Genomic DNA, 72089 nt, shown 5'->3' with positions numbered 1-72089 from the left:
CTGGAGAGCAGGTAGGAACTATAAAACACCTGGAGAGCAGGTAGGAACTAGAACACCTGGAGAGCAGGTCTGAGGCAGCTTCTGGTCATTGTGGCTAGCGATCTGGTCATTCAGAATCACAAGCATCAGACCAATGTGTTTAACTATCAGATCTGTCTAACAAGCCTCAGACCAATGTGTTTAACTATCAGATCAATGTGTTTAACTATCAGATCAATATGTTTAACTATCAGATCAATATCAGATCAATATGTTTAACTATCAGATCAATATGTTTAACTATCAGATCAATATCAGATCAATATGTTTTAACTATCAGATCAATATCAGATCAATATGTTTTAACTATCAGATCAATATCAGATCAATATGTTTAACTATCAGATCAATATGTTTAACTATCAGATCAATATGTTTAACTATCAGATCAATATCAGATCAATATGTTTAACTATCAGATCGATATCAGATCAATGTTTAACTATCAGATCAATATGTTTAACTATCAGATCAATATCAGATCAATGTTTAACTATCAGATCAATATCAGATCAATATATTTTAACTATCAGATCAATATCAGATCAATATGTTTTAACTATCAGATCAATATCAGATCAATATGTTTAACTATCAGATCAATATCAGATCAATATGTTTAACTATCAGATCAATATGTTTAACTATCAGATCAATATGTTTAACTATCAGATCAATATCAGATCAATATGTTTAACTATCAGATCAATATGTTTAACTATCAGATCAATATCAGATCAATATGTTTAGCTATCAGATCAATATGTTTAACTATCAGATCAATATGTTTAACTATCAGATCAATATCAGATCAATATGTTTAACTATCAGATCAATATGTTTAACTATCAGATCAATATGGTTAACTATCAGATCAATATCAGATCAATATGTTTAACTATCAGATCAATATGTTTAACTATCAGATCAATATCAGATCAATATGTTTAACTATCAGATCAATATGTTTAACTATCAGATCAATATGTTTAACTATCAGATCAATATCAGATCAATATGTTTAACTATCAGATCAATATGTTTAACTATCAGATCAATATCAGATCAATATGTTTAACTATCAGATCAATATGTTTAACTATCAGATCAATATGTTTAACTATCAGATCAATATGTTTAACTATCAGATCAATATCAGATCAATATGTTTAACTATCAGATCAATATGTTTAACTATCTGTCTTCCTCTTTTATCTCTCCATTTTTTCATTCCTTTCATTCCTTGGTTCTCTTCCTCCTCTTCCTCCTCTTCCTCCACTCAGTGAGGAAGACTGTGTGAAGCAGGCCAGAAGCTTGAGTTCCAACGCAGAGCAGCTGTTTCAGAAGCAGCTATAGGACTCTCCTGTGTTCCCCTTTGCTCTTCCACGTCATAGTTTCAGAAATCTGATTCCCAATCCAATCAGAAAACCAACCTTTGCATAATATAGAAATGACTAAACTAGGGTGTTTATTTTCTGGTATGATATATGTTGCGGTTAAAACTTTCATTTCTGACTGTTAAACAATCTTTTGTTTCCTAAACCTGATCTCTTCTGAAACAGCTTTCCCAACCGCATTACTTTGATTAGCAGCATGGACTGCGACAGTCTCTCTCTGGCGCCCTCTAGCCGATCTGTCTGTTGCTCTGCTTGTACTGCAGGGTGTCTCCACTCTAAACAATATTAATAAAGATATCAGACCCCCAGATGTAATGAATGTTCACTGATAAGAGGTTTGGGGTTTGAGACAGTGACCGTTGAGCAGCCCAAAGCTACGTACAGCCTAGCCTATGTCCTTAGACCTGCCCTACAGAGACAGGTGCTTAACCAGCCACTGAGCAGCCCTTTCTCTCACCCCATGGTTAATAAAGCTCTGGGCTCCTGCAACATTAAGTGATAATGCCCTCGAAGCTGGTGTTTGGAGGACATATTGGCATGGGTGTTGTTAGGACCGAGATGAGAAGACAAAACATGCCAATATATCCTCCAAACACCGTCTTTGTGGGAATTATCACTTTTATACAACGGGTTACCAACATATTCAAATAATGATTGACATTTTCATTAGGTTTATTTTGATTAATTTATTCATACTATTTCATCATTCCACAAGAATTCCTGACACAAATCTAGGGTTGCTACCCAAGCCGTCTGGTCGTTCGTTCTATCAGTTCGGTTGCCAGAGACGCGACCCAGTCGTTCAGTCTTTTTGTTCTGTATCTATGGACGCGACCCAGTCGTTCAGTCTTTTTGTTCTGTATCTATGGACGCGACCCAGTCGTTCAGTCTTTTTGTTCTGTATCTATGGACGCGACCCAATAGTTCGTTCTAAATGTTCCATTGCCATACTGGTTGGCAACGTTCTTATCCCTTGCTTGCTAGCTAGCCAACTACGGATAACGCACAGTTACATCAAACAGTGCAGCCAGAATAACAACAGTAGCTGCATTTGCATTTGTTTAAGCTGTTTTCTAGTGATATTTATTTGGACACATCCATAACAATGAGCTAATGGTGAGCGATTTCACCTGGCATAGAGAATGTGCTCTCTCGTTAGGACACTGTTGTTCAGAAGAGCTAGCCAACAACACAGCTAAAACAATCACTTCAAACTGAAGCTGGAAAGACCACAAACTAGCTGCATCTCATTTGACCTGTTTTCTATTGACATTTCTTTATATATATCCATAAAAATGATGCTGATTCATTTTTTATTTATTTATTTTTTTGTCATTTAGCAGACGCTCTTATCCAGAGCGACTTACATGAGCAATTAGGGTTAAGTGCCTTGCTCAAGTGCACATCGACAGATCTTTCACCTAGTCGGCTCGGGGATTAGAACCAGCGACCTTTCGGTTACTGGCACAACGCTCTTAACCACTAAGCTACCTGCCGCCCCGAGGAAACAAAAGATTCATGATTTCGACTGGCTGAGAAAAGCTGCCTGCCTGTCTGTCTCGTCCCGACTCCCGACCCCGACACGTTCATTACTGTGGGACAGCTGGAGATTGAATTTAAATATTGAAACAATGTTGCAAATGTCAGAGAGACAGACCGCAAGGTTTATTAACATCTCTGCAGTTGAAAACCAATTGCTAGATTAAAAGAAATGGGAGATAATGTCAAGATGCTTTTTAAAGTGGAGATCAAGTTTATAAATTGCCTGGCTGGGCTGATGAGACAGTGGATTGGGCAGTCAGATGGAACAGAGTAAATAGGCATTTTAACATCATAGATTTAGCCGGTGGTAACTTGTGGAATAGACACCGGCTGGAATGCGGATTTAACCAATCAGCATTCAGGATTAGACCCACCCGTTGTATAAAGTACCGTACCATGACATCTGGACCATACAGCATACACAGTTGGTAGCTCTGCTTCCTTCTCTAATCTGACTCCATACAGCTTTCTGTTGGCCACTCACTGCTGTATGGAGCAGTAGCCTGATCCCAGATCAATCTGTGCTGTATGGCGGAGTAGCCTGATCCCAGATCAGTCTGTGCTGTATGGAGCAGTAGCCTGATCCCAGATCAGTCTGTGCTGTATGGAGCAGTAGCCTGATCCCAGATCAGTCTGTGCTGTATGGAGCAGTAGCCTGATCCCAGATCAGTCTGTGCTGTATGGCGGAGTAGCCTGATCCCAGATCAGTCTGTGCTGTATGGAGCAGTAGCCTGATCCCAGATCAGTCTGTGCTGTATGGAGCAGTAGCCAGATCCCAGATCAGTCTGTGCTGTATGGAGCAGTAGCCTGATCCCAGATCAGTCTGTGCTGTATGGAGCAGTAGCCTGATCCCAGATCAGTCTGTGCTGTATGGAGCAGTAGCCTGATCCCAGATCAGTCTGTGCTGTATGGAGCAGTAGCCTGATCCCAGATCAGTCTGTGCTGTATGGAGCAGTAGCCTGAGCCCAGATCAGTCTGTGCTGTATGGAGCAGTAGCCTGATCCCAGATCAGTCTGTGCTGTATGGAGCAGTAGCCTGATCCCAGATCAGTCTGTGCTGTATGGAGCAGTAGCCTGATCCCAGATCAGTTTGTGCTGTAAAGCCAGCTCCTATGACATGTTTGGCATGACAATGACCATATGTGTTGGCTAGACAGCACAAACCGATCTGGGACCAGGCTATTGGCTAGACAGCACAAACTGATCTGGGACCATTTTTGTTAACCTTTATTTAACTAGGCAAGTCAGTTAAGAACAAATTCTTATTTACAATGACGGCCTACACCGGCCAAACCCGGACGGCGCTGGCCCAATTGTGCGCCCTATGGGACTCCCAATCACGGCCGGTTGTGATACAGCCTGGAATCGAACCAGGGGGTCTGTAGTGACGCCTCAAGCACTGAGATGCAGTGCCTTAGACCGCTGCGCCACTCGGGATCTGGGACCAGGTTATTGGCTAGACAGCACAAACTGATCTGGGACCAGGCTAAAAGAACAAGTCTGAGCGCTGAGCAAACTAAACCACATCTATCATGTCAGGGTCTGTAATATCTCCTGGATCAACTCTTACTGATAATGTGAAAGGTCAGTCCAGGTCAGCAGAGCAAGGCAAGGCTAAAGGCTTATCACCTTAGACGTCAATACTAGCATCATAAAAACAATGAAATCCAACTTCTTCTCCTGGATGATTGGAGGAGGAGGAGTGTGTCTGTCTTCCTGTTTGTGTCCCTGTTTATTTACAAGGTCTCTCCTTGGCATCCCTTTCTTCATATGTCCTTTTCATTTGGTCTTTAGTTCATGAAGTCTTCTGTAGTTTTCATCCCCCCCCACGGTGCAGATCCCGTCAGGCGGAGAGGGAGCGGGACCAAGCAGGGGAGGATAACAGACTGTTTAAACAGGAGTTTGGAGACAAGATAGACTCTCTACAGCTGGAGGTGGAGCAGCTCAGGAAACACAGGTAACTAGGGTGGGGGGTTGTGGCCCACTGTCCTCTGCTGTTCTGTATCCTCCAGCCTATCGCTATAGCAACTCTCTTATTCTGTGTGTGTGGTGTCAGGTCATGTTTGGAGCTGGAGCTGAGGAGGAGGAGGGGTGGAGGAGGAAGAGGTAGTCAGCACATAGACCTTGTTTCTGGGGAGAAGAAGACCTCTACCCCCCAGAGAGACCCCAAACAAGAGGGCGACATCAGGAAGGTACAAAACCCTGCTCCTAGCTCCTTCACAGGGAATTACATCAGGAAGGTACAAAACCCTGCTCCTAGCTCCTTCACAGGGAATTACATCAGGAAGGTACAAAACCCTGCTCCTAGCTCCTTCACAGGGAATTACATCAGGAAGGTACAAAACCCTGCTCCTAGCTCCTTCACAGGGAATTACATCAGGAAGGTACAAAACCCTGCTCCTAGCTCCTTCACAGGGAATTACATTTTCAGAGTTTCTTAAACTGTAAAAATAAAAAATAAAAATAAAAAAAACATCTAGAACAATCATGTTTTCAAGCTCATCTGAACTGTAATACTGAAAACCTGTTGAAATTCACCCCCACTAATAATGATGTTTGTTATTGGAACTGGAGGCAGTGAAGAAGGAGAATCAGCCGTGGACTGGGGTAGATGACAAGAGCAGTCTAGGGTCGAACATGTAAGTAGTAGTTAGGTTTCACTTGTACAATGTATTAGTGTACGGTTGAGTAAGTTTAGTCCTGTTAATCGGTGTAATTGCATCGACTTGCTAAACAAAAGATGAACATATCTCTCTCGTCTTGAAGGTCACTGTCACAAAATGAGGATGAGCAGGTAAGTTAAAACTACTTCAAACTGGTTCATACTTTGGTTCTAGTATATACTCAGATGTTAGACATGGGGCTGGCATTGTTGCTGTTTACCAACTATCAGATATTTCCTTCTCTCCAGGAGGAGTCTTTACTTGAGATCAGCCAGGCGTCCATCTGCTCTCTATGTGAACAGGAGGAGTCCATGACGAAGACCAAGGTACACCGCCTAACCACCTCCTCTTCTTCAGACATAACGACTTCCTCAAACTGAAGGGTTTTACACTGACGTGTCTCCGTCTAGGATCCTCCCCCTGAGCTCCCCTAGACGAATCAATGTCTTTGTCTCAACTGGTTACTCAAAATAAGTTCTGCATTAAATCCTCCTGTTTTAAAATGTCTTGGTCTGTTGAAATCTATGGTGAAGAACAGGTGGTTCTTCAGTTGGGCAATATTCTGTAGAGCAGATGATCTGAAATGAAGTCTGCTCTGTAACTTTCTATTGCTCTCTGTTAAAGGTTTTAACCCTTTCATTCTATAGAGCCAGTGTGTGCTAACTGTTTTAACCCTTTCATTCTATAGAGCCAGTGTGTGCTAACTGTTTTAACCCTTTCATTCTATAGAGCCAGTGTGTGCTAACTGTTTTAACCCTTTCATTCTATAGAGCCAGTGTGTGCTAACTGTTTTAACCCTTTCATTCTATAGAGCCAGTGTGTGCTAACTGTTTTAACCCTTTCATTCTATAGAGCCAGTGTGTGCTAACTGTTTTAACCCTTTCATTCTATAGAGCCAGTGTGTGCTAACTGTTTTAACCCTTTCATTCTATAGAGCCAGTGTGTGCTAACTGTTTTAACCCTTTCATTCTATAGAGCCAGTGTGTGCTAACTGTTTTAACCCTTTCATTCTATAGAGCCAGTGTGTGCTAACTGTTTTAACCCTTTCATTCTATAGAGCCAGTGTGTGCTAACTGTTTTAACCCTTTCATTCTATAGAGCCAGTGTGCTAACTGCCATGGGGTGTTCTGTGACCGCTGTCTGGCCAATGAGCTGCCCCTCCCCTCCTCCATCAACCCTGAACATATCTGTGACTCCTGCTCCTCTCAGCTGCTGCAGCGGTACGCCTCCAGCCCACCCTGAGACACACCAGCTCTGCCTGGAATACAGTGTCATTCACTGCTAAAATATCTAAAGGAACGGGCGACTTGATGACTACATGAAAAACTAACTTGGGAATAGTTCAACTGGAGCATCTCATCTAAAATGGTCTCCGCATACTGTTAGCAGGGTTGGAGGGTGTTGGCAGAAAGGTAGACGTTCAGAGCCTGGTCCCAGATCTGGTTGGAGGGTGTTGGCAGAAAGGTAGACGTTCAGAGCCTGGTCCCAGATCTGTTTGGAGGGGTTGGTAAAAAGGTATATTTTCACAGCCTGGTCTCAGATCTGTATGGAGGGGTTGGTAAAAAGGTATATTTTCATAGCCTGGTCCCAGATCTGAAAGGAGGGGTTGGTAAAAGGTATATTATTTTCATAGCCTGGTCCCAGATCACTAAGGACGGGTTTGGTGGGGGTTGGTAAAAAGGTATATTTTCATAGCCTGGTCCCAGATCTGAAAGGAGGGGTTGGTAAAAGGTATATTATTTTCATAGCCTGGTCCCAGATCACTAAGGACGGGTTTGGTGGGGGTTGGTAAAAAGGTATATTTTCACAGCCTGGTCCCAGATCTGTAAGGAGGGGTTGGAGGGGGTTGGTAAAAAGGTATATTTTTATATGGTGTCATGATCAATCACAATCATTACTGGGATTCAGTGTTCTGTCAGTTCGTGTGCAATGTCATTCAATCACAATCATTTAAAAAAATAAAGAAAAAATGTAGGCTATTACATCATTATTAGTCATTACCGCATGTCAGAGGCATGGGGAGGAAACGGGTGGTATAGCCTACATGTAATAATAATAATATTGGCTCCAATCGAGAAAACTGACGTGTTGCCAAGCAGAGCTGAGTGGCCGTCTCCGAGACGCGTGCGGACAGCAGTGGATGCATACATTCTGGCCTAATGACAATCGGCAAATGTCATTTTACATTTTTGGGTGTTTTGTGTAACATGTCTCTTTCCATTCACTACTGTTTGGATGCTGGAAATATGTTGCTAGTGCATGAACATGTGCAGGGGCCCGTTGAAGAGATCGTTTGACAATTGGGTGAAAACATCATGACTGGTTATGTTTATGCCACAATAAAAGTTAAATGACAAATCTTTACAACTAGGCCCACAGATATCCTATAGAGAGTAATAATACCCATAAAACCGAGCTGTCAAACAAAACGCAACATTGTATATGCATTTTTATTTAGTCATTTTAAGATGTCTAATTTCTTAATGAAGGGATTGTATTGATCTCAGCTTATGTAGATGTAGGCCAGACAGGCTGTGTTCTCTGGAAGATCAAGACAACCCAAATATTCTTTAAAGAAACCAGATGAAAAATGTTTACTTGCTCAACAATAAACTTTTATCAAGTTTACTAAACCTGTCCTGGTTTTATTTATGGTGGAATGGGATCTACTGTTGGTGTGAGGTCCTGTTCTGTACCCTTTACGACGTACTTCTAAATCCAACTATTAGGAGCCTTTTTCAACTCATTGACAGAATTACAACACTTCACTGCATGTTCCAAATATATAAACCTGTTCCATAGAGACATAGCTCCTTATTATAAACCTCTGGCCCGAACTCTACCTGAATCCCAGACAGCGCTAGAGGAGAGAACTGACAGAACACTGAATCCCAGACAGCGCTAGAGGAGAGAACTGACAGAACACTGAATCCCAGAAAGCGCTAGAGGAGAGAACTGACAGAACACTGAATCCCAGACAGCGCTAGAGGAGAGAACTGACAGAACACTGAATCCCAGACAGCGCTAGAGGAGAGAACTGACAGAACACTGAATCCCAGACAGCGCTAGAGGAGAGAACTGACAGAACACTGAATCCCAGACAGCGCTAGAGGAGAGAACTGACAGAACACTGAATCCCAGACAGCGCTAGAGGAGAGAACTGACAGAACACTGAATCCCAGACAGCGCTAGAGGAGAGAACTGACAGAACACTGAATCCCAGACAGCGCTAGAGGAGAGAACTGACAGAACACTGAATCCCAGACAGCGCTAGAGGAGAGAACTGACAGAACACTGAATCCCAGACAGCGCTAGAGGAGAGAACTGACAGAACACTGAATCCCAGACAGCGCTAGAGGAGAGAACTGACAGAACACTGAATCCCAGACAGCGCTAGAGGAGAGAACTGACAGAACACTGAATCCCAGACAGCACTAGAGGAGAGAACTGACAGAACACTGAATCCCAGACAGCGCTAGAGGAGAGAACTGACAGAACACTGAATCCCAGACAGCGCTAGAGGAGAGAACTGACAGAACACTGAATCCCAGACAGCGCTAGAGGAGAGAACTGACAGAACACTGAATCCTAGACAGCGCTAGAGGAACTGACAGAACACTGAATCCCAGACAGCGCTAGAGGAGAGAACTGACAGAACACTGAATCCTAGACAGCGCTGAGGAGAGAACTGACAGAACACTGAATCCCAGACAGCGCTAGAGGAGAGAAGAAGTGAGAGAACACTGAATCCCAGACAGCGCTAGAGGAGAGAACTGACAGAACACTGAATCCTAGACAGCGCTGAGGAGAGAACTGACAGAACACTGAATCCCAGACAGCGCTAGAGGAGAGAAGAAGTGAGAGAACACTGAATCCCAGACAGCGCTAGAGGAGAGAACTGACAGAACACTGAATCCCAGACAGCACTAGAGGAGAGAACTGACAGAACACTGAATCCCAGACAGCGCTAGAGGAGAGAACTGACAGAACACTGAATCCCAGACAGCGCTAGAGGAGAGAACTGACAGAACACTGAATCCCAGACAGCGCTAGAGGAGAGAACTGACAGAACACTGAATCCCAGACAGCGCTAGAGGAGAGAACTGACAGAACACTGAATCCTAGACAGCGCTAGAGGAGAGAACTGACAGAACACTGAATCCCAGACAGCGCTAGAGGAGAGAACTGACAGAACACTGAATCCCAGACAGCGCTAGAGGAGAGAACTGACAGAACACTGAATCCTAGACAGCGCTAGAGGAGAGAACTGACAGAACACTGAATCCTAGACAGCGCTAGAGGAACTGACAGAACACTGAATCCCAGACAGCGCTAGAGGAGAGAACTGACAGAACACTGAATCCTAGACAGCGCTAGAGGAGAGAACTGACAGAACACTGAATCCCAGACAGCGCTAGAGGAGAGAACTGACAGAACACTGAATCCCTAGACAGCGCTAGAGGAACTGACAGAACACTGAATCCCAGACAGCGCTAGAGGAGAGAACTGACAGAACACTGAATCCTAGACAGCGCTAGAGGAGAGAACTGACAGAACACTGAATCCCAGACAGCGCTAGAGGAGAGAACTGACAGAACACTGAATCCCAGACAGCGCTAGAGGAGAGAACTGACAGAACACTGAATCCCAGACAGCGCTAGAGGAACTGACAGAACACTGAATCCCAGACAGCGCTAGAGGAGAGAACTGACAGAACACTGAATCCTAGACAGCGCTAGAGGAGAGAACTGACAGAACACTGAATCCCAGACAGCGCTAGAGGAGAGAACTGACAGAACACTGAATCCCAGACAGCGCTAGAGGAGAGAACTGACAGAACACTGAATCTCAGACAGCGCTAGAGGAGAGAACTGACAGAACACTGAATCCTAGACAGCACTAGAGGAGAGAACTGACAGAACACTGAATCCCAGACAGCGCTAGAGGAGAGAACTGACAGAACACTGAATCCTAGACAGCACTAGAGGAGAGAACTGACAGAACACTGAATCCCAGACAGCGCTAGAGGAGAGAACTGACAGAACACTGAATCCCAGACAGCGCTAGAGGAGAGAACTGACAGAACACTGAATCCTAGACAGCGCTAGAGGAGAGAACTGACAGAACACTGAATCCCAGACAGCGCTAGAGGAGAGAACTGACAGAACACTGAATCCTAGACAGCGCTAGAGGAGAGAACTGACAGAACACTGAATCCCAGACAGCGCTAGAGGAGAGAACTGACAGAACACTGAATCCTAGACAGCGCTAGAGGAGAGAACTGACAGAACACTGAATCCCAGACAGCGCTAGAGGAGAGAACTGACAGAACACTGAATCCTAGACAGCGCTAGAGGAGAGAACTGACAGAACACTGAATCCCAGACAGCGCTAGAGGAACTGACAGAACACTGAATCCCAGACAGCGCTAGAGGAGAGAACTGACAGAACACTGAATCCCAGACAGCGCTAGAGGAGAGAACTGACAGAACACTGAATCCCAGACAGCGCTAGAGGAACTGACAGAACACTGAATCCCAGACAGCGCTAGAGGAGAGAACTGACAGAACACTGAATCCCAGACAGCGCTAGAGGAGAGAACTGACAGAACACTGAATCCCAGACAGCGCTAGAGGAGAGAACTGACAGAACACTGAATCCCAGACAGCGCTAGAGGAACTGACAGAACACTGAATCCCAGACAGCGCTAGAGGAGAGAACTGACAGAACACTGAATCCCAGACAGCGCTAGAGGAGAGAACTGACAGAACACTGAATCCTAGACAGCGCTAGAGGAGAGAACTGACAGAACACTGAATCACAGACAGCGCTAGAGGAGAGAACTGACAGAACACTGAATCCCAGACAGCGCTAGAGGAACTGACAGAACACTGAATCCCAGACAGCGCTAGAGGAGAGAACTGACAGAACACTGAATCCCAGACAGCGCTAGAGGAGAGAACTGACAGAACACTGAATCCTAGACAGCGCTAGAGGAACTGACAGAACACTGAATCCCAGACAGCGCTAGAGGAGAGAACTGACAGAACACTGAATCCTAGACAGCGCTAGAGGAGAGAACTGACAGAACACTGAATCCCAGACAGCGCTAGAGGAGAGAACTGACAGAACACTGAATCCCAGACAGCGCTAGAGGAGAGAAGAAGTGAGAGAACACTGAATCCCAGACAGCGCTAGAGGAGAGAACTGACAGAACACTGAATCCCAGACAGCACTAGAGGAGAGAACTGACAGAACACTGAATCCCAGACAGCGCTAGAGGAGAGAACTGACAGAACACTGAATCCCAGACAGCGCTAGAGGAGAGAACTGACAGAACACTGAATCCCAGACAGCGCTAGAGGAGAGAACTGACAGAACACTGAATCCTAGACAGCGCTAGAGGAACTGACAGAACACTGAATCCCAGACAGCGCTAGAGGAGAGAACTGACAGAACACTGAATCCTAGACAGCGCTAGAGGAGAGAACTGACAGAACACTGAATCCCAGACAGCGCTAGAGGAGAGAACTGACAGAACACTGAATCCCAGACAGCGCTAGAGGAGAGAACTGACAGAACACTGAATCCTAGACAGCGCTAGAGGAGAGAACTGACAGAACACTGAATCCTAGACAGCGCTAGAGGAGAGAACTGACAGAACACTGAATCCCTAGACAGCGCTAGAGGAGAGAACTGACAGAACACTGAATCCCAGACAGCGCTAGAGGAGAGAACTGACAGAACACTGAATCCCAGACAGCGCTAGAGGAGAGAACTGACAGAACACTGAATCCTAGACAGCGCTAGAGGAGAGAACTGACAGAACACTGAATCCCAGACAGCGCTAGAGGAACTGACAGAACACTAAATCCCAGACAGCGCTAGAGGAGAGAACTGACAGAACACTGAATCCCAGACAGCGCTAGAGGAACTGACAGAACACTGAATCCCAGACAGCGCTAGAGGAGAGAACTGACAGAACACTGAATCCTAGACAGCGCTAGAGGAGAGAACTGACAGAACACTGAATCCCAGACAGCGCTAGAGGAGAGAACTGACAGAACACTGAATCTCAGACAGCGTTAGAGGAGAGAACTGACAGAACACTGAATCCTAGACAGCACTAGAGGAGAGAACTGACAGAACACTGAATCCTAGACAGCGCTAGAGGAGAGAACTGACAGAACACTGAATCCTAGACAGCGCTAGAGGAGAGAACTGACAGAACACTGAATCCCAGACAGCGCTAGAGGAGAGAACTGACAGAACACTGAATCCCAGACAGCGCTAGAGGAGAGAACTGACAGAACACTGAATCCCAGACAGCGCTAGAGGAGAGAACTGACAGAACACTGAATCCCAGACAGCGCTAGAGGAGAGAACTGACAGAACACTGAATCCTAGACAGCGCTAGAGGAGAGAACTGACAGAACACTGAATCCCAGACAGCGCTAGAGGAGAGAACTGACAGAACACTGAATCCTAGACAGCGCTAGAGGAGAGAACTGACAGAACACTGAATCCCAGACAGCGCTAGAGGAGAGAACTGACAGAACACTGAATCCCAGACAGCGCTAGAGGAGAGAACTGACAGAACACTGAATCCCAGACAGCGCTAGAGGAGAGAACTGACAGAACACTGAATCCCAGACAGCGCTAGAGGAGAGAACTGACAGAACACTGAATCCTAGACAGCGCTAGAGGAGAGAACTGACAGAACACTGAATCCCAGACAGCGCTAGAGGAGAGAACTGACAGAACACTGAATCCTAGACAGCGCTAGAGGAGAGAACTGACAGAACACTGAATCCCAGACAGCGCTAGAGGAACTGACAGAACACTGAATCCCAGACAGCGCTAGAGGAGAGAACTGACAGAACACTGAATCCCAGACAGCGCTAGAGGAACTGACAGAACACTGAATCCCAGACAGCGCTAGAGGAGAGAACTGACAGAGCACTGAATCCCAGACAGCGCTAGAGGAGAGAACTGACAGAACACTGAATCCCAGACAGCGCTAGGGGAACTGACAGAACACTGAATCCCAGACAGCGCTAGAGGAACTGACAGAACACTGAATCCCAGACAGCGCTAGAGGAGAGAACTGACAGAACACTGAATCCCAGACAGCGCTAGAGGAGAGAACTGACAGAACACTGAATCCTAGACAGCGCTAGAGGAGAGAACTGACAGAACACTGAATCCCAGACAGCGCTAGAGGAGAGAACTGACAGAACACTGAATCCCAGACAGCGCTAGAGGAACTGACAGAACACTGAATCCCAGACAGCGCTAGAGGAGAGAACTGACAGAACACTGAATCCCAGACAGCGCTAGAGGAGAGAACTGACAGAACACTGAATCCTAGACAGCGCTAGAGGAACTGACAGAACACTGAATCCCAGACAGCGCTAGAGGAGAGAACTGACAGAACACTGAATCCTAGACAGCGCTAGAGGAGAGAACTGACAGAACACTGAATCCCAGACAGCGCTAGAGGAGAGAACTGACAGAACACTGAATCCCAGACAGCGCTAGAGGAGAGAAGAAGTGAGAGAACACTGAATCCCAGACAGCGCTAGAGGAGAGAACTGACAGAACACTGAATCCCAGACAGCACTAGAGGAGAGAACTGACAGAACACTGAATCCCAGACAGCGCTAGAGGAGAGAACTGACAGAACACTGAATCCCAGACAGCGCTAGAGGAGAGAACTGACAGAACACTGAATCCCAGACAGCGCTAGAGGAGAGAACTGACAGAACACTGAATCCTAGACAGCGCTAGAGGACCTGACAGAACACTGAATCCCAGACAGCGCTAGAGGAGAGAACTGACAGAACACTGAATCCTAGACAGCGCTAGAGGAGAGAACTGACAGAACACTGAATCCCAGACAGCGCTAGAGGAGAGAACTGACAGAACACTGAATCCCAGACAGCGCTAGAGGAGAGAACTGACAGAACACTGAATCCTAGACAGCGCTAGAGGAGAGAACTGACAGAACACTGAATCCTGGACAGCGCTAGAGGAGAGAACTGACAGAACACTGAATCCTAGACAGCGCTAGAGGAGAGAACTGACAGAACACTGAATCCCAGACAGCGCTAGAGGAGAGAACTGACAGAACACTGAATCCCAGACAGCGCTAGAGGAGAGAACTGACAGAACACTGAATCCCAGACAGCGCTAGAGGAACTGACAGAACACTGAATCCCAGACAGCGCTAGAGGAGAGAACTGACAGAACACTGAATCCTAGACAGCGCTAGAGGAGAGAACTGACAGAACACTGAATCTCAGACAGCGCTAGAGGAGAGAACTGACAGAACACTGAATCCTAGACAGCACTAGAGGAGAGAACTGACAGAACACTGAATCCTAGACAGCGCTAGAGGAGAGAACTGACAGAACACTGAATCCTAGACAGCGCTAGAGGAGAGAACTGACAGAACACTGAATCCCAGACAGCGCTAGAGGAGAGAACTGACAGAACACTGAATCCTAGACAGCGCTAGAGGAGAGAACTGACAGAACACTGAATCCCAGACAGCGCTAGAGGAGAGAACTGACAGAACACTGAATCCTAGACAGCGCTAGAGGAGAGAACTGACAGAACACTGAATCCCAGACAGCGCTAGAGGAGAGAACTGACAGAACACTGAATCCCAGACAGCGCTAGAGGAGAGAACTGACAGAACACTGAATCCTAGACAGCGCTAGAGGAGAGAACTGACAGAACACTGAATCCCAGACAGCGCTAGAGGAGAGAACTGACAGAACACTGAATCCTAGACAGCGCTAGAGGAGAGAACTGACAGAACACTGAATCCTAGACAGCGCTAGAGGAGAGAACTGACAGAACACTGAATCCTAGACAGCGCTAGAGGAGAGAACTGACAGAACACTGAATCCCAGACAGCGCTAGAGGAGAGAACTGACAGAACACTGAATCCCAGACAGCGCTAGAGGAGAGAACTGACAGAACACTGAATCCCAGACAGCGCTAGAGGAGAGAACTGACAGAACACTGAATCCCAGACAGCGCTAGAGGAGAGAACTGACAGAACACTGAATCCTAGACAGTGCTAGAGGAGAGAACTGACAGAACACTGAATCCCAGACAGCGCTAGAGGAGAGAACTGACAGAACACTGAATCCCAGACAGCGCTAGAGGAGAGAACTGACAGAACACTGAATCCTAGACAGCGCTAGAGGAGAGAACTGACAGAACACTGAATCCCAGACAGCGCTAGAGGAGAGAACTGACAGAACACTGAATCCCAGACAGCGCTAGAGGAGAGAACTGACAGAACACTGAATCCCAGACAGCGCTAGAGGAGAGAACTGACAGAACACTGAATCCCAGACAGCGCTAGAGGAGAGAACTGACAGAACACTGAATCCTAGACAGCGCTAGAGGAGAGAACTGACAGAACACTGAATCCCAGACAGCGCTAGAGGAGAGAACTGACAGAACACTGAATCCCAGACAGCGCTAGAGGAGAGAACTGACAGAACACTGAATCCTAGACAGCACTAGAGGAGAGAACTGACAGAACACTGAATCCTAGACAGCGCTAGAGGAGAGAACTGACAGAACACTGAATCCTAGACAGCGCTGGAGGAGAGAACTGACAGAACACTGAATCCCAGACAGCGCTAGAGGAGAGAACTGACAGAACACTGAATCCTAGACAGCGCTAGAGGAGAGAACTGACAGAACACTGAATCCCAGACAGCGCTAGAGGAGAGAACTGACAGAACACTGAATCCTAGACAGCGCTAGAGGAGAGAACTGACAGAACACTGAATCCCAGACAGCGCTAGAGGAGAGAACTGACAGAACACTGAATCCCAGACAGCGCTAGAGGAGAGAACTGACAGAACACTGAATCCTAGACAGCGCTAGAGGAGAGAACTGACAGAACACTGAATCCCAGACAGCGCTAGAGGAGAGAACTGACAGAAATGACCTTTTAATGGCGTCAGACCGAGGCTCTGCATCTGTCCTCGTGCTACTAGACCTTAGTGCTGCCTTTGACACCATCGATCACCACATTCTTTTGGAGAGACTGGAAACCCAAATTGGTCTACACGGACAAGTTCTGGCCTGGTTTAGATCTTACCTGTCGGAAAGATATCAGTTTGTCTCTGTGAATGGTCTGTCCTCCCGACAAATCAACTGTACATTTCGGGTGTTCCTCAAGGTTCCGTTTTAGGACCACTATTGTTTTCACTATATATTTTACCTCTTGGGGATGTTATTCAAAAACATAATGTTAACTTTCACTGCTATGCGGATGACACACAGCTGTACATTTCAATGAAACATGGTGAAGCCCCAAAATTGCCCTCGCTAGAAGCCTGTGTTTCAGACATAAGGAAGTGGATGGCTGAAAACTTTTTACTTTTAAACTCGGACAAAACAGAGATGCTTGTTCTAGGTCCCAAGAAACAAAGAGATCTTCTGTTAAATCTGACAATTCATCTTGATGGTTGTAAAGTCGTCTCAAATAAAACTGTGAAGGACCTCGGCGTTACTCTTGACCCTGATCTCTCTTTTTGACGAACATATCAAGACTGTTTCAAGGACAGCTTTTTTTCCATCTACGTAACATTGCAAAAATCAGAAATTTTCTGTCCAAAAATGATGCAGAAAAATTAATCCATGCATTTGTTACTTCTAGGTTAGACTACTGCAATGCTCTATTTCCGGCTACCCGGATAAAGCACTAAATAAACTTCAGTTAGTGCTAAATACGGCTGCTAGAATCCTGACTAGAACCAAGAAATTTGATCATATTACTCCAGTGCCAGCTTCCCTACACTGGCTTCCTGTTAAGGCAAGGGCTGATTTCAAGGTTTTACTGTTAACCTATAAAGCGTTACATGGGCTTGCTCCTACCTATCTTTCCGAGTTGGTCCTGCCGTACATACCAATACGTACGCTACGGTCACAAGACGCAGGCCTCCTAATTGTCCCTAGAATTTCTAAGCAAACAGCGGGAGGCAGGGCTTTCTCCTATAGATCTCCATTTTTATGGAACAGTCTGCCTACCCATGTGAGAGACGCAGACTCGGTCTCAACCTTTAAGTCTTTACTGAAGACTTATCTCTTCAGTAGGTCATATGATTGAGTGTAGTCTGGCCCAGGAGTGTGAAGGTGAACGGAAAGGCTCTGGAGCAACGAACAGCCCTTGCTGTCTCTGCCGGGCCGGTTCCCCTCTCCACTGGGGTTCTCTGCCTCTAACCCTGTTGCAGGGGCTGAGTCACTGGCTTGCTGGTGCTCTTTCATGCCGTCCCTGGGAGGGGTGCGTCACTTGAGTGGGTTGAGTTACTGACGTGATCTTCCTGTCTGGGTTGGCGCCCCCTTGGTTTGTGCTGTGGTGGAGACCTCTGTGGCTATACTCGGCCTTGTCTCAGGATTGTAAGTTGGTGGTTGAGGATATCCCTCTAGTGGTGCGGGGCTGTGCTTTGGCAGAGTGGGTGGGGTTATATCCTTCCTGTTTGGCCCCTGTCCGGCGTTTCTTCGGGATGGGGCCACAGTGTCTCCGGACCGCTCCTGTCTCAGCCTCCAGTATTTATGCTGCAGTAGTTTATGTGTCGGGGGGCTGGGGTTAGTTGGTTATACCTGGAGTACTTCTCCTGTCTTATCCAGTGTCCTGTGTGAATTTAAGTATGCTCTCTCTAATTCTCTCGCTCTCTCTTTCTCTCTGAGAACCTGAGCCCTAGGACCATACGTCAGGACTACCGGGCATGATGACACCTTGCTGTCCCCAGTCCGCCTGGCCTTGCTGCTATTCCAGTTTCAACTGTTCTGCCTGCGGTTACGAAACCCCTACCTGTCCCAGACCTGCTGTTTTCAACTCTTAATGATCGGCTATGAAAAGCCAACTGAGAGACCTGAGCACCTAGGACCATACGTCGGGACTACCGGCCATGGTGACTCCTTGCTGTCCCCAGTCCGCCTGGCCTTGCTGCTATTCCAGTTTCAACTGTTCTGCCTGCGGTTATGGAACCCTTACCTGTCCCAGACCTGCTGTTTTCAACTCTTAATGATCGGCTATGAAAAGCCAACTGAGATTTATTCCTGATTATTATTTGACCATGCTTGTCACTTATGAACATTTTTGAACATCTTGGCATGGTTCTGTTATAATCTTCACCCGGCACAGCCAGAAGAGGACTGGCCACCCCCTCATAGCCTGGTTCCTCTCTAGGTTTCTTCCTAGGTTTTCGCCTTTCTAGGGAGTTTTTCCTAGCCACCGTGCTTCTACACCTGCATTACTAGCTGTTTGGGGTTTTAGGCTGGGTTTCTGTACAGCACTTCGAGATATTAGCTGATGTAAGAAGGGCTATATAAAATAAAATTGATTGATTGATTGATTGAACTGACAGAACACTGAATCCTAGACAGCGCTAGAGGAGAGAACTGACAGAACACTGAATCCTAGACAGCGCTAGAGGAGAGAACTGACAGAACACTGAATCCTAGACAGCGCTAGAGGAGAGAACTGACAGAACACTGAATCCCAGACAGCGCTAGAGGAGAGAACTGACAGAACACTGAATCCCAGACAGCGCTAGAGGAGAGAACTGACAGAACACTGAATCCCAGACAGCGCTAGAGGAGAGAACTGACAGAACACTGAATCCCAGACAGCGCTAGAGGAGAGAACTGACAGAACACTGAATCCAGACAGCGCTAGAGGAGAGAACTGACAGAACACTGAATCCCAGACAGCGCTAGAGGAGAGAACTGACAGAACACTGAATCCCAGACAGCGCTAGAGGAGAGAACTGACAGAACACTGAATCCTAGACAGCGCTAGAGGAGAGAAACTGACAGAACACTGAATCCCAGACAGCGCTAGAGGAGAGAACTGACAGAACACTGAATCCCAGACAGCGCTAGAGGAGAGAACTGACAGAACATTGAATCCCAGACAGCGCTAGAGGAGAGAACTGACAGAACACTGAATCCCAGACAGCGCTAGAGGAGAGAACTGACAGAACACTGAAACCTAGACAGCGCTAGAGGAGAGAACTGACAGAACACTGAATCCCAGACAGCGCTAGAGGAGAGAACTGACAGAACACTGAATCCTAGACAGCGCTAGAGGAGAGAACTGACAGAACACTGAATCCCAGACAGCGCTAGAGGAACTGACAGAACACTAAATCCCAGACAGCGCTAGAGGAGAGAACTGACAGAACACTGAATCCCAGACAGCGCTAGAGGAGAGAACTGACAGAACACTGAATCCCAGACAGCGCTAGAGGAACTGACAGAACACTGAATCCCAGACAGCGCTAGAGGAGAGAACTGACAGAACACTGAATCCCAGACAGCGCTAGAGGAGAGAAACTGACAGAACACTGAATCCCAGACAGCGCTAGAGGAGAGAACTGACAGAACACTCGAATCCCAGACAGCGCTAGAGGAACTGACAGAACACTGAATCCCAGACAGCGCTAGAGGAGAGAACTGACAGAACACTGAATCCCAGACAGCGCTAGAGGAGAGAACTGACAGAACACTGAATCCAGACAGCGCTAGAGGAGAGAACTGACAGAACACTGAATCCCAGACAGCGCTAGAGGAGAGAACTGACAGAACACTGAATCCCAGACAGCGCTAGAGGAACTGACAGAACACTGAATCCCAGACAGCGCTAGAGGAGAGAACTGACAGAACACTGAATCCCAGACAGCGCTAGAGGAGAGAACTGACAGAACACTGAATCCTAGACAGCGCTAGAGGAGAGAACTGACAGAACACTGAATCCCAGACAGCGCTAGAGGAGAGAACTGACAGAACACTGAATCCTAGACAGCGCTAGAGGAGAGAACTGACAGAACACTGAATCCCAGACAGCGCTAGAGGAGAGAACTGACAGAACACTGAATCCCAGACAGCGCTAGAGGAGAGAACTGACAGAACACTGAATCCCAGACAGCGCTAGAGGAGAGAACTGACAGAACACTGAATCCTAGACAGCGCTAGAGGAACTGACAGAACACTGAATCCCAGACAGCGCTAGAGGAGAGAACTGACAGAACACTGAATCCCAGACAGCGCCAGAGGAGAGAACTGACAGAACACTGAATCCTAGACAGCGCTAGAGGAGAGAACTGACAGAACACTGAATCCCAGACAGCGCTAGAGGAGAGAACTGACAGAACACTTAATCCCAGACAGCGCTAGAGGAGAGAACTGACAGAACACTGAATCCCAGACAGCGCTAGAGGAGAGAAACTGACAGAACACTGAATCCCAGACAGCGCTAGAGGAACTGACAGAACACTGAATCCCAGACAGCGCTAGAGGAGAGAACTGACAGAACACTGAATCCTAGACAGCGCTAGAGGAGAGAACTGACAGAACACTGAATCCCAGACAGCGCTAGAGGAGAGAACTGACAGAACACTGAATCCCAGACAGCGCTAGAGGAACTGACAGAACACTGAATCCCAGACAGCGCTAGAGGAGAGAACTGACAGAACACTGAATCCTAGACAGCGCTAGAGGAGAGAACTGACAGAACACTGAATCCTAGACAGCGCTAGAGGAGAGAACTGACAGAACACTGAATCCCAGACAGCGCTAGAGGAGAGAACTGACAGAACACTGAATCCCAGACAGCGCTAGAGGAGAGAACTGACAGAACACTGAATCCCAGACAGCGCTAGAGGAGAGAACTGACAGAACACTGAATCCTAGACAGCGCTAGAGAAGAGAACTGACAGAACACTGAATCCCAGACAGCGCTAGAGGAGAGAACTGACAGAACACTGAATCCCAGACAGCGCTAGAGGAGAGAACTGACAGAACACTGAATCCTAGACAGCGCTAGAGGAGAGAACTGACAGAACACTGAATCCCAGACAGCGCTAGAGGAGAGAACTGACAGAACACTGAATCCCAGACAGCGCTAGAGGAGAGAACTGACAGAACACTGAATCCCAGACAGCGCTAGAGGAGAGAAGAAGTGAGAGAACACTGAAAGTTCTGAATCTTGGGTGTTACAGAAAGTCATCGTTTGTTCAAACTCCTCTGACGCTAGTTAGCCCGGTCTCGCTCTGAGACAGCACGGTAGTGGAAACCATGCTAATAACACCTGAACGATGTCATCTCCTGTGGCTTGGAAGGCCAGTGTGTTGGGGCAGAGAAGACACCTGACGACCCTGAAACAAACAACCATGGAACGTCCATCTATACATCTGCCCTCTGTGCATTTTCATCACAACAGTCCAATCAATGCTAAAGGACATGACACAGAAAACAGTCTGTCTCACCAATGTCTGGGGGGCTGTGCTGCAGCTCTGTCTGTCTGGTTGTCTGTCTAGAGACTTTATGAGCATGGCCTTATTTCTATTACAGCATATTGGATGACTGTCATTCATATTCCATTCACCCAGTTCAATGTAACATCGATAGGTTTAGGCTACTATATGATACTCAAATGTTCCCTATACCCATCATGAGGTTGCTACAACCTAGCCTACGAATAAACGTTTATAAACGTAGGTGCACAGGTCGAGAGAAATTGGAGTAATCAAGGTGACAGACAGTGACCCATTCAATACCTCCTTGCACACTCTTGCCTGCATCAAGCTGATCTAGGGTTTAATCATTAGTCCAACTGTTGCAAACGAGAGTTTCTATTGGACCAATTCAGGGAGGTTTATCCCTGTTTCGTTTAGTTTGCTTCCATTTAAGAAACGTTTTTCAACAGAATCGGCGGAATGAATACACCCCTGATCACACCCCTGGCCAGGTCGCAGTTGTAAATGAGAACCTGTTCTCAACTGGCTTACCTGGTTAAATAAAGGTTAAATAAATAAATAAAATTAAAATTAAAAATAACACGCAACCACAGTTCACTTTAATAGCAGCCACATAAAACAACGTGATCACTTATAATTCCTTCTCGCATCTACGTGCTCTCCTCTCACCTTTTCCCTTCGCTTGTGGACTTCAGTGCACAACACATCAGTGACCAGACGAAAAAACCTTTCCAACCCAAACCTTCACATCATAACTCGCTAACCGCTACACAGCCTACATCGTTGTCACCATATTAGCTAACGTCAAGTCAACATAGCGACTAGAACTAACGCGTTAGTGAACCCGCTACAATCATGCAGTACAGTGTACAGTCAGCAAGCAGTTTACTGGCGGGCCCCGGTGACAATAACTTAATCAAACCAAAACCTTGACTTGGAAGAGTTCCAGTGTTGGATAGCCATAGCCAGCTAGTTAACATATACAGTTGAAGTCGGAAGTTTACATACGCTTAGGTTGGAGTCATTAAAACTCGTTTTTCAACCACTCCACCAATGTCTTGTTAACAAACTATAGTTTTGGCAAGTCGGTTAGGACATCTACTTTGTGCATGACACAAGTAATTTTTCCAACAATTGTTTACAGAGATTATTTCACTTATAATTCACTGTATCACAATTCCAGTGGGTCAGAAGTTTACATACACTAAGTTGACTGTGCCTTTAAACAGCTTGGAAAATTCCAGAAAAGGATGTCATGGCTTTAGAAGTTTCTGATAGGCTAATTTACATCATTTGAGTCAATTGGTGGTGTACCTGTGGATGTATTTCAAGGCCTACCTTCAAACTCAGTGCCTCTTCGCTTGACATCATGGGAAAATCAAAAGAAATCAGCCAAGACCTCAGAAAAAAATTTGTAGACCTCCACAAGTCTGGTTCATCCTTGGGAGCAATTTCCAAACGCCGAAGGTACCACGTCACCCCCACACAGGAACGCAGCCGAACCAGAGATAAACGCAAGTGCAAATCAATCCGACCAGCAAAGGACCTTACTGGAGGAAACAGGTACAAAAGTTTTATATCCAGAAAACCGCACCGCCCACAGCCTATAAAAGCCAGACTACGGTTTGCAACGGCACATGGGGACAAAGATTGTACTTTTGGAGAAATGTCCTCTGGTCTGATGAAACAAAATAGAACTGTTTGGCCATAATGACCATCGTTATGTTTGGAGGAAAAAGGAGGTTGCTTGCAAGCCGAAGAACACCATCCCAACCGTGAAGCACGGGGATGGCAGCATCATGCTGTGGGGGTGCTTTGCTGCAGGAGGGACTGGTGCACTTCACAAAATAGATGGCATCATGAGGAAGGAAAATTGTGTGGATATATTGAAGCACATCTCAAGAATTCAGTCAGGAAGTTAAAACTTGGTCGCAAATGGGTCTTCCAAATGGACAATGACCCCAAGCATACTTCCAAAGTTGTGGCAAAATGGCTTAAGGACAACAAAGTCAAGGTATTGGAGTGGCCATCACAATCCTATAGCAAATTTGTGGGCAGAACTGAAAAAGCGTGTGCGAGCAAGGAGGCCTACAAACCTGACTCAGTTACACCAGCTCTGTCAGGAGGAATGGGCCAAAATTCACCCAACTTATTGTGGGAAGCTTGTGGAAGGCTACCTGAAACGTTTGACCCAAGTTAAACAATTTAAAGGCAATGCTACCAAATACTAATTGAGTGTATGTAAACTTCTGACCCACTGGGAATGTGATGAAATAAATAAAAGCTGAAATAAATCATTCTCTCTACTATTATTCTGACATTTCACATTCTTAAAATAAAGTGGTGATCCTAACTGACCTAAGACAGGGAATTTTTACTAGGATTAAATGTCAGGAATTGTGAAAAACTGAGTTTAAATGTATTTGGCTAAGGTGTATGTAAACTTCCGACTTCAACTGTAACATCCCTCTATGTTTGAGCCAGGTGTTTGAGTAGGCTTAACTAGCTAGCTGCATTCGCTAGCTAAGTGAAAGTGGAAAAAAAATACTACAAAGTATAGTTAGCTTTCTCTCTGTTGCTTCAAGGTTAGAATATATGTTGTCTATGCTAATGAGTGTAGTGACAGGAGTCAGCTCTGAACTGAACATGGGTTTATTGATAAACAAGAAAGCGTTCAGACCTAATCCATTAAAAGCCCTATAATGTGCTGAGTTTTTAAAATGATGAGTGCTCCTACCTGTTTCCGATGACCTCGCTGTCTCTGGTCAGGGCCTTGTCAGCCTGCTCCTGGGTTAGGAACTGGACATAGGCCTCCCCGGAGTTCCTCCCTCTGTGATCTGTTGCTAGAGTCACCCCATCCTCCACCTCATCCAGACCTGAAAGGAGACAGAAGGAGCAGCTTTTAACCTGGCCTGGGGACATGATAGCCTGGTTCCATACTGTAACCTGGCCTGGGGACATGATAGCCTGGTTCCATACTGTAACCTAGCCTGGGGACATGATAGCCTGGTTCCATACTGTAACCTAGCCTGGGGACATGATAGCCTGGTTCCATACTGTAACCTAGCCTGGGGACATGATAGCCTGGTTCCATACTGTAACCTGGCCTGGGGACATGATAGCCTGGTTCCATACTGTAACCTAGCCTGGGGACATGATAGCCTGGTTCCATACTGTAACCTGGCCTGGGGACATGATAGCCTGGTTCCATACTGTAACCTGGCCTGGGGACATGATAGCCTGGTTCCATACTGTAACCTGGCCTGGGGACATGATAGCCTGGTTCCATACTGTAACCTGGCCTGGGGACATGATAGCCTGGTTCCATACTGTAACCTAGCCTGGGGACATGATAGCCTGGTTCCATACTGTAACCTAGCCTGGGGACATGATAGCCTGGTTCCATACCGTAACCTGGCCTGGGGACATGATAGCCTGGTTCCATACTGTAACCTGGGCCTGGGGACATGATAGCCTGGTTCCATTCGCAACCTGGCCTGGGGACATGATAGCCTGGTTCCATACTGCAACCTAGCCTGGGGACATGATAGCCTGGTTCCATACTGTAACCCAGCCTGGGGACATGATAGCCTGGTTCCATACCGTAACCTGGCCTGGGGACATGATAGCCTGGTTCCATACTGTAACCCAGCCTGGGGGACATGATAGCCTGGTTCCATACTGCAACCCAGCCTGGGACACGATAGCCTGGTTCCATACTGCAACCTGGCCTGGGGACATGATAGCCTGGTTCCATACTGTAACCTGGCCTGGGGACATGATAGCCTGGTTCCATACTGTAACCTGGCCTGGGGACATGATAGCCTGGTTAGAGTTGGCTACAGCCCTTACAGTATGGAGCCCAACGAGGAAGGGCATAACACAACAACCACAGGTTCTGTTATCAAACTAAATCTGTTAAGAACCTGTAAATATATGCAGATTTACAGAAGGGAAGTGTTGTAAACTAGGCCTGTAGTGAAGTGTCCTACCAGATTTACAGAAGGGAAGTGTTGTAAACTAGGCCTGTAGTGAAGTGTCCTACCAGATTTACAGAAGGGAAGTGTTGTAAACTAGGCCTGTAGTGAAGTGTCTCACCAGATTTACAGAAGGGAAGTGTTGTAAACTAGGCCTGTAGTGAAGTGTCCTACCAGATTTACAGAAGGGAAGTGTTGTAAACTAGGCCTGTAGTGAAGTGTCCTACCAGATTTACAGAAGGGAAGTGTTGTAAACTAGGCCTGTAGTGAAGTGTCCTACCAGATTTACAGAAGGGAAGTGTTGTAAACTAGGCCTGTTGTGAAGTGTCCTACCAGATTTACAGAAGGGAAGTGTTGTAAACTAGCCTGTAGTGAAGTGTCCTACCAGATTTACAGAAGGGAAGTGTTGTAAACTAGGCCTGTGGTGAAGTGTCCTACCAGATTTACAGAAGGGAAGTGTTGTAAACTAGGCCTGTAGTGGAAGTGTCCTACCAGATTTACAGAAGGGAAGTGTTTAAACTAGGCCTGCTGTGAAGTGTCCTACCAGATTTACAGAAGGGAAGTGTTGTAAACTAGGCCTGTAGTGAAGTGTCCTACCAGATTTACAGAAGGGAAGTGTTGTAAACTAGGCCTGTAGTGAAGTGTCCTACCAGATTTACAGAAGGGAAGTGTTGTAAACTAGGCCTGTAGTGAAGTGTCCTACCAGATTTACAGAAGGGAAGTGTTGTAAACTAGGCCTGTTGTGAAGTGTCCTACCAGATTTACAGAAGGGAAGTGTTGTAAACTAGGCCTGTAGTGAAGTGTCCTACCAGATTTACAGAAGGGAAGTGTTGTAAACTAGGCCTGTAGTGAAGTGTCCTACCAGATTTACAGAAGGGAAGTGTTGTAAACTAGGCCTGTAGTGAAGTGTCCTACCAGATTTACAGAAGGGAAGTGTTGTAAACTAGGCCTGTAGTGAAGTGTCCTACCAGATTTACAGAAGGGAAGTGTTGTAAACTAGGCCTGTAGTGAAGTGTCCTACCAGATTTACAGAAGGGAAGTGTTGTAAACTAGGCCTGTAGTGAAGTGTCCTACCAGATTTACAGAAGGGAAGTGTTGTAAACTAGGCTCTGTAGTGAAGTGTCCTACCAGATTTACAGAAGGGAAGTGTTGTAAACTAGGCCTGTAGTGAAGTGTCCTACCAGATTTACAGAAGGGAAGTGTTGTAAACTAGGCCTGTAGTGAAGTGTCCTACCAGATTTACAGAAGGGAAGTGTTGTAAACTAGGCCTGTTATGAAGTGTCCTACCAGATTTACAGAAGGGAAGTGTTGTAAACTAGGCCTGTAGTGAAGTGTCCTACCAGATTTACAGAAGGGAAGTGTTGTAAACTAGGCCTGTAGTGAAGTGTCCTACCAGATTTACAGAAGGGAAGTGTTGTAAACTAGGCCTGTAGTGAAGTGTCCTACCAGATTTACAGAAGGGAAGTGTTGTAAACTAGGCCTGTAGTGAAGTGTCCTACCAGATTTACAGAAGGGAAGTGTTGTAAACTAGGCCTGCTTGTGAAGTGTCCTACCAGATTTACAGAAGGGAAGTGTTGTAAACTAGGCCTGTAGTGAAGTGTCCTACCAGATTTACAGAAGGGAAGTGTTGTAAACTAGGCCTGTAGTGAAGTGTCCTACCAGATTTACAGAAGGGAAGTGTTGTAAACTAGGCCTGTAGTGAAGTGTCCACCAGATTTACAGAAGGGAAGTGTTGTAAACTAGGCCTGTAGTGAAGTGTCCTACCAGATTTACAGAAGGGAAGTGTTGTAAACTAGGCCTGTAGTGAAGTGTCCTACCAGATTTACAGATGGGAAGTGTTGTAAACTAGGCCTGTAGTGAAGTGTCCTACCAGATTTACAGAAGGGAAGTGTTGTAAACTAGGCCTGTAGTGAAGTGTCCTACCAGATTTACAGAAGGGAAGTGTTGTAAACTAGGCCTGTAGTGAAGTGTCCTACCAGATTTACAGAAGGGAAGTGTTGTAAACTAGGCCTGTAGTGAAGTGTCCTACCAGATTTACAGAAGGGAAGTGTTGTAAACTAGGCCTGTAGTGAAGTGTCCTACCAGATTTACAGAAGGGAAGTGTTGTAAACTAGGCCTGTAGTAGAAGTGTCCTACCAGATTTACAGAAGGGAAGTGTTGTAAACTAGGCCTGTAGTGAAGTGTCCTACCAGATTTACAGAAGGGAAGTGTTGTAAACTAGGCCTGTAGTGAAGTGTCCTACCAGATTTACAGAAGGGAAGTGTTGTAAACTAGGCCTGTAGTGAAGTGTCCTACCAGATTTACAGAAGGGAAGTGTTGTAAACTAGGCCTGTAGTGAAGTGTCCTACCAGATTTACAGAAGGGAAGTGTTGTAAACTAGGCCTGTAGTGAAGTGTCCTACCAGATTTACAGAAGGGAAGTGTTGTAAACTAGGCCTGTAGTGAAGTGTCCTACCAGATTTACAGAAGGGAAGTGTTGTAAACTAGGCCTGTAGTGAAGTGTCCTACCAGATTTACAGATGGAAGTGTTGTAAACTAGGCCTGTAGTGAAGTGTCCTACCAGATTTACAGAAGGGAAGTGTTGTAAACTAGGCCTGTAGTGAAGTGTCCTACCAGATTTACAGAAGGGAAGTGTTGTAAACTAGGCCTGTAGTGAAGTGTCCTACCAGATTTACAGAAGGGAAGTGTTGTAAACTAGGCCTGTAGTGAAGTGTCCTACCAGATTTACAGAAGGGAAGTGTTGTAAACTAGGCCTGTAGTGAAGTGTCCTACCAGATTTACAGAAGGGAAGTGTTGTAAACTAGGCCTGTTGTGAAGTGTCCTACCAGATTTACAGAAGGGAAGTGTTGTAAACTAGGCCTGTAGTGAAGTGTCCTACCAGATTTACAGAAGGGAAGTGTTGTAAACTAGGCCTGTAGTGAAGTGTCCTACCAGATTTACAGAAGGGAAGTGTTGTAAACTAGGCCTGTAGTGAAGTGTCCTACCAGATTTACAGAAGGGAAGTGTTGTAAACTAGGCCTGTTGTGAAGTGTCCTACCAGATTTACAGAAGGGAAGTGTTGTAAACTAGGCCTGTAGTGAAGTGTCCTACCAGATTTACAGAAGGGAAGTGTTGTAAACTAGGCCTGTAGTGAAGTGTCCTACCAGATTTACAGAAGGGAAGTGTTGTAAACTAGGCCTGTAGTGAAGTGTCCTACCAGATTTACAGAAGGGAAGTGTTGTAAACTAGGCCTGTAGTGAAGTGTCCTACCAGATTTACAGAAGGGAAGTGTTGTAAACTAGGCCTGTAGTGAAGTGTCCTACCAGATTTACAGAAGGGGAAGTGTTGTAAACTAGGCCTGTAGTGAAGTGTCCTACCAGATTTACAGAAGGGAAGTGTTGTAAACTAGGCCTGTTATGAAGTGTCCTACCAGATTTACAGAAGGGAAGTGTTGTAAACTAGGCCTGTAGTGAAGTGTCCTACCAGATTTACAGAAGGGAAGTGTTGTAAACTAGGCCTCGTAGTGAAGTGTCCTACCAGATTTACAGAAGGGAAGTGTTGTAAACTAGGCCTGTAGTGAAGTGTCCTACCAGATTTACAGAAGGGAAGTGTTGTAAACTAGGCCTGTAGTGAAGTGTCCTACCAGATTTACAGAAGGGAAGTGTTGTAAACTAGGCCTGTAGTGAAGTGTCCTACCAGATTTACAGAAGGGAAGTGTTGTAAACTAGGCCTGTAGTGAAGTGTCCTACCAGATTTACAGAAGGGAAGTGTTGTAAACTAGGCCTGTAGTGAAGTGTCCTACCAGATTTACAGAAGGGAAGTGTTGCAAACTAGGCCTGTAGTGAAGTGTCCTACCAGATTTACAGAAGGGAAGTGTTGTAACCAGGCCTGTAGTGAAGTGTCCTACCAGATTTACAGAAGGGAAGTGTTGTAAACTAGGCCTGTAGTGAAGTGTCCTACCAGATTTACAGAAGGGAAGTGTTGTAAACTAGGCCTGTAGTGAAGTGTCCTACCAGATTTACAGAAGGGAAGTGTTGTAAACTAGGCCTGTAGTGAAGTGTCCTACCAGATTTACAGATGGGAAGTGTTGTAAACTAGGCCTGTAGTGAAGTGTCCTACCAGATTTACAGAAGGGAAGTGTTGTAAACTAGGCCTGTAGTGAAGTGTCCTACCAGATTTACAGAAGGGAAGTGTTGTAAACTAGGCCTGTAGTGAAGTGTCCTACCAGATTTACAGAAGGGAAGTGTTGTAAACTAGGCCTGTAGTGAAGTGTCCTACCAGATTTACAGAAGGGAAGTGTTGTAAACTAGGCCTGTAGTGAAGTGTCCTACCAGATTTACAGAAGGGAAGTGTTGTAAACTAGGCCTGTTGTTAAGTGTCCTACCAGATTTACAGAAGGGAAGTGTTGTAAACTAGGCCTGTAGTGAAGTGTCCTACCAGATTTACAGAAGGGAAGTGTTGTAAACTAGGCCTGTAGTGAAGTGTCCTACCAGATTTACAGAAGGGAAGTGTTGTAAACTAGGCCTGTAGTGAAGTGTCCTACCAGATTTACAGAAGGGAAGTGTTGTAAACTAGGCCTGTAGTGAAGTGTCCTACCAGATTTACAGAAGGGAAGTGTTGTAAACTAGGCCTGTAGTGAAGTGTCCTACCAGATTTACAGAAGGGAAGTGTTGTAAACTAGGCCTGTAGTGAAGTGTCCTACCAGATTTACAGAAGGGAAGTGTTGTAAACTAGGCCTGTAGTGAAGTGTCCTACCAGATTTACAGATGGGAAGTGTTGTAAACTAGGCCTGTAGTGAAGTGTCCTACCAGATTTACAGAAGGGAAGTGTTGTAAACTAGGCCTGTAGTGAAGTGTCCTACCAGATTTACAGAAGGGAAGTGTTGTAAACTAGGCCTGTTGTTAAGTGTCCTACCAAAGAAGAAGAGCAGGACGTCAGTCTCCATGGAGCTGTGGGGGAGACCTCTGATCCGCACCGCTCCGTCTCTGGCTGGGAGCTGAACTAACTTCTTCATCACTATTGGTCACCTGATACACTGGAGCAGCAGGAGGCGGGAGGAGAACAAGGTACCTTTATTGTCCAATGTCCACACAGAGTCAGCCACAGTGTGGTGCCCCTGGAGCAGAGAGTCAGCCACAGTGTGGTGCCCCTGGAGCAGAGAGTCAGCCACAGTGTGGTGCCCCCGGAGCAGAGAGTCAGCCACAGTGTGGTGCCCCCGGAGCAGAGAGTCAGCCACAGTGTGGTGCCCCTGGAGCAGAGAGTCAGCCACAGTGTGGTGCCCCCGGAGCAGAGAGTCAGCCACAGTGTGGTGCCCCGGAGCAGAGAGTCAGCCACAGTGTGGTGCCCCCGGAGCAGAGAGTCAGCCACAGTGTGGTGCCCCCAGAGCAGAGAGTCAGCCACAGTGTGGTGCCCCTGGAGCAGAGAGTCAGCCACAGTGTGGTGCCCCTGGAGCAGAGAGTCAGCCACAGTGTGGTGCCCCTGGAGCAGAGAGTCAGCTTTCATTCCTGGGTGCTTTTTGAAGTGTGTTTGGGGTCATTGTCCTGCTGGAAGACCCATGACCGTCGACGGAGACCCAGCTTTCTGACACTGGGTATTCTCCTGATTTCATGATGTCCTGCACACACGTTCAAGGCACCCAGTGCCAGAGGTAGCAAAGCAACCTCCTCCATGTTTGACTGTCAGGAAGGTGTTATTTTCTTTGAAGGCTTTATTTTGTTTTCTGTAAACATAGAGATGGTGTGCTTTACCAAATAGCTTTAATTTGGTCTCATCTGTCCACGGGACATTCTACCTGAAGGATTTTGGCATGTTCAGGTGTGTTTTTGCAAATTACAGTCAGGCTTTCTTATGTCTCTCTCTCAGCAGTGGGGTCCTCCTGGGTCTCCTACCATATAACCCCCTTTCATTGAGTTGGCGCAGGACGGTGCGAGTTGAAACTGTCGTACCTTGTGTCTGAAGGTCAGCTTGAATCTGTATGGCAGTTGATCGAGGTGCTTTCTCCACCATTCGAACAATCCTTCGCTGCAATCTTCCATCAAGTTCTCTCTTGCGACCTTAACCAGGGAGGTTGGCTACAGTGGCATGGGCCTTAAACTTCTTGATAACATTACGTACGATGGAAACAGGAACATCAAGGTCTCTGGAGATGGACTTGTAGCCTTGAGATTGTCCATGCTTGGCTACAATCTTGTGTCTGACCTCCTCAGATAATTATCTGGTTTTCTTTATTTTCTCCGTGCTCACTGCGGGACACACAGTGACACAAAACAGCAGAATGACTCATTTTCTCCAAACTGGTTGAATGAGGGATTTTTATATTGCAGGCTGCAGGTGAGTTCAATTCCAAAGTAGAGGAGAATCAACTACTTCTATAAGGTGTCAATAATATTGTCCAGGCCATTTCAGGATTTATTTGTTGAATAAGTTAACATTTAGTAAATTATTCAGATGTTTTGTTTTGTTTTGTTCAACTGCACACAGAAGACATACATACATGTGGATACCAAAATATTTTGTAATTTCAACAGTTTTCTGGAAGAAATTGTGCATTATTTGAAAAGAGTTGAGGGGCCCCAGTGTTGAGGGTCAGCGTGGCGGATGTATTGTTGCCTACCCTCACCACCTGGGGCGGCCCGTCAGGAAGTCCAGGATCCAGTTCCAGAGGGAGGTATTCAGTCCTAGGGACCTTAGCTTGGAGGGCACTATGGTGTTGATCTCTGAGCTGTAGTCTATGAACAGCATTCTCATGTAGGTGTTCCTTTTGTCCAGGTGGGAAAGGGCACTGTGGAGTGCAATAGAGATTGTGTCATCTGTGGATCTGTTTGGGCGGTATGCAAATTGAGTGGGTCTAGGGTTTCTGGGATGATGGTGTTGATGTGAGCCATTTCATGGCTACAGATGTGAGTGCTACGGGGTGGTAGTCATTTAGACAGGTTACCTCGGCGTTCTTGGGCACAGGGACTATGGTGGTCTACTTGAAACATGTAGGTATTACAGACTGGGTCAGGTAGAGGTTAAAAATGTCAGTGAAGACACTTGCCAGCTGGTTAACACATACTCTGAGTATGTATCCTGGTAATCCGTCTGGCCCTGCAGCCTTGTGAATGTTAACCTGTTTAAAGGTCTTACTCACATCGGCTACAGAGAGTGTGATCACACAGTCGTCCGGAACAGCTGGTTCTCTCATGTATGGTTCAGTGTTGCTTGCCTCGAAGCGAGCATAAAAAGCATTTAGCTCTTCTGGTAGGCTCGCGTCACTGGGCAGCTCTTGGCTGGGTTTCCCTTTGTAATCCGTGATAGTTTGCAAGCCCTGCCACATCCAACGAGCATCAGAGTCAGTGTAGTAGGATTCAATCTTAGTCCTGTATTGACGCTTTGCCTGTTTGATGGTTTGTCGGAGGGCATAACAGGATTTCTTATAAGCGTCCGGATTAGTGTCCCGCTCCTTGAAAATGGCAGCTCTAGCCTTTAGCTCAGTGTGGATGTTGCTTGTAATCCATGGCTTCTGGTTGGATATGTATTTATGGGGACGACGTTGTCAATGCACTTATTAATGAAGCCGGTGACTGATGTAGTAAACTCCTCAATGCCATCGTATGAATTCCGGAATATATTCCAGTCTGTGCTAGCAAAGCAGTCCTGTAGCTTAGCATTCACTTCATCAGACCACTACTGTACTGGTGCTTCCTGTTTGAGTTTTAGCTTGTTAGCAGGAATCAGGAGGATACAGTTATGGTCAGATTTGCCAAATGGAGGGCGAGGGAGAGCTTTGTATGAGTCTCTGTGTGTGGAGTAAAGGTGGTCTAGAGTTTTTGTCCCTTTAGTTGCACAGGTGACATGCAGGTAGAAATTAGGTAAAATGGATTTCAGTTTTTCTGCATTAAAATCAACGGCCAATAGGAACGCTGCCTCTGGGCATGTTCTTTTTTTGGGCTTATGGCACTATACAGTTTGTTGAGTGAGGTCCAGTGGAAAATGACTCAAGTAAAAATGAAAGTCACCCAGTAAAATACTACTTGAGTAAAAGTCTAAAAGTATTTGGTTTTAAATATACTTCAGTATCAAAAGTAAAAGTATAGATAATTTCAAATTACTTATATTTAGCAAATATTTTTAATTTACGGATAGCTAGGGGCACACTCAGACATACAGTGGGGGAAAAAAGTATTTAGTCAGCCACCAATTGTGCAAGTTCTCCCACTTAAAAAGATGAGAGAGGCCTGTAATTTTCATCATAGGTACATGTCAACTATGACAGACAAATTGAGAAAAAACATTCCAGAAAATTACATTGTAGGATTTTTTATGAATTTATTTGCAAATTATGATGGAAAATAAGTATTTGGTCACCTACAAACAAGCAAGATTTCTGGCTCTCACAGACCTGTAACTTCTTCTTTAAGAGGCTCCTCTGTCCTCCACTCGTTACCTGTATTAATGGCACCTGTTTGAACTTGTTATCAGTATAAAAGACACCTGTCCACAACCTCAAACAGTCACACTCCAAACTCCACTATGGCCAAGACCAAAGAGCTGTCAAAGGACACCAGAAACAAAATTGTAGACCTGTACCAGGCTGGGAAGACTGAATCTGCAATAGGTAAGCAGCTTGGTTTGAAGAAATCAACTGTGGGAGCAATTATTAGGAAATGGAAGACATACAAGACCACTGATAATCTCCCTCGATCTGGGGCTCCACGCAAGATCTCACCCCGTGGGGTCAAAATGATCACAAGAACAGTGAGCAAAAATCCCAGAACCACACGGGGGGACCTAGTGAATGACCTGCAGAGAGCTGGGACCAAAGTAACAAAGCCTACCATCAGTAACACACTACGCCGCCAGGGACTCAAATCCTGCAGTGCCAGGCGTGTCCCCTGCTTAAGCCAGTACATGTCCAGGCCCGTCTGAAGTTTGCTAGAGTGCATTTGGATGATCCAGAAGAGGATTGGGAGAATGTCATATGGTCAGATGAAACCAAAATAGAACTTTTTGGTAAAAACTCAACTCGTCGTGTTTGGAGGACAAAGAATGCTGAGTTGCATCCAAAGAACACCATACCTACTGTGAAGCATGGGGGTGGAAACATCATGCTTTGGGGCTGTTTTTCTGCAAAGGGACCAGGACGACTGATCCGTAAAGGAAAGAATGAATGGGGCCATGTATCGTGAGATTTTGAGTGAAAACCTCCTTCCATCAGCAAGGGCATTGAAGATGAAACGTGGCTGGGTCTTTCAGCATGACAATGATCCCAAACACACCGCCCGGGCAACAAAGGAGTGGCTTCGTAAGAAGCATTTCAAGGTCCTGGAGTGGCCTAGCCAGTCTCCAGATCTCAACCCCATAGAAAATCTTTGGAGGGAGTTGAAAGTCCGTGTTGCCCAGCGACAGCCCCAAAACATCACTGCTCTAGAGGAGATCTGCATGGGGGAATGGGCCAAAATACCAGCAACAGTGTGTGAAAACCTTGTGAAGACTTACAGAACGTTTGACCTGTGTCATTGCCAACAAAGGGTATATAACAAAGCATTGAGAAACTTTTGTTATTGACCAAATACTTATTTTCCACCATAATTTGCAAATAAATTCATAAAAAATCCTACAATGTGATTTTCTGGATTTTTTTCTTCTCATTTTGTCTGTCATAGTTGACGTGTACCTATGATGAAAATTACAGGCCTCTCTCATCTTTTTAAGTGGGAGAACTTGCACAATTGGTGGCTGACTAAATACTTTTTTCCCCCAATGTAATTTACAAACGAAGCATTTGTGTTTCGTGCGTCCGTGAGTCCACCAGATCAGAGACCGTAGTGATTACCAGGGATGTTCTCCACCAGATCAGAGGCAGTAGTGATGACCAGGGATGTTCTCCACCAGATCAGAGGCAGTAGTGATGACCAGGGATGTTCTCCACCAGATCAGAGGCAGTAGTGATGACCAGGGATGTTCTCCACCAGATCAGAGACAGTAGTGATTACCAGGGATGTTCTCCACCAGATCAGAGGCAGTAGTGATTACCAGGGATGTTCTCCACCAGACCAGAGGCAGTAGTGATTACCAGGATGTTCTCCACCAGATCAGAGGCAGTAGTGATGACCAGGGATGTTCTCCACCAGATCAGAGGCAGTAGTGATGACCAGGGATGTTCTCCACCAGATCAGAGGCAGTAGTGATGACCAGGGATGTTCTCCACCAGATCAGAGGCAGTAGTGATTACCAGGGATGTTCTCCACCAGATCAGAGGCAGTAGTGATTACCAGGGATGTTCTCCACCAGATCAGAGGCAGTAGTGATGACCAGGGATGTTCTCTAGCAGATCAGAGGCAGTAGTGATTACCAGGGATGTTCTCCACCAGATCAGAGGCAGTAGTGATTACCAGGGATGTTCTCCACCAGATCAGAGGCAGTAGTGATGACCAGGGATGTTCTCTACCAGATCAGAGGCAGTAGTGATGACCAGGGATGTTCTCCACCAGATCAGAGGCAGTAGTGATTACCAGGGATGTTCTCCACCAGATCAGAGGCAGTAGTGATTACCAGGGATGTTCTCTTGATTAATTGGACAATTGTCCTGTCCTGCTAAGCATTACCAATGTAAGGAGTACTTTTGGGTGTCAGGGGAAATGTATGGAGTAAAAAGTACATAATTTTCTTTTGGAATGTAGTAAAGTCAAAGTTGTCAAAAATATAAATAGTAAAGTTAAATACAGATACCCCCCAAAACGACTTAAGTAGTACTTTAAAGTATTTTGACTTAAGTACTTTACACCACTGGTGAGGTCTTAGTGTCAGCATTGGTTTGTTTTGGTAAATAGACAGCTACGAAAAATATAGATGAAAACTGTTGGTAAATAGTGCGGTTAATGACTAAATAAGTGAAAGGGCAGAAAAAAATTCTACTGAAATTTGTGAATCATGTTTTACTGACAATTCTTTCCCCCACCACATCAGAATTTTTCTGCAAACACAAACGGTGTCCACTAGTTACCACAGCCACAAAGTCAAAACGGTATTTATCGTAAAAATTCAAAACAAACATTTGCTTCTTGGTCTTCATTTAAGGTTCGGGTTAGGCATCATGTTAGAAGTGTGGTTGAGGTTAGGTTTAAAATCAGATTTTAAAGAAGAGAAATTGTAGAAATAGGCTGGGTTTATGACTTTGTGGCTGTGGTTAACTACTGACGACTGCCACAAACCCACGACGCGAGTCATAATTGGCTCAAAGATGCTGTCAATCAAATCAGCAACGATTGCATCAGCCAATGCCAGAGAGGAAAAGGCGGACTCGATAACACGCAATATCCGGTACACGATCTTGCCGGTGAGCTGGCTGGACTGAGTCAATTCACACCGTAAATTCCATAGAAAATATATATCTCTACGGGTATATTCGTCGTATAATGGCGGAAAAGAGCATGGCGGAGCAAATGAAGGAGTTGAAAGTTGACGAAGGGAAAAAGGTAACGTGGCTATTGGCAAAGTCCTGCTGCTTGCCATCACGCATGCATGCTGTCAGCATTGTTGACCTGAAGCTAAGCTAACTAGATAGCTAACTGTTAGCCAATCTGAAACATTTGACATTTTAGTCATTTAGCAGACGCTCTTATCCAGAGCGACTAGCTTATCTTCAGGTCAACAATGCTGACAGCGTGCATGATGGCAAGCAACAGGACTTTAAGTGCCTTGCTCAAGGGCACATCGACAGATTTTTAACCTAGTCGGCTCGGGGATTAGAACCAGCGCCTTTTCGGTTACTGGCACGACGCTCTTAACCACTAAGCTACCTGCCGCCCTAACTGACAGCTAGCTATCGTTAGCAAGGTCTTTTATATACTCACGGCTTTTCAAAGAATATTCATTATCTTAAACATGCTTGTTTGTCTTGTAGCCAGCTACTTAGTATATGTAATACTCTCTTCGAATTAGCTTGCTAGCTATACTTTTAGTTAGGCTATTGATTGTAACGTTAGTTACAGTAGCTACTGTCTAATGCCACCTTAATGTTCTGCATGTGAAAAATATATATTTTCTATTATTCTGTATCATTCCAGTGTGATCTCAGTTCCATTCCTACTGAGCTCTATGCCATCCAAGCTGATCACTACTCAGTTCCATTCCAGATAGCTGAGGACTCTCAGTTCCATTCCAGATAGCTGAGGACTCTCAGTTCCATTCCAGATAGCTGAGGACTCTCAGTTCCATTCCAGATAGCTGAGGACTCTCAGTTCCATTCCAGATAGCTGAGGACTCTCAGTTCCATTCCAGATAGCTGAGGACTCTCAGTTCCATTCCAGATAGCTGAGGACTCTCAGTTCCATTCCAGATAGCTGAGGACTCTCAGTTCCATTCCAGATAGCTGAGGACTCTCAGTTCCATTCCAGATAGCTGAGGAAGGCGTCCTGTGGACTGACTAAACGTCACCAACGGAGCGGAGCCGAACAGGCTTTGTGGAATCTAGCTCCGACTACATCGTTTCGCCCAAGCTCAATACTTTAAAAATATATATAATTATGAAATGCCCACCTTGTACCTATGTTTGTCCTCTGTAGTTTTTTGCTGAAACATGGTTTTTAAATAAACGTTAATCAAATACCACCGACTGTTTCCTTGTTGAATAAAATGGGCCGTTTTTAGAGCAACAGCGATGAGCAAACTGTCGGTGGTTGTATTTGATGAACGTTTATTGAAAAACTAGCGATTTCAGCAAAGAAAGATTAGTAACTACAAAGGTGAAACACAGGTACAAGTTGGGCATTTCATAATTTAAATGTTTTGAAGTATTTACCTTGGGCAAATCGATGTAGTCGGAGCTACATTGCACAAAGCCTGGTTTCGGCTCCACGCCATTGGTGACGCTCATAATAAACTAGCCTTTACCTTTATGGAAGAATGCCACCTAGAGTTTGAGAGCTATGTTCTGTTAGGCTCTCCTTCCTAACTAGTTGTGTCAACAACAGTCTCAACCTTGTTTGCTCAACAGGTTTGGCTGCTCTGTGTGGCCTAGATAATGGAGTTAATACACTGTTAGTTATGACTAATGCAGTTATGGTCAGAATGTTTGTATTAACGAACTAACCACACCCATTATCTGACTTCTGTTCAGGGAGTAGGAGGCAAAGATGGAGAGAAGAAGAAGAAGGAGAAGAAGGCTGCAGTGGGAGACGCTGGTGGGAAGACAGAGGTGAGTGGCAGAGCAGTGGGAGACGCTGGTGGGAAGACAGGTGAGTGGTGGAGCAGATGGGAGTCACTGTCTCTCTCTCTGTCTGTCTGCTCTCCTCCTTCCTCTAGCGGTCCCCTCCCCGATAGATTGAGGAGCATCTGTCTTGGTACACACGGCTGAAGACCTCTCTCCTTTCCCCTCTAGCTGTCCCCTCCTCCCGGGTACATGGAGGAGCGTCTGTCCCTGTACACTAAACTGAAGGAGGAGCATGATGCTCTGATGGCAGAGAGGGCAGAGAAGGACAGTAAACCCATCAAGGTGACTCTGCCAGATGGGAAGGTGGTGGAGGCTGAGTCCTGGAAGACCACACCCTATCAGGTGGCTGCTGGCATCAGGTGAGCCAGTCCCCTTGCCTACCTTAACCCTACCAGAGGGCTGGGCTATACGGCCTAAAAATCATATCGCCATTTCTTCAAACCTATGGGGGATTCTTGATATATATCTCGATTTTTGAAAAGTTCTCAAAATAAACTTTGTTGCACAATGTAAGATCAATACACTGAGTTTCAAACAGTCACGAATAATCTAGTGAATTGAGCGCTAGTATTCATACCTAGTGTAAATATAAGCCTTGCATAACCAGAGAAAAAAGCTAGTAGCAAAGATACAAAATGGCAGCTGTACAGAGACAAAATGGCAGCTGTACAGAACTCATCCAGAGCTCTTTGACTTCTGGCAGAAAGCCATTATAAGATATCTGATGGCAAACATTTAGTAGTGAATTGCATAGAAGTGTAACTTCATCACCTCATGTGCTGCACAACAGAGACTCACTGATAGATATAGAACACTATGGACTCACCAGCAGAGACTCACTGATAGATATAGAACACTATGGACTCACTGATAGATATAGAACACTATGGACTCACTGATAGATATAGAACACTATGGACTCACTGATAGATATAGAACACTATGGACTCACTGATAGATATAGAACACTATGGACTCACTGATAGATATAGAACACTATGGACTCACCAGCAGAGACTCACTGATAGATATAGAACACTATGGACTCACCAGCAGAGACTCACTGATAGATATAGAACACTATGGACTCACCAGCAGAGACTCACTGATAGATATAGCACACTATGGACTCACCAGCAGAGACTCCACTGATAGATATAGAACACTATGGACTCACCAGCAGAGACTCACTGATAGATATAGAACACTATGGACTCACTGATAGATATAGAACACTATGGACTCACTGATAGATATAGAACACTATGGACTCACCAGTAGAGACTCACTGATAGATATAGCACACTATGGACTCACCAGCAGAGACTCACTGATAGATATAGAACACTATGGACTCACCAGCAGAGACTCACTGATAGATATAGAACACTATGGACTCACTGATAGATATAGAACACTATGGACTCACTGATAGATATAGAACGCTATGGACTCACGGACTCACTGATAGATATAGAACACTATGGACTCACTGATAGATATAGAACACTATGGACTCACCAGCAGAGACTCACTGATAGATATAGAACACTATGGACTCACCAGCAGAGACTCACTGATAGATATAGAACACTATGGACTCACTGATAGATATAGAACACTATGGACTCACTGATAGATATAGAACACTATGGACTCACCAGCAGAGACTCACTGATAGATATAGAACACTATGGACTCACTGATAGATATAGAACACTATGGACTCACTGATAGATATAGAACACTATGGACTCACTGATAGATATAGAACACTATGGACTCACCAGCAGAGACTCACTGATAGATATAGAACACTATGGACTCACTGATAGATATAGAACACTATGGACTCACTGATAGATATAGAACACTATGGACTCACTGATAGATATAGAACACTATGGACTCACTGATAGATATAGAACACTATGGACTCACCGCAGAGACTCACTGATAGATATAGAACACTATGGACTCACTGATAGATATAGAACACTATGGACTCACTGATAGATATAGAACACTATGGACTCACCAGCAGAGACTCACTGATAGATATAGAACACTATGGACTCACTGATAGATATAGAACACTATGGACTCACAGCAGAGACTCACTGATAGATATAGAACACTATGGACTCACTGATAGATATAGAACACTATGGACTCACCAGCAGAGACTCACTGATAGATATAGAACACTATGGACTCACCAGCAGAGACTCACTGATAGATATAGAACACTATGGACTCACTGATAGATATAGAACACTATGGACTCACTGATAGATATAGAACACTATGGACTCACTGATAGATATATAACACTATGGACTCACCAGCAGAGACTCACTGATAGATATAGAACACTATGGACTCACCAACAGAGACTCACTGATAGATATAGAACACTATGGACTCACTGATAGATATAGAACACTATGGACTCACCAGCAGAGACTCACTGATAGATATAGAACACTATGGACTCACCAGCAGAGACTCACTGATAGATATAGAACACTATGGACTCACTGATAGATATAGAACACTATGGACTCACTGATAGATATATAACACTATGGACTCACCAGCAGAGACTCACTGATAGATATAGAACACTATGGACTCACCAGCAGAGACTCACTGATAGATATAGAACACTATGGACTCACTGATAGATATAGAACGCTATGGACTCACCAGCAGAGACTCACTGATAGATATAGAACACTATGGACTCACTGATAGATATAGAACACTATGGACTCACTGATAGATATAGAACGCTATGGACTCACCAGCAGAGACTCACTGATAGATATAGAACACTATGGACTCACTGATAGATATAGAACACTATGGACTCACCAGCAGAGACTCACTGATAGATATAGAACACTATGGACTCACTGATAGATATAGAACACTATGGACTCACTGATAGATATAGAACGCTATGGACTCACCAGCAGAGACTCACTGATAGATATAGAACACTATGGACTCACTGATAGATATAGAACACTATGGACTCACCAGCAGAGACTCACTGATAGATATAGAACACTATGGACTCCCACAGAGACTCACTGATAGATATAGAACACTATGGACTCCCAGCAGAGACTCACTGATAGATATAGCACACATGGACTCACTAGCAGAGACTCACTGATAGATATAGAACACTATGGACTCACTGATAGATATAGAAACACTATGGACTCACTGATAGATATAGAACACTATGGACTCACCAGCAGAGACTCACTGATAGATATAGAACACTATGGACTCACCAGCAGAGACTCACTGATAGATATAGAACACTATGGACTCACCAGCAGAGACTCACTGATAGATATAGAACACTATGGACTCACCAGCAGAGACTCACTGATAGATATAGAACACTATGGACTCACTGATAGATATAGAACACTATGGACAACTGATAGATATAGAACACTATGGACTCACTGATAGATATAGAACACTATGGACTCACTGATAGATATAGAACACTATGGACTCACTGATAGATATAGAACGCTATGGACTCACGCAGAGACTCACTGATAGATATAGAACACTATGGACTCACTGATAGATATAGAACACTATGGACTCACTGATAGATATAGAACACTATGGACTCACCAGCAGAGACTCACTGATAGATATAGAACACTATGGACTCACCAGCAGAGACTCACTGATAGATATAGAACACTATGGACTCACCAGCAGAGACTCACTGATAGATATAGAACACTATGGACTCACCAGCAGAGACTCACTGAGATATAGCACACTATGGACTCACCAGCAGAGACTCACTGATAGATATAGAACACTATGGACTCACTGATAGATATAGAACACTATGGACTCACCAGCAGAGACTCACTGATAGATATAGAACACTATGGACTCACCAGCAGAGACTCACTGATAGATATAGAACACTATGGACTCACTGATAGATATAGCACACTATGGGCTCACCAGCAGAGACTCACTGATAGATATAGAACACTATGGGCTCACGCAGAGACTCACTGATAGATATAGAACACTATGGACTCACTGATAGATATAGGACACTATGGACTCACTGATAGATATAGAACACTATGGACTCACTGATAGATATAGAACACTAGGACTCACCAGCAGAGACTCACTGATAGATATAGAACACTATGGACTCACCAGCAGAGACTCACTGATAGATATAGAACACTATGGACTCACTGATAGATATAGAACACTATGGACTCACCAGCAGAGACTCACTGATAGATATAGAACACTATGGACTCACGATAGATATAGAACACTATGGACTCACTGATAGATATAGAACACTATGGACTCACCAGCAGAGACTCACTGATAGATATAGAACACTATGGACTCACCAGCAGAGACTCACTGATAGATATAGAACACTATGGACCCACTGATAGATATAGAACACTATGGACTCACTGATAGATATAGAACACTATGGACTCACTGATAGATATAGAACACTATGGACTCACTGATAGATATAGAACACTATGGACTCACCAGCAGAGACTCACTGATAGATATAGAACACTATGGACTCACTGATAGATATAGAACACTATGGACTCACTGATAGATATAGAACACTATGGACTCACTGATAAATATAGAACACTATGGACTCACTGATAGATATAGAACACTATGGACTCACTGATAGATATAGAACACTATGGACTCACCAGCAGAGACTCACTGATAGATATAGAACACTATGGACTCACTGATAGATATAGAACGCTATGGACTCACTGATAGATATAGAACACTATGGACTCACCAGCAGAGACTCACTGATAGATATAGAACACTATGGACTCACCAGCAGAGACTCACTGATAGATATAGAACACTATGGACTCACCAGCAGAGACTCACTGATAGATATAGAACACTATGGACCCACTGATAGATATAGAACACTATGGACTCACTGATAGATATAGAACACTATGGACTCACCAGCAGAGACTCACTGATAGATATAGAACACTATGGACTCACTGATAGATATAGAACACTATGGACTCACTGATAGATATAGAACACTATGGACTCACTGATAGATATAGAACACTATGGACTCACTGATAGATATAGAACACTATGGACTCACTGATAGATATAGAACACTATGGACTCACCAGCAGAGACTCACTGATAGATATAGAACACTATGGACTCACTGATAGATATAGAACACTATGGACTCACTGATAGATATAGAACACTATGGACTCACCAGCAGAGACTCACTGATAGATATAGAACACTATGGACTCACTGATAGATATAGAACACTATGGACTCACTGATAGATATAGAACACTATGGACTCACTGATAGATATAGAACACTATGGACTCACCAGCAGAGACTCACTGATAGATATAGAACACTATGGACTCACCAGCAGAGACTCACTGATAGATATAGCACACTATGGACTCACTGATAGATATAGAACACTATGGACTCACCAGCAGAGACTCACTGATAGATATAGAACACTATGGACTCACTGATAGATATAGAACACTATGGACTCACTGATAGATATAGAACACTGTTAGAGCCGATTTGGGCATATTTTGTATAAAAGACTGAACATACTGAGCTCCATGTACATTTGTGTAAATATATTAAATAGTAATGTACATGATGAAATATTAGGTACGCACCTTTATGATTTATTTAACGGGATTGAGATATATTCATTTGTTATTCGTAACTCAGTTTTTGGCCCCCTCTTGCCCATTCATTGTACTGTGTTAATTGTGTTAGTATAAAGGCAGGAAGTTGGGCCTTCGGGGGGAGGAGTCCTTGCTAGATGCGGGAGCGGTATAGTTTTTTGACCATATAGACATACAGAAATACAGACAGACAGGTCATATTATATTATGTATTTGCATTTCAAGTAATCTCTGCTTTAAGTTGATTGGAGAATACCTTTTTGTTAGATAAGAAGAATAAACATTTTTTGTTGCACTATATCCCTGGATCTCATTGAATGTTTGGCCGTTTGGAAACGTTGAGTGTGGATTATGCGTCCGAAACAACCCCGCTTCAGGCTAGGCAGTGGCTATGGTAAAGAGGAAAGGAAGCCACTACATTCAAGTCAAAAACTCAGTGAAGGATTACTACCGGAAGGAAATCTCCGGTTCGGACACACGCTGGATTTTGTTCTATTTGTAATTGCATTCGGACCATAAGGACAGCTCGCTTGGAAGGATTTGAACTCCTAGATTTCGTCAGCCGTGAGTAACCACTGCGAATGAATGAGCTGCCCTGTTCAAGGCGAATGTTTGATCATGCATATTATGGAAGCGCAAATGTGCTTATAATTGGAATGTTTGATAAACTTGGGAATGGAATTCAAAATACAGCGCTGTGAAAACAATTAAGAAGTTTAAGTTTGGGAAACACAGATCCTATGCACAATGTGGCCTAATCATATATCTAATATTTGGCCTAACGTGGGAAATGCAATCCATCAACGCAACGAATGCAACATAAGGATCTAAAGATACTGCGTGTTAAAACTTCATTAAAGGGACAAAACCTCAACGGGATGAAATGTTTAAAACGCATCTAAAATGCCAAACTTGCACACGTGCAATTCAAAATGGGTCAATATGCTGAAATGGATGACTGTGTTTTTTAAAGATTAAAGGAGGTCTAAAGGGGCATTACGTTTAACAATCAAACCAACAACCGTGTCATTGTAAATTGAGTGAACTAAAAGTGAATAATGGAGGAGGAAATCCCAAATAAGACTCCACTGGAGAGGGCAGAGGAGCATCTAAATTCACTCTATGCAGCCCGGAGAGGCAAACTTGGAGTGTGTACACGCAAAATGAATGAAATAAAAGTCCTTCTTGTTGATGGAGGAAACATTGCAACTGTGAATGAGAGTCTTGAAGCATTTGATGCTGTGCTCAATGACTTTAAGAAGGCTCATGAATCTGTGCTAGAGCTGGTCACAGAGGAGGAACAGGAACAGGAGAGCATTAACTATTATCAACCAAGAATGAGAACTTATGAACATTTCCTGAAAGAGGTGGAAATATGGAAAAAGGCTGAAGTTGAGCCACAAACGCTCATTGAACCACATGACAGCATTTCCAATGTGTCAAAAATATCAAGTAAAACTAAGTATTCTAAGACTGCTTCCTCAGTGTCCTCTGAACGCCTTAAAGCCGAGGCAGAACGAGCAGCTCTACTAGCTCGCCAAGCATCATTACAAGACAAGCATGCATTGGAACTGGAGAAAGCTCAACTGAATGTTAGGATGGAAAAAATGGCACTGGAAACGGACATAGCAGCATATAATGCCAAACTGAAGGTCCTGGAGAGTACCGAGTCAACTTCTCAATCCCATTCTGTGGCAGCCCATTTACTAAGCCAAGAAGATGGAATGAACTCTTATTTTGAGAAACAGGAACCAGAGGTCTATGTGGAACCTGAACCATCACCTGTTGAGTTTGCTGCATTAGGTGCAGTTCCAAAGACCCCACTACAAAGAGTTTTACAACAACCGACCACAAAGCCATCAAACCCTATTCCAAAAACAGTCGTAAACCACACTCTTCAGCAGCCAACAGCAAGGTCTAGCAATCGACACAGAATCAACACTGCGGGTATCAGCCATAATACCAGCCATGATAACCTCTCTACTGTCATGCAAAGGCAGAATGAAATTGCTGACCTCCTTTGTACTACAGCACAAACAAGCCACACTCCCTGTTAGGGAGATACCTATGTTTGACGGTGATCCTCTAAACTTTAGGCCATTCATGCGTAGCATTTGAGCATGGTATAGAAGATAAGACAAGCAGTCACCAGGATAGGCTCTATTACCTGGAACAATACACCTCTGGTCAGCCCAAGGATCTGGTCCGTAGTTGTCTTGCATTGGAAGCCAGAAGAGGCTATGCAGTAGCTAAGAGGTTGTTAAAGGAACACTTTGGCAATGAAATCAAAGTCACCACTGCTTACATGGAAAAGGCTTGGAACTGGACAAACATCAAACCCGATGATGGAAAGGGACTGGGTGGTTATGCACTCTATCTAAGAGGTTGCTGTAACGCTATGCAAGACCTACAGAACATGGAAGAGCTTAATCTTCCCTCCAACATAAAGCTGATCATGTCAAAACTTCCCTACAAACTAAGGGAAAAATGGAGGTTCTATGGCATGTGATATTTTAGAGAGAAGTCACCTGAGGGCCCAGTTCAGTGACCTGGTAACGTTCATGGAAAAACAGGCCAAAATACTGCAGGATCCGTTGTATGGAGATATTCAAGATCCCCTGTACAACAAAAGGTTTTAAAACCCAAAACAGAAGCTGACTTTAAACAGCAGTTCAAGTCCAAGAGTAGGGGAAGCAGCTTTGCCACTACAGTAGCTGTAGTGGCAGATTGTGACTCTGAAAAACCTTTAAAAGAACAAACATTCAAAGTAAAGAGACCAGGCACCTACCCTTCTGATGCTCCCAGTATCTCATGTATATTTTGTGCTGGTGCGAATTTATTGGTCGACTGCCAACAGGTGAAGGCACAGCCACATGAATTCAAGGTTGAGTTTCTGAGATCAAAAGGCCTTTGTTTTGGCTGTTTGATGAGAGGACACTTAAGCAGAGAATGTAAAAAGAAGGATGACCTGTCAGAGCTGTCAAAGAAAGCACCCACTATCCTGCACACTGAAGGAAGAGAGAGATTTAGATCTCAAAAGGCAGATATGAGTGGTGTAGCAGTAAAGTGGGGAGGAGACTGTCAGCAGTGCTCTTGTTTCACTGGAAGCTGGTGAAGATATCGGGGCAGTAGCAGATTGTGCACTTGCAATTGTGCCAGTTCAAGTAAAGGTGGCAAATGGAAGCAAGTCTGTGTTAACCTATGCGTTTTTCGATTCTGGTAGCTCAGCAACATTTTTTATGGAGAGACTCATGAGGCAGTTGCAAGCTAAAGGCAGTGCGACTGAAATTCTGCTCACACAATGGGGCAGGAGAGTCCTACCAAGAGCTTTGAGATATCTGGATTAGAGATTGGCAATGTGGAAGGCGACACATTTCTTGCATTACCAAAGGTCTACACCCAACATAAGATCCCAGTGACAAGAGAGAACATTCCCACTCAGAAAGAGCTCAAAAGGTGGCCATACCTGAAAGAGGTTCAGTTGAAGGAGATTGATGCTGACGTCGAACTTCTGATTGGCGTAAATGCTCCAAAGGCAATGGAACCCTGGCAAATCATAAATAGCCAAGGCAACGGACCGTATGCAGTGAAAACCCTCTTTGGATGGGTGATGAATGGTCCTCTCAACAGTTGTACCATGGCAGAAGAATCCGGGCCCTACGGTGATGGCCAATCGTATCTCAATGGCCGACCTGGGGGTTCTTCTTGTAAATCAGTACAACCATGACTTCCCTGAGAGAGAGTATGAAGAGAAAAGTGAGATGTCAGCTGAGGATCGTAGGTTTATGGAGATAGTATCAAGCTCCATAACCCTCAAAGACCATCACTACTACTTACCGTGCCCTTTCGCAACAAAGATGTAGTCCTGCCAAACAACCGTGACATGGCAAAGCAGCCGGCTCTAAATATTATCAGGAAGTTCAAGAAGGACAAAGGTTACGCTGCAGAGTACAAAGGCTTCATGGAAGAGATGATAACAAAAGGTTACGCCGAGAAGGTACCACAAGAACAGCTCCTCAGAGAGAAAGGCAAGGTATGGTACATACCACACCATGGCGTTCACCATAAGCGCAAAGGAAACGATACGAGTGGTGTTTGACTGTTCATCATCCTATAAAGGTACATCTCTTAACAGTGAACTCCTTCAAGGCCCTGACCTGGCAAACACGCTTATAGGAGTCTTGCTAAGATTTCGGCAAGAGCACATTGCCATGATGGCAGACATCGAAGGAATGTTCCATCAAGTACGTGTCCATGAAGATGACTTAGACTTCCTGCGATTCCTATGGTGGCCGGATGGTGATACTAACAAAAGATTGGAGGAGTACAGAATGACAGTACATCTTTTCGGTGCTATATCCTCTCCAAGTTGTGCAAACTTTGCACTGCGAAAGACTGCAGAAGACAACTGTGAGGGGTACGATGAAGAGGTGATTCAAACAGTCAAGTCCAACTTCTATGTTGATGACTGCCTCAAGTCAGTGGCCACAGAAGAACAAGCCATAGCTCTCTACAAGAAACCTCAGGGATGTGTGCTCTCAAGGTGGGTTCAAATTGACCAAGTGGGTCAGCAACAGCCGCACTGTACTAGCTTCTATCCCTGATGAACACAAAGCCAAGCAGATAAAAGAACTGGACCTGGACAGAGAAAAGCTGCCTGTTGAAAGAGCACTTGGAATCCGATGGAACATTGAAAGGGATGTGTTTACCTTCCAGGTCACTGTCAAGAACAGACCCCTTACAAGAAGAGGTATTCTCTCAACTGTCAGCTCTATTTATGATCCATTAGGTTTCCTCGCCCCATTCGTATTAAAGGCAAAGCAAATTCTTCAAGTGCTCTGCAAGCTAAAGTGTGGATGGGACGAAGTCATCCCCTGAAGAACACTCTATTTCATGGAAGAGATGGCTCTCAGAGCTGGACCAGCTCTCCAGATTCCAGATCAACAGGTGTATGATGCCGGAGAACTTTGGTCAAATCAAGACCGCACAGCTGCATCACTTCGGTGATGCAAGTGAACAAGGTTATGGCACGGCAAGCTACCTTAGGTTCACAAACGTTATGGAAAAGGTCCACATCGCATTCATACTGGGGAAATCAAGGGTGACTCCACTCAAGCAGATGACGATCCCCAGACTGGAACTTGCTGCAGCAACATTGGCAGTGCGAGTGGACAGGATGTTAAGGTTGGAGCTCCAGATTGAACTTGAGAGTCAACTTTCTGGACAGACAGCCAGTCGGTGCTAAAATACATCCATAACGATACCAAGAGATTCCATACTTTTGTGGCTAATAGGGTTGCTATGATCCGTGACCTATCGAAAGCAAAACAGTGGAGGTATTTGAACTCCCAAACACAACCCAGCCGATGATGCCTCAAGAGGATTACATGTTGAAACTTTCCTGAACTCAAAGAGATGGCGCAAAGGACCAGAATTCCTGGAGAAGACAGAAACACAATGGCCGAAAGTCCCCGAGGAGCTTGGCTCCATCCCTCCAGATGATCCAGAGGTGAAAAAAGACGTCATCGTAAACAGTACATGTGTGGAAGAAAAGAGTCCGACCAGCAAACTGATTGAGTACTATTCAACATGGAACAGCTTGAAGAAAGCAGTTGCCTGGATGCTGAAACTGAAGAGACTTCTACTACAGTTAAGCCAGAAAAGGAAAGTTCTCACCCAAACTGATCCAGGATCAGATCAGAGTCTGACAAACTCACTGAAGGAACAAATTGACAAGTTCAAACTGACGCTTTGGAAAAGAAAGTCTGTCTGTAGATGACCTAGATGAAGCAGAAAAGGTCATCATTCGATTTGAGCAACTGACAGCACTTTAAACAAGAAATTGCACTAGTTGTAAAAAGGAAAACAATGTGCCAAGAGAAGCGGCTCAATCTGTAAGCTTGATCCAATAGTTGACAATGGCATTCTGAGAGTAGGAGGAAGGTTAAGCAAAGCTGCTATGCCTACGGAACTAAAGAATCCTATGATCCTGCCCAAAGACTCCTACATCTCCAGACTGATCTTACTCCACATCCATGAGCAGGTTGGCCACTCTGGGAGAGGTCACATGCTTTCTAGACTTCGCCAGCGATATTGGATACCCTGTGCCAACTCCTTAGCAAGGAAGATCCTTAGAGCTGTGTCTTCTGCAGGCGGATGCAAGCTAGAGCTGGGGAACAGAAGATGGCTGACCTTCCACAAGATCGGGTAGCACCTGATTTGCCGCCTTTCACCCATGTGGGCATAGATTACTTTGGCCCCATAGAGGTGAAGCGAGGCCGCGTTCATGTGAAGCGGGCATGGTGTGATCTTTACTTGCCTTGTGAGTCGAGCTGTCCATCTAGAAGTTGCTAGTTATCTGGATACTGATTCCTGCATCAATGCCCTGCGCAGGTTCATCTGTCGAAGGGCCCAGTAACAAGTATCAGAACAGACAATGGCACCAACTTTGTTGGAACACACAGAGAGCTAGGAGAAGCTCTGAAAGAGCTGGATCACAACAAGATTCAAAATAAATTACTGAAGGAAGGAGTGACATGGTCATTCAACCCTCCCTCTGGAGCCCACCATGGGGGTATGGGAGAGGTTGATCCGACTGGTGAAAAAGATCCTCTATTCAGTCCTTAAAGAGCATGTACTGGATGATGAGGCTTTGCAGACAGCCTTGTGTGAAGTTGAGGCGATTATGAACGACAGACCAATCACTACTGTAACAAATGACCCTAACGATCTAGAACCCCTGACTCCGAACCATCTGCTTCATCTGAAAGCAAAGCCAGTCCTGCCACCAGGACTATTCCAGAGAAGTGACCTATACTCACGAAGGAGATGGAAGCAAGTACAATATATCACTGACCTCTTCTGGAAGAGATGGATCAGGGGAGTATCTTCCCACTTATGCAGGAGCGGAACAAGTGGAACAAAACTAAGAGAAACTTCAGTCCTGGTGACCTTGTGGTCATCGCCGATGACACCGCCCCAAGGAACTCTTGGCTAATGGGGCGTGTGGTGAAGGCTTTGCCAGGGGCCAAAGGTCTTGTCCGGAGCGTCATGGTTAAGACTAAGACCAATGTCCTACAGAGACCTATCAATAAACTCTGTCTGCTCCTTGAGGCGACAAGTGAGACACACACACACACACACACACACACAGTGCTCCATCTTTGAATCACGTGCACCTCTGATTCGTTGATGTCGTACTCTTACATTCTTTGATGTCATACATTTTGTGGACGTCAAACTCTTGACATTTTTGGAAGTTGAACACCTTTACACTTCAACTCAGACTGAGATCTATGGACTATTTTCCTATATGGCACCTTGTATATTTGTATATAGCTATGAACTGTAATGGTGCTCTGGTATAGAATGTTTTTGTATTGGCTCTACGTTTGAATATTAAGTAATTGTTGTGCATTCAGTGCAGTCAACAATTAGGGGGCCGGTATGTTAGAGCCGATTTGGGCATATTTTTGTATAAAAGACTGAACATACTGAGCTCCATGTACATTTGTGTAAATATATTAAATAGTAATGTATATGATGAAATATTAGGTACGTACCTTTATGATTTATTTACCGGATTGAGATATATTCATTTGTTATTAGTGTAACTCAGTTTTTGGCCCCCCCCTCTTGCCCATTCATTGTACTGTGTTAATTGTGTTAGTATAAAGGCAGGAAGTTGGCCTTCGGGGGAGGAGTCCTTGCTAGATGCGGGAGCGGTATAGTTTTTTGACCATATAGACATACAGAAATACAGACAGACAGGTCATATTATATTATGTATTTGCATTTCAAGTAATCTCTGCTTTAAGTTGATTGGAGAATACCTTTTTGTTAGATAAGAAGAATAAACATTTTTGTTGCACTATATCCCTGGATCTCATTGAATGTTTGGCCGTTTGGAAACGTTGAGTGTGGACTGTATGCGTCCGAAACAACCCCGCTTCAGGCTAGGGGCAGTGGCTATGGTAAAGAGGAAAGGAAGCCACTACAAACACTATGGACTCACTGATAGATATAGAACACTATGGACTCACTGATAGATATAGAACACTATGGACTCACTGATAGATATAGAACACTATGGACTCACTGATAGATAAAGAACACTATGGACTCACTGATAGATATACAGTGGGGAAAAAAAGTATTTAGTCAGCCACCAATTGTGCATGTTCTCCCACTTAAAAAGATGAGAGAAGCCTGTAATTTTCATCATAGGTACACGTCAACTATGACAGACAAATTGAGGGAAAAAAATCCAGAAAATCACATTGTAGGATTTTTTATGAATTTATTTGCAAATGATGGTGGAAAATAAGTATTTGGTCACCTACAAACAGGCAAGATTTCTGGCTCTCACAGACCTATAACTTCTTCTTTAAGAGGCTCCTCTGTCCTCCACTCGTTACCTGTATTAATGGCACCTGTTTGAACTTGTTATCAGTATAAAAGACACCTGTCCACAATCTCAAACAGTCACACTCCAAACTCCACTATGGCCAAGACCAAAGAGCTGTCAAAGGACACCAGAAACAAAATTGTAGACCTGCACCAGGCTGGGAAGACTGAATCTGCAATAGGTAAGCAGCTTGGTTTGAAGAAATCAACTGTGGGAGCAATTATTAGGAAATGGAAGACATACAAGACCACTGATCATCTCCCTCGATCTGGGGCTCCACGAAGATCTCACCCCGTGGGTCAAAATGATCACAAGAACGGTGAGCAAAAATCCCAGAACCACACGGGGGGACCTAGTGAATGACCTGCAGAGAGCTGGGACCAAAGTAACAAAGCCTACCATCAGTAACACACTACGCTGCCAGGGACTCAAATCCTGCAGTGCGAGACGTGTCCCCCTGCTTAAGCCAGTACATGTCCAGGCCAGTCTGAAGTTTGCTAGAGTGCATTTGGATGATCCAGAAGAGGATTGGGAGAATGTCATATGGTCAGATGAAACCAAAATAGAACTTTTTGGTAAAAACCCAACTCATCGTGTTTGGAGGACAAAGAATGCTGAGTTGCATCCAAAGAACACCATACCTACTGTGAAGCATGGGGGTGGAAAAATCATGCTTTGGGGCTGTTTTTCTGCAAAGGGACCAGGACGACTGATCCGTGTAAAGGAAAGAATGAATGGGGCCATGTATCGTGAGATTTTGAGTGAAAACCTCCTTCCATCAGCAAGGGCATTGAAGATGAAACGTGGCTGGGTCTTTCAGCATGACAATGATCCCAAACACACCGCCCGGGCAACGAAGGAGTTGCTTCGTAAGAAGCATTTCAAGGTCCTGGAGTGGCCTAGCCAGTCTCCAGATCTCAATCCCCATAGAAAATCTTTGGAGGGAGTTGAAAGTCCGTGTTGCCCAGCGACAGCCCCAAAACATCACTGCTCTAGAGGAGATCTGCATGGAGGAATGGGCCAAAATACCAGCAACAGTGTGTGAAAACCTTGTGAAGACATACAGAAAACGTTTGACCTGTGTCATTGCCAACAAAGGGTATATAACAAAAGTATTGAGAAACTTTAGTTATTGACCAAATACTTATTTTCCACCATAATTTGCAAATAAATTCATTAAAAATCCTACAATGTGATTTTCTGGATTTTTTTCCTCATTTTGTCTGTCATAGTTGACGTGTACCTATGATGAAAATTACAGGCCTCTCTCATCTTTTTAAGTGGGAGAACTTGCACAATTGGTGGCTGACTAAATACTTTTTTCCCCCACTGTATAACACTATGGACTCACTGATAGATATAGAACACTATGGACTCACTGATAGATACAGAACACTATGGACTCACTGATAGATATAGAACACTATGGACTCACTGATAGATATAGAACACTATGGACTCACTGATAGATATATAACACTATGGACTCACCAGCAGAGACTCACTGATAGATATAGAACACTATGGACTCACTGATAGATATAGAACACTATGGACTCACTGATAGATATAGAACACTATGGACTCACCAGCAGAGACTCACTGATAGATATAGAACACTATGGACTCACTGATAGATATAGAACACTATGGACTCACTGATAGATATAGAACACTATGGACTCACCAGCAGAGACTCACTGATAGATATAGAACACTATGGACTCACCAGCAGAGACTCACTGATAGATATAGCACACTATGGACTCACTGATAGATATAGAACACTATGGACCCACTGATAGATATAGAACACTATGGACTCACCAGCAGAGAGACTCACTGATAGATATAGAACACTATGGACTCACCAGCAGAGACTCACTGATAGATATAGCACACTATGGACTCACTGATAGATATAGAACACTATGGACTCACTGATAGATATAGAACACTATGGACTCACTGATAGATATAGAACACTATGGACCCACTGATAGATATAGAACACTATGGACTCACCAGCAGAGACTCACTGATAGATATAGAACACTATGGACTCACCAGCAGAGACTCACTGATAGATATAGAACACTATGGACTCACTGATAGATATAGAACACTATGGACTCACTGATAGATATAGAACACTATGGACTCACTGATAGATATAGAACACTATGGACTCACCAGCAGAGACTCACTGATAGATATAGAACACTATGGACTCACTGATAGATATAGAACACTATGGACCCACTGATAGATATAGAACACTATGGACTCACCAGCAGAGACTCACTGATAGATATAGAACACTATGGACTCACTGATAGATATAGGACACTATGGACTCACTGATAGATATAGAACACTATGGACTCACTGATAGATATAGAACACTATGGACTCACTGATAGATATAGAACACTATGGACTCACTGATAGATATAGAACACTATGGACTCACTGATAGATATAGAACACTATGGACTCACTGATAGATATAGAACACTATGGACCCACTGATAGATATAGAACACTATGGACTCACCAGCAGAGACTCACTGATAGATATAGAACACTATGGACTCACTGATAGATATAGAACACTATGGACTCACTGATAGATATAGAACACTATGGACTCACCAGGTCTCGCTTTTTCCTGTTGTGCTATTTACAAACACGTGACTGGCTCAACTGTTCTGGGGAACTACGGTAAGCTTCATAATGTGACAGGTGAAATGAAGAACACAATCTTTATCTCCTAACGTATTGCTCAAGTTGACTGCAGGTATTAACTTAAAGTAGCTGCAAATATTCAAATGTATTGGAAAAACTTCAAATACAGTTGAAGTCGGAAGTTTACATACACCTTAGCCAAATACATTTAAACTCAGTTTTTCACAATTCCTGACATTTAATCCTAGTAAAAATTCCCTGTCTTAGGTCAGTTAGGATCACCACTTTATTTTAAGAATGTGTAATGTCAGAATAATAATAGAGAGAATGATTTATTTCAGCTTTTATTTCTTTCATCACATTCCCAGTGGGTCAGAAGTTTACATACACTCAATTAGTATTTGGTAGCATTGCCTTTAAATTGTTTAACTTGGGTCAAACGTTTCGGGGAGCCTTCCACAAACAAGCTTCCCACAATAAGTTGGGTGAATTTTGGCCCATTCCTCCTGACAGAGCTGGTGTAACTGAGTCAGGTTTGTAGGCCTCCTTGATCACACACGCTTTTTCAGTTCTGCCCACAAATTTGCTATAGGATTGATTCATTGTCCATTTGGAAGACCCATTTGCGACCAAGCTTTAACTTCCTGACTGATGTCTTGTGTGCTTCAATATATCCACACAATTTTCCTTCCTCATGATGCCATCTATTTTGTGAAGTGCACCAGCCCCTCCTGCAGCAAAGCACCACCACAGCATGATGCTGCCATCCCCGTGCTTCACGGTTGGGATGGTGTTCTTCGGCTTGCAAGCACCCCCTTTTCCTCCAAACATAACGATGGTCATTATGGCCAAACAGTTCTATTTTTGTTTCATCAGACCAGAGGACATTTCTCCAAAAAGTACGATCTTTGTCCCCATGTGCAGTTGCAAACCGTAGTCTGGCTTTTTTATGGCGGTTTTAGAGCAGTGGCTTCTTCCTTGCTGAGCGGCCTTTCAGGTTATGTCGATATAGGACTCGTTTTGCGTCTCCTTCCTGAGCGGTATGACGGCTGCGTGGTCCAATGGTGTTTATACTTGCGTACTATTGTTTGTACAGATGAACGTGGTACCTTCAGACGTTTGGAAATTGCTCCCAAGGATTAACCAGACTTGTGGAAGTCTACAATTTTTTTTCTGAGGTCTTAGCTGATTTCTTTTGATTTTCAAATGATGCACTGAGTTTGAAGGTAGGCCTTGAAATACATCCACAAGTACACCTCCAATTGACTCAAATGATGTCAATTAGCCTATCAGAAGCTTCTAAAGCCATGACATCATTTTCTGGATTTTTTTTAAAGGGACAGTCAACTTAGTGTATGTTAACTTCTGACCCACTGGAATTGTGATACAGTGAATTTTAAGTGAAATAATCTGTCTGTAAACAATTGTTGGAAAAATTACTTGTGTCATGCACAAAGTAGATGTCCTAACCGACTTGCCAAAACTATAGTTTGTTAACAAGACATTTGTGGAGTGTTTGAAAAATGAGTTTTAATGACTCCAACCTAAGTGTATGTAAACTTCTGACTTCAACTGTAAATAGTTTTGACGGTATGGAAAAACCATCCCGTGGCTATATACGGTATACCGACCAAGCCGACTATTCAGGCTACCTGGTACCTTTTAAGACATTCCAAATGCCAACAAATGTGTTGTGATAGATTGTGATCACAAAATATTTAAGATTTGAATGTCTAACATCCATAACGTTCATAATTCCTCTCTAAATAATGGAAATGACTTTGACTGTGTTCAGCCAAACCTTCGAAATGGCTATCTATGTTTTGACATACAAACTCACATACTTTTTCTAATATGTTCAGTCTCCCCAAAAAGCTTGTCCATTTCATGTAACATCCATAACGTTTCTTATTAGCTTTGTCTCCAACATGCCAATATTGAGAAGTCTGCTTTCTTGGGTATACAGTGCATTCAGAAAGTATTCAGACCCCTTCACTTTTTCCACATTTTGTTACGTTACAGCCTTATTCTAAAATTGATTAAGTTGTTTTTTTCCGTCATCAATCTACACACAATACCCCATAATGACAAAGCAAAAACAGGTTGTAGAACTTGTTTGCAAATGTATTAATAATAATAATAACTTAAGTATCACATTTACATAAGTATTCAGAGCCTTTACTCAGTACTTTATTGAAGCACCTTTGGCAGCGATTACAGCCTCTAGTCTTCTTGGGTATGATGCTACAAGCTTGGCACACCTGTATTTGGGGAGTTTCTCCCATTCTTCTCTGCAGATCCTCTCAAGCTCTGTCAGGTTGGACGGGGAGCGTCGCTGCACAGCTATTTTCAGGTCTCTCCAGAGATGTTCGATGGGGTTCAAGTCCGGTCTCTGGCTGGGCCACTCAAGGACATTCAGAGACTTGTCCCGAAGTCGCTTGTGCATTGTCTTGGCTGTGTGCTTAGGGTTGTTGTCCTGTTGGAAGTTGAACCTTCGCCCCAGTCTGAGGTCCTGAGCGCTCTGGAGCAGGTTTTCATCAAGGATCTCTCTTTACTTTGCTCCATTCATCTTTGCCTTGATCCTGACTAGTCTCCCAGTCCCTGCCGCTGAAAACCTCCCTACAGCATGATGCTGCCACCACCATGCTTCACCGTAGGGATGGTGGCAGGTTTCCTCCAGATGTGACGCTTGGCATTCAGGCCAATCTTGGTTTCATCAGAGCAGAGAATCTTGTTTCTCATGGTCTGAGAGTCCTTTAGGTGCCTTTTTGGCAAACTCCAAGCGGGCTGTCATGTGCTTTTTACTGAGGAGTGGCTTCCGTCTTGCCACTCTACCATAAAGACCTGATTGGTGGAGTGCTGCAGAGATGGTTGTCCTTCTGGAAGGTTCTCCCATCTCCACAGAGGAACTCTGGAGCTCTGTCAGAGTGACCATTGGGTTCTTGGTCACCTCCTTGACCAAGGCCCTTCTCCCCCGATTGCTCAGTTTGGCCGGGCGGCCAGCTCTAGGAAGAGTCTTGGCGGTTCCCAACTTCATCCATTTAAGAATGATGGAGGCCACTGTATTTTTGGGGACCTTCAATGCTGCAGAATGTTTTGGTTACCCTTCCCCAGATCTGTACCTCGACACAATCCTGTTTCGGAGCTCTACGGACAATTCCTTCTACCTCATTGCTTGGTTTTTGCTCTGACATGCACTGTCAACTGTGGGACCTTATATATAGACAGGTGTGTGCCTTTACAATTCATGTCTAATCAATTGAATTTACCACAGGTGGACTCCAATCAAGTTGTAGAAACATCTCAAGGATGAATAATGGAAACAGGATGCACCTGAGCTCAATTTCAAGTCTCATAGCAAAGGGTCTGAATACTTATGTCAAAGTATTTCTGTTTATTATTTGTAATACATTTGCAAAAAATATGATGCTTTGTTAAAATGGGGTATTGTGTGTAAATTGATGAGGAAAAAATAATGTAATCAATTTTAGAATAAGGCTGTAACGTAACAAAATGTGGAAAAAGGGAAGGGGTCTGAATACTTTCAGAATGCATTGCCGTACCCAAGGGGTACACAAGTTACATTTATATTTTTTGTCCAATCTTTGAGTCGTTAAAGTTGTGATTTTGTGTGCAAATGGAATGTCCGTAACGCTGGAGTTGCCCACATTTCAAAAACGTGACACGGGATATCACACACAAGTCAGACTTATTTCCATTGTGGTACCTAAATTCCATGGTGCAAAACATTACAACATAGATACATTACATACTGTGGATACAGATACATTACATAGATACAGATACATTACATACTGTAGATACAGATACATTACATACTGTAGATACAGATACATTACATAGATACAGATACATTACATACTGTAGATACAGATACATTACATACTGTAGATACAGATACATTACATACTGTAGATACAGATACATTACATACTGTAGATACAGATACATTACATACTGTAGATACAGATACATTACATAGATACAGATACATTACATACTGTGGATACAGATACATTACATAGATACAGATACATTACATACTGTAGATACAGATACATTACATAGATACAGATACATTACATACTGTAGATACAGATACATTACATACTGTAGATACAGATACATTACATACTGTAGATACAGATACATTACATACTGTGGATACAGATACATTGTACTACATACATACTGTAGATACAGATACATTACATAGATACAGATACATTACATACTGTAGATACAGATACATTACATAGATACAGATACATTACATAGATACAGATACATTACATAGATACAGATACATCACATAGATACAGATACATTACATACTGTAGATACAGATACATTACATACTGTAGATACAGATACATTACATAGATACAGATACATTGCATACTGTAGATACAGATACATTATATACTGTAGATACAGATACGATACAGATACATTACATACTGTAGATACAGATACATTACATAGATACAGATACATTACATACTGTAGATACAGACACATTACATACTGTAGATACAGATACATTACATAGATACAGATACATTACATAGATGTAGATACAGATACATTACATAGATACAGATACATTACATACGTAGATACAGATACATTACATACTGTAGATACAGATACATTACATACTGTAGATACAGATACATTACATAGATACAGATACATTACATATGTAGATACAGATACATTACATAGATACAGATACATTACATAAGATACAGATACATTACATAGATACAGATACATTACATAGCGAGATACATTACATACTGTAGATAGATACATTACATACTGTGACAGATACATTACATACTGTAGATACAGATACATTACATACTGTGGATACAGATACATTACATACTGTAGATACAGATACATTACATACTGTGGATACAGATACATTACATACTGTAGATACAGATACATTACATAGATACAGATACATTACATACTGTAGATACAGATACATTACATACTGTGGATACAGATACATTACATACTGTAGATACAGATACATTACATAGATACAGATACATTACATACTGTAGATACAGATACATTATATACTGTAGATACAGATACATTACATACTGTAGATACAGATACATTACATAGATACAGATACATTACATAGATACAGATACATTATATACTGTAGATACAGATACATTACATACTGTAGATACAGATACATTACATACTGTAGATACAGATACATTACATACTGTAGATACAGATACATTACATACTGTAGATACAGATACATTACATAGATACAGATACATTACATACTGTAGATACAGATACATTACATAGATACAGATACATTACATACTGTAGATACAGATACATTACATACTGTGGATACAGATACATTACATCTGTAGATACAGATACATTACATACTGTAGATACAGATACATTACATAGATACAGATACATTACATACTGTGGATACAGATACATTACATTCTGTAGATACAGATACATTACATACTGTGGATACAGATACATTACATACTGTAGATACAGATACATTACATACTGTGATAGTAGATACAGATACATTACATACTGTAGATACAGATACATTACATACTGTAGATACAGATACATTACATACTGTGGATACAGATACATTACATTAGATACAGATACATTACATACTGTAGATACAGATACATTACATAGATACAGATACATTACATACTGTAGATACAGATACATTACATAGTGGATACAGATACATTACATACTGTGGATACAGATACATTACATACTGTGGATACAGATACATTACATACTGTGGATACAGATACATTACATACTGTGGATACAGATACATTACATACTGTGGATACAGATACATTACATACTGTGGATACAGATACATTACATACTGTGGATACAGATACATTACATACTGTGGATACAGATACATTACATAGATACAGATACATTACATACTGTAGATACAGATACATTACATAGATACAGATACATTACATAGATACAGATACATTACATAGATACAGATACATTACATAGATACAGATACATTACATACTGTAGATACATTACATACAGATACATTGTACTGTAGATACAGATACATTACATACTGTGATACAGATACATTACATACTGTAGATACGGATACATTACATACTGTAGATACAGATACATTACATGCTGTAGATACAGATACATTACATACTGTAGATACAGATACATTACATAGATACAGATACATTACATACTGTAGATACAGATACATTACATACTGTAGATACAGATACATTACATACTGTAGATACAGATACATTACATACTGTAGATACAGATACATTACATACTGTAGATACAGATACATTACATACTGTAGATACAGATACATTACATACTGTAGATACAGATACATTACATAGATACAGATACATTACATACTGTAGATACAGATACATTACATAGATACAGATACATTACATACTGTAGATACAGATACATTACATAGATACAGATACATTACATACTGTGGATACAGATACATTACATAGATACAGATACATTACATACTGTAGATACAGATACATTACATAGATACAGATACATTACATACTGTAGATACAGATACATTACATAGATACAGATACATTACATAGTAGATACAGATACATTACATATGATACAGATACATTACATACTGTAGATACATACATATAGATACAGATACATTACATACTGTGGATACAGATACATTACATACTGTAGATACAGATACATTACGTGATACGGATACATTACATACTGTAGATACAGATACATTACATAGATACAGATACATTACATACTGTAGATACAGATACATTACATACTGTAGATACAGATACATTACATAGATACAGATACATTACATACTGTAGATACAGATACATTACATACTGTAGATACAGATACATTACATACTGTAGATACAGATACATTACATACTGTAGATACAGATACATTACATCTTACTGATTACTCATTAGATACAGATACATTACATACTGTAGATACAGATACATTACATAGATACAGATACATTACATAGATACATAGGATACATTACATACTGTAGATACAGATACATTACATAGATACAGATACATTACATAGCTGTAGATACAGATACATTGCATAGATACAGATACATTACATACTATAGATACAGATACATTACATACTGTAGATACAGATACATTACATACTAGATACATATACATTACATAGATACTGGATACATTACATAGTGATACATTACATAGATACAGATACATTACATACTGTGGATACGGATACATTACATAGATACGGATACATTACATAGATACAGATACATTACATACTGTGATACATTACATACTTGATACGGATACATTACATACTGTGTACAGATACATTACATACTGTAGATACAGATACATTACATACTGTGATACAGATACATTACATACTGTGATACATTGTAGATACAGATACATTACATACTTAGATACAGATACATTACATACTGTAGATACAGATACATTACATACTGTAGATACAGATACATTACATACTGTAGATACATTACATGATACATTACATACTTAGATACAGATACATTACATAGATACAGATACATTACATGATACAGATACATTACATACTGTAGATACAGATACATTACATACTGTAGATACAGATACATTACATACTGTAGATACAGATACATTACATAGATACAGATACATTACATAGATACAGATACATTACATACTGTGGATCAGATACACATAAGATACATTACATACTGTAGATACAGATACATTACATAGATACAGATACATTACATTCATACATTACATACTGCGATACAGATACATTACATACTGTAGATACAGATACATTACATAGATACAGATACATTACATACTGTAGATACAGATACATTTATACTGTAGATACAGATACATTACATACTGTAGATACGATACATTACATAGATACAGATACATTACATACTGTAGATACAGATACATTAATGTCTTACTGCAGATACCTTACATACTGGATACATTACATACTGTAGATACAGATACATTACATACTGTAGATACAGATACATTACATACTGTAGATACAGATACATTACATACTGTAGATACAGATACATTACATAGATACAGATACATTACATAGATACAGATACATTATATACTGTAGATACAGATACATTACATACTGTAGATACAGATACATTACATAGATACAGATACATCACATAGATACAGATACATTATATACTGTAGATACAGATACATTACATTCTGTAGATACAGATACATTACATACTGTAGATACAGATACATTACATACTGTAGATACAGATACATGACATAGTGTAGATACAGATACATGATACAGATACGTTACATACTGTAGATACAGATACGTTATATACTGTAGATACAGATACATTACATAGATACAGATACATTACATAGATACAGATACATTACATAGATACAGATACATTACATAGATACAGATACATTACATACTGTAGATACATTACATACTGTAGATACAGATACATTACATACTGTAGATACAGATACATTACATACTGTAGATACATTACATAGATACAGATACATTACATACTGTAGATACAGATACATTACATACTGTAGATACATTACATAGATACAGATACATTACATAGATACAGATACATTACATACTGTAGATACAGATACAGTACATACTGTAGATACAGATACATGACATACTGTAGATACAGATACATTACATACTGTAGATACATTACATAGATACAGATACATTACATACTGTAGATGCATTACATACTGTAGATGCATTACATACTGTAGATACAGATACATTACATACTGTAGATGCAGATACATTACATACTGTAGATACATTACATAGATACAGATACATTACATACTGTAGATACAGATACATTACATACTGTAGATACAGATACATTACATAGATACAGATACATTACATAGATACAGATACATTACATAGATACAGATACATTACATAGATACAGATACATTACATAGATACAGATACATTACATACTGTAGATACAGATACATTATATACTGTAGATACAGATACATTACATACTGTAGATACAACGTGTACATTACATGCAGATACAGATACATTACATACTGTAGATACAGATACATTACATACTGTGGTCCGGATACATTACATATGTAGATACAGATATTACATAGATGCAGATACATTACATACTGTAGATACGGATACGTTAACAGATACATGGATACATTACATAGATACAGATACATTACATACTGTAGATACAGATACATTACTGTGGATACAGATACATTACATAGAGATACGGATACATTACATACTGTAGCTACAGATACATTACATGCTGTAGATCATTACATACTGTAGATACATTACATACTGTAGATACGGATACATTACATGCTGTAGATACAGATACATTACATACTGTAGATACATTACATACTGCTGGATACATTACATGCTGTAGATACAGATACATTACATACTTGATACAAGATACATTACATACTGTAGATACGGATACATTACATACTGTGATACGGATACATTGCATACTTTAGATACAGATACATTACATTACGTTTCACTGTGATACGATTACATACTGTAGATACAGATACATTACTAGATACAGATACATTACATACTGTAATACGATACATTGCATAGATACAGATACATTACATACTGTAGATGATACATTACATACTGTGATACGGATACATTACATACGATACAGATACATTACATACTGTAGATACAGATACATTACATACTGTAGATACATATACATTACTGATACAGATACATTACATACTGTGGATACGGATACATTACATAGATACAGATACATTACATCTGCGATACAGATACATTACATAGATCGGATACAACTGTAGATACAGATACATTACATATGTGATACAGATACATTACATAGATACAGATACATTACATAGATACGATACATTGCTACTGTAGATACAGATTCATCTGTAGTAATCATTACTACTGTAGATACGATACATTACATACTGTTACTAGATACATTACATACTGTGATACAGATACATTACATGCTGTAGATACAGATACATTACAAGTGATGATACATTATAATAGATAATTGCGAGGATACGGATACATTACATACTGTAGATACGGATACATTACATATGATCTGGATACATTACATAGATACAGATACATTACATACTGTGGATACAGATACATTACATACTGTAGATACGGATACATTACATACTATACCATGTAGATACGGATACATTACATGCTGTAGATACAGATACATTACATACTTAGATACAGATACATTACATGATACAGATACATTACATACTGTAGATACAGATACGTTACATACTGTGGATACAGATACATTACATCTGTGATACAGATACATTACATAGATACAGATACATTACATACTGTAGATACAGATACATTATAGATACAGATCATTACATGGATGCAGATGCATTACTATAGATACAGATAACATTACATACTGTAGATACAGATACATTACATAGATACAGATACATTCATACTGTAGATCACAGACACATTACATACTGTGAATACATTACATACTGTGGATACAGATACATTATAGATACAGATACATTACATACTGTAGATACAGATACATTACATACTGTAGATACGGATACATTACATACTGTAGATACAGATACATTACATACTGTGGATACAGATACATTACATACTGTAGATACAGATACATTACATACTGTAGATACATACATTTACATACTGTAGATCAGATACATTACATACTGTGTGGTACATTACATTTATACAGATACATTATATAGATACAGATACATTACATACTGTAGATACAGATACATTACATACTGTAGATACAGATACATTACATAGATACAGATACATTACATACTGTAGATACAGATACATTGCATACTGTAGATACAGATACATTACATACTGTAGATACAGATACATTACATACTGTAGATACAGATACATTATACAGATACAGATACATTAGATAAATACAGATACATTGCATGGATACAGAAACATTACATACTGTAGATACAGATACATTACATAGATACAGATACATTACATACTGTAGATGCATTACATACTGTAGATGCATTACATACTGTAGATACAGATACATCACATAGATACAGATACATTACATAGATACAGATACAGATACATTAGATAGATACAGATACATTACATACTGTAGATACAGATACATTACATACTGTAGAAACTGATACATTACATACTGTAGATACAGATACATTACATAGATACAGATACATTACATACTGTAGATACAGATACATTACATAGATACAGATACATTACATACTGTAGATACAGATACATTACATAGATACAGATACATTACATAGATACAGACACATTACATACTGTAGATACATTACATACTGTAGATACAGATACATTACATACTGTAGATACAGATACATTACATACTGTAGATACAGATACATTACATACTGTAGATACAGATACATTACATACTGTAGATACAGATACATTACATACTGTAGATACAGATACATTACATGCTGTTCAGATCTTACATAGATACGGATACATTACATATGAGATACAGATACATTACATACTGTAGATACAGATACATTACATACTGTGGATACAGATACATTACATACTCTGAATACAGATACATTACATACTGTGTCATCATTGCATATGTGATACATATCTTTACTTTACATGTCAGATACATTGCATGGATACAGATACATTACATACTGTAGATACAGATACATTACATAGATACAGATACATTACATACTGTAGATGCATTACATACTGTGGATGCATTACATACTGTAGATACAGATACATTACTAGATACGGATACATTACATAGATACAGATACATTAATGATACAGATACATTACTACTGTAGATACGGATACATTACATACTGTGATACAGATACATTACATACTGTGGATACAGATACATTACATAGATACAGATACATTACATACTGTAGATACAGATACATTACATACTGTATACAGATACATTACATGTAGATACAGATACATTACATAGATGCTAGATACAGATACATTACATACTGTAGATACATTACATACTGTAGATACAGATACATTACATACTGTGGATACAGATACATTACATACTGTGATCAGATACATTACATACTGTAGATACAGATACATTACATGTACGATACATTACATACTGTAGATACAGGATACATTACATACTGTGATACGGATACATTACATACTGTAGATACAGATACATTACGTAATGTAATAGATACATTACATACTGTGGATACATTACATACTGTGGATACAGATACATTACATAGTGATACAGATACATTACATACTGTAGATACAGATACATTACATAGATGCAGATACATTACATACTGTAGATACAGATACATTACATACTGTGATACAGATACATTACATACTGTAGATACAGATACATTACATGCAGACATTACATATGATACGGATACATTACATACTGTAGATACAGATACATTACATACTGTAGATACAGATACATTACATACTGTAGATACAGATACATTACATACTGTAAATACAGATACATTACATCTTGTACAGATACATTACATAGATACAGATACATTACATACGATACAGATACATTACATACTGTAGATACAGATACATTACATGTAGATACGGATACATTACATACTGTAGATACAGATACATTACATACTGTAGATACAGATACATTACATACTGTAGATACAGATACATTACATACTGTAGATACATACATAGATACAGATACATTACATACTGTAGATACAGATACATTACATACTGTAGATACAGATACATTACATACTGTAGATACAGATACATTACATACTGTAGATACTGATACATTACATACTGTGGATACAGATGCATTACATACTGTAGATCAGATACATTACATAGATACAGATACATTACATACTGTGATACAGATACATTACATAGTGATACAGATACATTACATACTGTAGATACAGATACATTACATACTGTAGATACTTTTGTGGATACGGATACATTACATCGTGATACGGATACATTACATACTGATATACAGTCCGGATACATTACATAGATACAGATACATTACATACTGTAGATACAGATACATTACATACTGTAGATACAGATACATTACATACTGTAGATACGGATACATTACATAGATATGGATACATTACATTAGATACAGATACATTACATACTGTAGATACACATTACATACTGTGTACGATACATTACATACTGTAGATACAGATACATTACATACTGTGGATACAGATACATTACATACTGTAGATACAGATACATTACATACTGTCAGATACAGATACATTACATACTGTAGATACATTACATAGATACAGATACATTAATATGTCATACTGTAGATCATTACATACTGTAGATACAGATACATTACATACTGTAGATACAGATACATTACATACTGTGGATACAGATACATTACATCTGTGGATACGATACATTACATACTGTGAATACAGATACATTACATACTGTAGATGCAGATACATTATACAGATACGATACTTCTGTAGATACAGATACATTACATGGATACAGATACATTACATACTGTGATACAGATACATTACATAGCTGGATACATTACATAGATACTGGATACATTACATACTGTCGGATGCATTACATACTGTAGATACAGATACATTACATACTGTAGATACAGATACATTACATGTAGATACGGATACATTGCATACTGTAGATACAGATACATTACATACATGTAGATACATACGTAGATACATTACATACTGTAGATACAGATACATTACATATGAGATACAGATACATTACATACGATGCAGATACATTACATACTGTAGATACAGATACATTACATAGATACAGATACATTACATACTGTAGATACAGATACATTCAGATACATTACATATGGATGCAGATACATTATCTAGATACATTACATACTGTAGATACAGATACATTACATACTGTAGATACAGATACATTACATACTGTAGATACAGATACATTACATACTGTGAGATACAGATACATTACATACTGTAGATACAGATACATTACATACTGTAGATACAGATACATTACATACTGTAGATACAGATACATTACATACTGTAGATACGGATACATTACATGCTAGATACAGATACATTACATACGCAGATACAGATACATTACATACTGTAGATACAGATACATTACATACTGTAGATACAGATACATTACATATATACGGATACATTACATACTGTAGATACAGATAATTACATACTGTAGATACAGATACATTACATACTGTAGATACAGATACATTACATACTGTAGATACAGATACATTATACAGATACAGATACATTCATAAATAGATACATTGCATGGATACGATACATTACATTGTATCAATCATTACATAGATACAATACATTACATACTGTAGATGCATTACATACTGTAGATCATTACATACTGTGAATACAGATACATTACATAGATACAGATAATTACATACTACAGATACAGATACATTGATAGATACAGATACCTTACATACTGTAGATACAGATACATTACATACTGTGATACAGATACATTACATACTGTAGATACAGATACATTACATAGATACAGATACATTACATACTGTAGATACCTACGGATACATTACATACTGTAGATACAGATACATTACATCGATACAGACATTACATAGTGCAGTGCATTGCATACTGTAGATACAGATACATTACATACTGTGGATACAGATACGTTACATACTGTAGATAGTCAGATACATTACATACTGTAGATACAGATACATTACATACTGTAGATACAGATACATTACATACTGTAGATACAGATACATTACATACTGTAGATACAGATACATTACATAGATACAGATACAGTACATACTGTAGATACAGATACATTACATACTGTAGATACAGATACATTACATACTGTAGATACAGATACATTACATACTGTAGATACAGATACATTACATAGATACAGATACATTACATACTGTAGATACAGATACATTATACAGATACAGATACTTTAGATAAATACAGATACATTGCATGGATACAGAAACATTACATACTGTAGATACAGATACATTACATAGATACAGATACATTACATACTGTAGATGCATTACATACTGTAGATGCATTACATACTGTAGATACAGATACATCACATAGATACAGATACATTACATAGATGGATACAGATACATTAGATGGATACAGATACATTTACATACTGTAGATACAGATACATTACATACTGTGAAACAGATACATTACATACTGTGGATACAGATACATTACATAGATACAGATACATTACATACTGTGGATACAGATACATTAGTAGATCTTCTACTGTAGATACAGATACATTACATAGAACATTTACATGATACAGATACATTACATACTGTGGATACATTACATACTGTGGATACAGATACATTCTACTGTGTGGATACTTACATACTGTGAATGCGGATATTACATCTGTGATCATATTCTTGTTACTTCATCTGTGTCCATTTTTGTGGATGATTTACATAATCATTTTATACTGTAGATAATTTCTATGTGATCCATTTATTGTGGATACGGATACATTACATACTGTGAATACGATACTTACACTGAATCGGATGCATTACATGCTGTGGATACGGATCATTCATGCTGTGAATTTTACGTGATCTTTACATGATGATTTGTTT

At 42.0% G+C, this 72089-nt stretch overlaps 2 protein-coding genes across 6 annotated transcripts in view; both read left to right on the top strand.

The window, feature by feature from the left end:
• Positions 1-8268, top strand: part of LOC121584340 (protein RUFY3) — a gene marked incomplete at its 5' end in the record, with an annotated part of 26198 nt that extends 17930 nt beyond the window's left edge. The window contains 7 exon segments of one of the 5 annotated variants that reach the window (XR_006659936.1): positions 4815-4934; positions 5034-5169; positions 5543-5616; positions 5744-5771; positions 5889-5966; positions 6739-7206; positions 7322-8268. Coding sequence is in view for 3 of the 5 variants with exons in the window: in XM_045219039.1 (XP_045074974.1) it covers positions 4815-4934; positions 5034-5169; positions 5543-5616; positions 5744-5771; positions 5889-5966; positions 6739-6882 (580 nt within the window). 5 annotated transcript variants of the gene reach the window in all.
• A 28911-nt stretch (positions 8269-37179) lies between these two features.
• On the top strand, positions 37180-39487 carry LOC123488008 (threonine--tRNA ligase 1, cytoplasmic-like). Its single transcript, XM_045219042.1, has 3 exons — positions 37180-37349; positions 38993-39070; positions 39254-39487. The coding sequence occupies exons 1-3, from the start codon at positions 37290-37292 to the stop codon at positions 39446-39448; spliced, it is 333 nt and encodes a 110-aa protein (XP_045074977.1). The 5' UTR covers positions 37180-37289; the 3' UTR covers positions 39449-39487.
• Positions 39488-72089: the final 32602 nt, after the last annotated feature.

Source organism: Coregonus clupeaformis, unplaced genomic scaffold, assembly GCF_020615455.1.
Source record: "Coregonus clupeaformis isolate EN_2021a unplaced genomic scaffold, ASM2061545v1 scaf2004, whole genome shotgun sequence".
In the NCBI taxonomy this organism is placed as follows: domain Eukaryota; kingdom Metazoa; phylum Chordata; class Actinopteri; order Salmoniformes; family Salmonidae; genus Coregonus; species Coregonus clupeaformis.
The sequence above is the reverse complement of the archived record's forward strand: the minus strand, read 5'-3'. Positions and strand labels throughout refer to the sequence as shown.

Bases quoted from the DNA above. Each gene is read 5' to 3' on its own strand.
- LOC123488008 (XM_045219042.1), top strand. From the start codon at position 37,290: ATGGCGGAAAAGAGCATGGCGGAGCAAATGAAGGAGTTGAAAGTTGAC. The intron at 37,350-38,992 runs GTAACGTGGCTA...ACTTCTGTTCAG, and splicing joins AAGTTGACGAAGGGAAAAAG to GGAGTAGGAGGCAAAGATGG. The intron at 39,071-39,253 runs GTGAGTGGCAGA...TTTCCCCTCTAG, and splicing joins ACGCTGGTGGGAAGACAGAG to CTGTCCCCTCCTCCCGGGTA.